The 72,089-nt window shown below is 34.8% G+C and overlaps 1 protein-coding gene across 4 annotated transcripts; it reads left to right on the forward strand.

Annotated features, from left to right (window-relative positions):
* The first annotated feature begins 2,111 nt into the window (after positions 1-2,111).
* LOC147396911 (ARM repeat superfamily protein) lies at positions 2,112-40,561 on the forward strand. 4 transcript variants are annotated; one of them, XM_086452213.1, is made up of 19 exons: positions 2,112-2,728; positions 7,329-7,878; positions 10,494-10,745; positions 10,861-10,952; positions 14,478-14,688; positions 16,642-16,823; positions 16,956-17,198; positions 17,689-17,879; positions 31,266-31,359; positions 31,655-31,711; positions 31,781-31,915; positions 33,229-33,297; positions 35,494-35,607; positions 37,823-37,984; positions 38,069-38,197; positions 38,307-38,408; positions 38,777-38,850; positions 39,533-39,610; positions 39,756-39,892. In XM_086452213.1, the coding sequence occupies exons 1-18, from the start codon at positions 2,180-2,182 to the stop codon at positions 39,567-39,569; spliced, it is 3,243 nt and encodes a 1,080-aa protein (XP_086308339.1). In that variant the 5' UTR covers positions 2,112-2,179; the 3' UTR covers positions 39,570-39,610; positions 39,756-39,892. The 4 variants fall into 4 exon arrangements, 3 of the variants coding, with proteins under 3 accessions (XP_086308339.1, XP_086308338.1, XP_086308337.1); XM_086452212.1 differs by lacking the exon at positions 39,533-39,610 and having other exon boundaries at positions 39,759-40,561; XM_086452211.1 differs by lacking the exon at positions 39,533-39,610 and having other exon boundaries at positions 2,113-2,728; positions 39,756-40,561.
* The last annotated feature ends 31,528 nt before the right edge of the window (positions 40,562-72,089 follow it).

Below are 72,089 nucleotides of genomic sequence, written 5' to 3' on the forward strand. Positions count from 1 at the left end.
TACACATAAGGCCCATTTAGGTCATTTTGTTGGCTTAATCATCATCATCAAAAGCAACAAAACTTGGTTATTACCTGGGTGGGACAAGCATATATGGATATTGCAAATCCATCTTTGAATCTTGTTTTCATACCTGATTTTGTAATTTATTATGGCCTTAACAATTATCATAGCATACAAAATAACTTAAATATTAATAATATTTGTAATTACGATTAATGATATAGAAAGATAGAGGGCGTGAGATGAAAGAGAGGCAGGGAACATTGATATGGTTGTCAATGAATAATACTCAGGCACAAAATTTGATCCATTCCATTAGGATAAATTAGGGGTTGGAACTTGATTTTGGGATCTAGGACTCTATTTTGATTTCTACATCATTTTTGTTGGACCAATCATGTCCCCATCCACTCATATCTTATACAGTGTCGTGTTCCTATAAGATAGGTATAGTGTCTATGAGGCATGTTTTAGTTGGAGTTTAAAATATCTCGTCTCCTAACCAAACCGTGCACGTAGCGCAATGTGATTATTCTCCAACCAAAGCATGACACATAGACATCATTCCTATTTTTAGGAACGGATACCATACTGGATCATGACTCACCAAGTTTCATGTTCTGCACAAGTCCAAAGTAAGGGTACAACTTGGTCTGGTTCAAATCGAGAACTGAACCAAACTGATAGCTTTGGGTTGTTTTGGTTCGGTTTAGAACAAGTTATGATTCAGATTTGGGTTAAGAAAATGGAGAACCGATCAATTTGATTTGATTATTTGTTCAAAGCTTGTATGGAATCGAATCGAACTGAACCCTTGCATGATAAATAAATATGTATTAATTTTTTATGAATAAACTTAGGAGCTAAGACATAGATTAATGACTTTTTTATGGATAAATTAATGACTATCCAACCCCAGGTGATTGGCCTAGTGCCAAGCCGAGCCTTAATAAGCTCTTCAAGAAGGGTAGGTCAAGTGTACGAAACCCCACGAAACAATGAGTTCCTTGAGGCCACCCTCCAGTCTTTGGTTGATGCTTGACTCAAGCAATTGCACGTAGGAATTTCTGGGGGAGCGATGCATGTGACTGTGGGATTAGTTTCACCAGAAAGGTAAGGATACCCACGATAAGCAAAAAAAAAAAAAGGATTATTGACTATCCATTAATCTTGTTAGGACATAAATTTCATGATTATTATTTATTTAGTGAGTTGCTATTGCCTCACCAATTTTTACTAATGTCACACCAACTATGTGCAATTCTTTGGTGATTTATATAAGAATTGGTGTGGCATTAGTAAAACTTGGAGTGGCAATAGTAACTCTCTTTATTTATGATTAAAAATATGTTTTTCCAAGCATTTTTATAGGATATTGGCAACTAGTGGAATTGAACGGAACCAAATCAACCTTAGATTGATTTAGGTCTATAGTGGAACCAACCTATGTCAGTTCAATTCCAATCATGGTTTTAAATCTCGTCCGTAATTGAGATGACTCACCCAATTCATCTCGGTCTCGTTCAACAATAATACTAATACATACAGTGTCTCAACATTCACACCATCTCGCGAGATAAATGAGATGTCTCAAATGTTATTTTGAAAATCTCAATCAGGTCAATCAGAATTTTATAGATTTTGATTAAAATACTTAGTTTGTTTTTTTTAAATTTAAATGTTTATTATCTACATAAAAGATGATTTTAGGAATAAACATTTCCTAATCTATCTTATTTTATTATAAAATTATAATTATTTTAAGAAAAATCCTAAAGAGAACTTTTTTATTATTATTTATTGGTTCACACTGCATTGATGTGGCCAGGGATGTGTTTCCTCTCTGTTCAAAGTGAAGCATCTATGCATACCTCTTCGTCAGCGCAGTGTGAAACGCATGAAAAAGAAGTCCCCCTCCCCCGGCACAACTCTTATTTTAGTTCAGATATTTATTTAAAATCAATGTAAACCGAGTTAAATGAATCATCTCGTGCGTAACGAGTCGAATCTTCCGAGACAATTCGGTATCGACCGTGAACGAGACGAGATGTTTAACCGAGTTTTAAAACCGTGCCCCTATTCAAAGTCTAATAAAGCCCTCAGCCCCTCAAAGTTGGATACAAATCACAAAACTCCAACTCTCACAAAACCCCAACTCTCCTCTTCACCTGCAACAATGAAGAGAAGTGTACAATACATGGCCGCCATTAAAGACAAAGTAGCCGAAGAAGAAGAAGAGCTAGAGGTTGCAGAGAACTCCTTCGAAGAAAACTCAGATCTCTGCCAGATATTAATGGAACGATACGGTAAATCCACTGCTCCTCAGCACCGCCATCTCTGTGCTTCATCTACCGCCATGAGAGCAATTCTTCAAGAAGAAGGTCTCCCTCTCATACCATCGGCCTACTTTGCTGCTACAATTTCCTCCATTAACGATGCAGCAGATACTCTAGACTCAAGCGCCACTGCTGCTCTTACTTCGTTCCTCTCAATCTTACTTCCTCTCGTTCCTTCTCAATCTCTTCCTCCTTCGAAGGCAATTGATGCTGTTTCAGTTCTCGTTACGTTGCTGCAGAGACCTCCAGAAGCGGTATCAACAGCAACTGTGCGGTCTGTTATTAAATCTTTAGGGGATTTATTGAACTTCTGTGATTTGGAGAATTGGAGTGCGATTAAGTTTCCGTTTGAGATGATTCTTTCATTTTCAATCGATAAGCGACCGAAGGTATGGAGTTATGTATTTGAGTCTTTTTGAATTTTTATTTCTTTAATGTATTATTGGAAATTAGTACAGGAGATGCCATGTTGTGTGAGAACCACAATCACTTTGTGTGAAAAATTAGAACATAAGTTTTTGATACAATTTTGATAAATTTGATTGAAAGCTTTTAAAACCTTTGATGAAAATAGTATGGACGAGAATTATTTAGTTGACAAGTTTATTTGGATGAAGCTAATGCTGGGCCAAAAATAAAAGTGGAAACTTTGACTGTAGTATTTAAATTCAAATCTTCTTGTGGGACGTTGTAGTACAAATTTTGATTTCTCTTTTTCTAAGATGATATAGTATACATTTATTTGTTAGTTGGGGAAACCTGAGGCTTTTGGTATGGACAAGAGTGATATATTTGAGGAAGAGATTAGGAGGTTGAATTGCTGAAATAAGGAGCTCAATGCCAATAAGGGATCCCAAGTCCATTGTAAAGAGAATTCATCCTGTACTTGTGGGATTTGAGGGACAAAGGCTGGATGTTGAATGCATTTTAAGGAATGACAGAGCAGAGTTATGACTTTCAAGTTGAACATTGGGTACTTATTGCATTGAATGCCTAGCTTTGGTCTAGGTCTCTTCTTTTCTCTTTCACCCCACATGCTTACAACCTCGGAAATGGGAAAAAATTGGATTTATGTGTTATCCATGATAAACTTGTTAACTTCTAGTTGGTTTTTTTTTTCCTTTTTCTAACTTGTTAAATTGCCAATAGATGTTATAAAATATTTTATTTTGATTTATCAATTATGGAAGGAGAGGAGGTTAGACGATACACTTTTCATTTTATATATTTTATCTTGCTAAGAGCAATTGAAAATTATCAAATGTTGCTTAAGATGCTTTGAGAGTCTTGGCTTTTTTTTTTCCCAGGATATTTGAGGTAGGGGAGGTGGAGCAATGTTAGTTGGGCAAATTTCTGTGCCTTACATGGGGCTTCCTTTGGGGGCTAATTATAGGATGTAGGTTAGCTGGGGCCTGGTCCTTGAACGTATGGTGGCATATTTTCCTGTGGAAGCAAATAAATCTATTTAAAATGGGATAGAATTTGTTGATTAAACATTCTCTCAAGTCTTCCCATTTATTTTCATTCTCTCCTCACAATTCTGGGGTAGAAGACCAATTGGTCGGGGAAGATGTTTGGAGATTTTTTTTATAGGAGGATGAGAAGAACAATAAAATTTTCTTCTTGCCATATGGGAATAATATTTGAGACCCCAAATTAGAAGGGCTTGGAGTGAAGCTCTTTAAGGATACAATTACTACATGCCATGAGAAATGGGTTTGGTGTTTTGAAGAGGAAAGCTGTTGCTTATGGCAAAGGGTAGTTTAATGTAGATTCATCTACCAAAGTAATGGGTGGTATCTTAGGTTTCCAGATTTTTTGTATGAGACTCAAGTTCATCAATTAGATTTGTGACGACTTGTGCTATAGTAGTTGTCCCATGAGAATGGGTTTCATATATGTGAGCTCCATCAGTGTCTAAGGCAGCCTCTTTAGCCAATGCGTGGAGTTTGATGGCTCATGCGTTTATTGGGATTTGAGGATCTTGAGAAATCTATTGGACGAGGTGATTGATGAAATGGTGGTTCTTGGTTCTTCTGACAGAGCCATACTCACCAAGTTGGAATACATATTTAAAATGGCAAGGGGAAACTTCAAAAAGGGGAAAGAAACGAGAATAATGATAAATATAAAAAATAAAGGATATTCAAAATCATGAAATATGTAATAGACATTTATTCTAAGTTTTCAATATATTCTTGAGCAAAAATAAAAATAAAAATAAAAATAAAAATTACTATTGAATATTTATGCATGATGACATGTTTCTACACATAATTATTCATTTTATGACGCTACAAAAAAGTATAAACCATCAACATATTTTTAGAGCACGATGACTCACTATTAAAAACAAATTAAATAATCATGATATGAAGGCATTATCATCAATTCCCATACTACAACATTTATTAACAAATCACAAACAACCATAAGGCAACAAAACCTAACCATAGGCCTACAAAAAATAGGTTATTATTAATTTTATTTATTTTGAAGAAGCGTGTTTAAAAATGTGAACACATGTTTTTTGAAAGCATCACATTTTTTATCGTTTTAATCATTAGAGGTACAAAACACGTTTTAAACGAGATTTTTTTCATAAAAAGATGGAGTTCATTTGACTATGGATAGAACTACTGTTCATTACACCCTCGGTGTGAGAGACAATTGTGGAGAGAGTCAGGAAAAGGCTTAGTCCTTGGAAAGTTAAGTACTTATCAAAGGGAGGGAAGTTGACTTTGATTAGGAGCACATTGTCGAGCATCCCGATGCACTTCTTAGCATTGTTCACTCTTCCTATTAGGATTGAATCCTAGTTGGAGAAGTTGGTGAGAGACTTCTTATGGAATGGTAGAAGTGGTAATCATAAGTTTCATTTGGTGCATTGGAAATTGGTTTGTCATCCTAGGAAACTTGGTGGCCTTGGCATTAGGAGATTTATGTGTGTCAATAAAGCGTTGTTGGGGAAGTGACTGTGGAGGTTTGATAATGAAAAGGAGGATCTTTGGAGGAAAGTTGTGGCCGTTAAGTTTGGGGAAGATCCGCTTGTCTAGGAGTGTCTGCCTAGTAGATTACCGTTTGGTAGGAGCGTGTGGAGAGGCATTTCTTTGTTGGGAGAGGTCTTGGGGGAGTATATTAGATTCAATGTGGGTAGGGGGATCGTACTTGCTTCTAGGAGGATAGACGGTGCAGTGATACCCTTTTACAATTTTTGTTATCTGGGTTGTATGCACTTTCCTCAAGAAAAATAATGCCTGTCTCTACTTTTTTGATTCCTAATGAGAGGGGTGAGTCTTGGGATCTTGGTTTTAGAAGAAGATTGAACGATTGGGAGATTGAGGATGCTATCTCTATCTCAGATTTACTAGCCTCCACAGGTCCTTCGATAGATAGAGCGGATCGTCGGATTTGGAAAGGCACGGGTGATGGTTGTTTCTCGGTCAGATCTTTTTATATGCTTCTTGTTGATAACATCGAGGTTTGTTTCCCACATTCCTTGATTTGGGAGGCCAAAGTTCCTTCTAAAGTGTTTTTTTTTTATGTGGTTGGTGGACGTGAGGGCCTTGTCTTGATTGACTTTTGTTGCTTGTGTTAGTCCAACGGGGAATCAGTGGACCATATTCTTTTGCATTGTGAGGTGGCCTACAATGTTTTGTCTTTTTTTCTTGCTTTGTTTAAGGTTTCATGATTTTTTCGAGTTCGGTTGTCCCTCTTCTTTTTAGTTGGAAAGCCATTCTTTTTCTGGCAGGTGGAAGATTCTTTGGAAGTTCATCCCTTATACAATTTGTTGGGGTTTGTGGAACGAGAGGAACTTACACACGTTTGAGGGGAAGGAAGGCACCATGCCAGAGCTTATTTTTAGTATTCTCGGTTTATTGTTTATTTGGTGTAAGCAATTAAAGGAGTTCAAGGCTTTCTTTTTTGAAGATTTTTTGTTTAGGTGGGACAATGTAATCAGGGAGTAGTTGCCTTGTTGTTGCGTTGCTTTCTTTTTTCTCTTCCCTTGTATCTTTCTTGAGGACTTCTTGTCCTCTTTTAGTAAATTAAACTTAAAAAAAAAAAAAAATTACACCATCATCATATAAGGGCATGATAGTGTGGAAGCATTCTTTGAAGGTGTGTTTCTAGTAAGGTCTTTCTACTATAATTATTTACTGAAACCAATGACCATCACTTCTTATTTATCAGGGAAAGTTAAATTCGTTTTTCTCTATACGTGTATTTAGGAAGGTCTTCTCGATATTCTGCATTATATCTGTTTGCTTTTTTTTTTTTTTTCAATTGAATCTTATGCTGCACACACACAAAAAAAAAATTCTTAGCTACGATCTTCTCAATTTCCTTCTCTTTGTTCGGTATATTGGAATCCTGAATGTGCTTATTATTTAAAGAAAAGGGACTTTGTTGGCCACATTCTCATCCATTATTGATTTACTAAGGGTTGAGCTAGTTTTTTCTGGCTTTTGATATGTATATTCGGTGATGATGTGGAACGTGTGTAGTCTTCTTTGCAGATGGTTGGTTAGTGCTTTAAATTTTAGAGGTCAGATGTTATTGAAGTTGCCCATATTTGGTTTTTTTTTTTTTTGGGCATCTAGAAGCAACTGGCAAGTGAATCTTTGGGAGATAAATGTGGGATTTTTGGGTTCATTTATGGTGAAGACTAAGGCCTCTTTTTTTCAGTGGCCCACCTTCAGAGAATTTCAGGTGTTTCTCCTGGTGAACATTTTTTCCAATTTGGACGCAATTGCTTCTGGGAGTTTTCAAAGTAATTGATTGGAGGGCCTTCTTTTGTATTTTGCTTTTGAGCTTCATAGTTCCCCTCCTTTTTTTTTTTTGGGAGGGGAGGTGTGGTCTCTACACCCTCTTTGTACAGCAGGGTGTTGAATTTCCCTTTTAATAATTTTGTACGTATTTACTTATCCAAAGAAGATTATGATTGCTTTTCCTTCTATAGTTTCACATTCCTATATTTTCATGTTGCAGGTTCGGAGATGTGCTCAAGTGTGTGTTGAGAAGGTCTTTAAGTCTTTTCAGTGCTCTACTGTTATTAAAGAGTCAAGCAAAGTGGCACTGTCTTTGTTCGAAAGGTACATGCCTTTGGCAAATGAAATAAGTGCTGGAAGAATTGTAGATGGATCAAAAAGTGAAATGCTTTTAAAATATGAGCATTTGGAGGTCCTCCACATGCTAAATTTGCTGAAACTTATTGTTCCATATCTATCAAACAAAGTCAGTTTGAAAATATTGCCCGAATTGTATAAAACTATGACTTGCGAATGCTCACCCATTACAAGGCACATTCTTTCCATTCTTGAAGTGTTCTTTGATCCTTCAAAAGCAGAACTTGTTTCTGTTCCAGAAGCAGAGAAAATTGTCACTTCACTTGTTTCATATGTATCTTTTGGTGAGAAGAATCCCATGGACACTGTCATGTCTGCATCAATTTTGTTAAAGAATGGTTTGGCTAAACTTCGTGCTGCAGAACTGGGCATATGGTGTAGGAATCTTCCTCTGGTATTTGGTTCTATAGCAGGTATGCTGTTTGGGGGGTTTTTAGAAGGCTCTATTCCGTAGTAATATATAGTGATTCTCATTGTTTTTCATATTCGTGTATCTTTTGTTGCATACTTTGTTTGTGTTCATCCTTGTGAACCTTTTCAGCATGGTTTTTGGTTTAAACATTCAGACTATAATTCATAGAACCTGCTGTCATTTCTATCTAGAAATCTATAGTGGCAATGATGCTGTTTTCCTAAGCATATGATACTGACACATGTCAATATCATATGCTGATAAGACATGTTGGATACTTAGATACCATGATCTCGTAGGTTGATGAGACATGTTAGATACTTTGCTACCATGATCTCTAGATTGTTGTAATCTAAAACAGGAAATGTCCAAAAAAGTTAATAAAATACAAAATTATTTTTAAGAACAAGTATTTTGGACACTATTAAACATCCTTCTGTGATGCAGGACGGTGAGGGTAGATAAGAAAATATGGGGGTTTAGGGAATTTGGTTTTGGATTGAGTAAACCCAAAGGTAAAATGAAAACAATGATTGTAGGTATGACCACAATCCCAATGATAATGGTTAAAGATTTGTAGGGAAAGGAAATGATTAAGGGTTAAAGATTTGGAAAAGAGATTAATGAAATAAGGGTTAAAGAAAATGGGGAAAGGGTTAAGGGTTGAGTTTTGTAAGTTTTAAGAATCAAGAATTACGAACAAGGAACTAAAAGATAATCAAGAAAAATAAAATAATAGAAAAGAAAAGTAAGTAGAAGAAAAGAATGTTGTATTAGACTCACTCCAAAATGGTCTCATATCACACACCCATTGTTGGGAAGATCAAGCTCAAGTTTTCTTTTTTGTTCTTCGTTCTTAAAAAAAATCCTAATACAATCTATAGAAGAAAATAAATCTAAGAATCCTAATCAAACTATAACACCAAATAAATAAACCTAATTTTCGTAACTTTCTCTCTCCTAATTTTCAAATCCTAATAAATTAAATAAAAGACAAAGTGAAGTTACTAAATTGCCCTTAAATATTATACTATGACCATGGGCTAATAAAATATGGAAAGAAACTCAAAAAACATTAAATTAAAGCCCTAAAACAGAAATCTAAATAAAAACTAAAATCTACTCTTCTAGATTTGCTGTCCCCAACAATTCTCCTTGGTTGGGAATATTTCGGCACTGGCTAAATAAAATTATAGTAATTATCATCATCGGTCGCGTTCCGCATTATTCTGCCGTGTGGTACATCTGAACTAATTGTTATTCCCCTTCCTTTTTTATATTTAATCTCCTAAAAACGGTGATGTTATGTTTGGGCTTTTGTTGGAAGTGATTAAAGTCAATGGTCTTGCAGAGAAATGACATAGGTGAAAAAGAGATGTCCACGGAGTGAATAGGACCTTCTTCATTGCATGAGTTGATTACATAGGGGTTGAAATGGTTCGGATGAAAAAAAAAAACTATGGTTCAAAGATTCGTGCCACTTCAGAATGTACTGGTTGAACATTTCAGTTTCAACTGAGACCTGTATGAAACATTGATCTGTCTTGGAAGGTTTTTTGAATATTTTGGTTGAGATTGTCTCAGTTTTTCTCCTAACCAAAAAATTGTATCGAAATGGGGATTTTAAACCTTGCAAAAAACATTAATTTTTCTTACTGTCAACTTCATGTTGGATGGTCACTAGTGGTAGTGTAGAAGGCACTTCCTGCCTAGACACATTGTTAGTGTACGTGTTAGCATGGTGTCCAGGTCATCTGCATAGAGGACATGTTGGCGCCCTATCACTAAAGAAGGCTGCATGTCTGGAACCTGGCTGCCTTATCTCAAGATCCCGGGCTTTACAAAGACTGGGAAAGAAGCCTGCAAAATGAACCTTTTTTAGACACTGCCTAACGCTGTGCTGGTTCTTCGACGCCTTGTGTTAGAAGACGACTGTCCTATGCAAGGGCCAAGGGAAAAAGGGCGATTTGCTAGTAGATCACATGAAAGTCCTTGATGACATGGGAGGATGCAATGAAGTTAGGCAATGGGATATGTTGGGGTTCTGGAATAAGTTGGAAGGGGGAATTTGGTACACATGAATTCATGGAGGCTAGTACAGAAAGGAGAATTTCACTTCCCGGGCATGAATCACTAAATCTAGATAATATGTATGTGTTTTGTAGATCAACTAGGAAAAAACTTTGAAGCGAGCGGGCCGCTTCAAGATTTTGAAGGATCCCCCCTCTCCATTGGATTGCACGTAGCATTTTCAAGGAGGTATTCCAAATTTTGGCGGAAATGTATGGCGTGAAATAAATTCAAAAGCCACGTGTCTCGTAAAGAAGATGGTTCCTTGAAAATTTTGAAGCGGTCTGCCTGCTTCAAAGTTGGACTCGATCAACTGAGCATTTGGACTGTAAAATGCTTAACAATTCATTTGATTCATTGTTGTTGAGTATGTTTTGAACACTGCTGCACTGTATTTGTCCAAGTGTGAAAATGCTATTTTTTTTTTGGTCTACTATTTTGAACAGCTGTCAGTTTTCTATATTTATTTGTGTATTTTTATTGCATCCGTTGGAAATATATCTTTCTGATACCGATGACTTATTATTTACTACCACCTATTTTTAGGTCTTCTAGTGTCCGAGGCTAATACTTCTTCACAAGCTGCGGCTATCTTGAAAGAATTGATCAACCACCATATGGATAGAAATATTTTCATGGTCGGTGAAATTCAAGTTTATGATGATAAATTCATGGCTACAGCAGAAGCAAGGGCAATAGAATCTACTTGTGCTGTGTTTGAGCATGTACTCAGTTCCTTTAATGGAGTCCCAAATGAGCACACCTTGGCGGTCATATCAGATTTGTTTCTCAAGCTTGGTTAGTCTTTCCATCATAGCACGTGTACATGTTTTTCTCACATGTATGAATTTAAGTTCTTGTGTTCTTTTGTAGGTTCCAGATGAGACTAATCTATTTTTCATATTGACTATAGGTGATGTCTCGTACTTCTTTATGAAGGGCATCTTACTTAAACTTGCAGACTTCATGACGCGTGCGAATGGAGACATGGCTGAAACCGAGCATGTAAGACCAGATCCACTTTGTTCTAATGCATATTAGTACTTTTATATGAATCGATAACTGAGTTTTTAAAAACTGATGTCTGTTCACCAATTCACTTGTCTTATGTAACTGCTTTGGTTTCCTGAGGGAATTAGCTTGATTTTATTGCTCATCAGATTTTCTTTGCTCATATTTTTTATAATGCAGATTGGCCTTGGAAGGAGGCGATTTTTTCCCTCTTAATTACATTTTTTCACCTATTAAAAAAAAAAAAAATCAAAAGAAAAAATAAATTGTGTATAGTCCTTGTTAATGATAAGACTAGTTAACATGCATCTCTTTTACTCTATCAGTGGGGAATGTAGGCAATAAGGGATGGGGTTTACTCAGCATTTTATACTCAAATCTAAACTTATGTTCTGTAATTTTTTTATTGAAAATTAAATTGATGTTGTTGTCCTTGATCGGAGTATGGTCTTTAAGTCGATGAGCTGGTGTTTCTTTTGGAGGTAAAGTTACATTCTATTTGGAATTAATATGAATTAATTGTTAACGATAATGCCATTTAAATAAATAAAACATGCCCTAGATATCATTGCCACATGGAACTATGAACTCCTCTTGTCATATTCGCTAGCTTGCGGCCACCAATAAAATTGCTGTACTATGGACAAGGACATTACCTATCAATGTGAAATGCCCTAGAGAAAAGTCTAAAATATAGTAGAATGGGATTAACGATTATGATGATGAGCAATATCAATTAGCTATAAACTTTGCGTTTGTGGATGGAATCCCCCTAGAAGGGTTAGAATGGTAGTTCCCGCGCCATGTGAGGTACCAAATAAATGACTACCAGGATCGTGGTTTTAGGCATAAATATTCTATTGACCTGTAAAAGGTGGGCCATAATAATAGTTTACACTTTATCATGACCCACACTATATCAATTCATGGATTTATTGCTTTATGGATTCTTTATCAACTTTTTTAGCTATCCAATATATTTAACAAAAAAAAAAATGGTTTTATTATTTTTATTTTATTGTGCATCCTGAATACCTTAATTAAAATAGATGAATCTTTAGTAAGGAAAATATAGACTTATAGATTTGATGCATTAACAAATTTGTAATGCTGCTCCAGTATAGCTTAGATGTATGAAGGAAAACATGAAAGTGAAAAAAACATAAATTAAGAACAACTTCAAAATGTACAACCAAAGGGCCATTTTTTTTATATATTATTTGGCCCCTAAAATGTTTTGACTAAAAATCCCTGGTAGAGTGGTCGTTGCTCCCCTAGTAATCTCTCAAACTCAGGTGAATGTGGAAAAAATGGGGGTTGAAATGTTCTTAAACACTTTATCTTACTAGATCATAAATTGTATAAGTTTGACAAAATTATCTAAAAGTATCATGCTAAAAGGAGAAAAAATTGCTCTCTTTGGTCATGTGATCGAAAATTGCGACAAGGGTTTGATCCCTCTGGTCCTGTGCTCGAAATTGGGTGGCCTCCTGATTTACCTAGTTGCACATTGGAAAACTTTAGTGGGGTTATGGCATGCAATTGTAGGTGTTAGTCCATCCCAAAAGGGATGTGGGATACCCTACGTCATAAAAGGAGGTGAAAAATTGCACATTCTTGATCTAAGCTTGGTTTCATTGGAAAGGCCGTGTGGGAGAAGGAAAAGATTAAGATAAATGGTAATTAAGGAGTCTGTGCAATAGATCTACTATTCACATGCTATTCTTGTTCCATATTTTCTCATGATTCAAAATGTCATCCTATTTGAAACAGAGCTGTGATGGTATTTTCTCGATTAGCTCATTCTATCATTGTTTCAAAACTCGTCCGAGACCAAGATGTATCGCCCGAGTCGTCCCGGTATCAAGTATGGACGAGACAGATGGACAAGTCAATTTTTCGGACGAGATTTAAAACCCCATGTTCATTTTTGAACGAGACGTCGCAAACATATTGGAAAACTCATCCTAGACGACTCGATATCTGGCATGGACGAGATGAGATGCGAGACTGAGTTTTAAAACCATGCATTCTATGCCATGCATGATTCTTCCTCTTCTTATCTTGACTCTTTCCCTGGCTCTTTGATTTGTGGTTCCAAAGTCCGTATGGAAGTGTCGTTTTTTACTTGTTTGCGTTCTTAGAATCTTAAACAATTGATCATTGTAGAAATACAAATATCAGTTTGTAGCCGATCCCAATCTTTGGGTTATGTCTTGATGATGATTTTCAGTAGAAATACAAATATCAGTTTCTGTTATATGTGCAAAGAAAGCGATGAAAGTTTAAATAATCTCCTTATCTATAGTTAGATAGCTCTTTTAGTCTAGTCCTATTTGTTTCCCCTATTCAATATTTGTTGGAACTGGAAGTGCCATGTGTTTATTCTAGAGGCAAGGAACCTCTAGAGAAAACTTCCATTTTTATTTGTTGGAGTGTTTGGAAGGAGAGTGACATAATGATTTTTTAGGTAAGAAGTACAAGCTTTGTGCATTAGTCTGGCGGTCAAAGTCAAAATGTTACTGTGTTCCCAACTCCATTAGAGATACTTTTCAAGGAGTTCATTTTTAATTGAGATATTGTAATTTTTCGGTAGAGTTAGGTTGCTTTCATTTTTGTGCCTTTTTCTGTTCGACCACTAAGGTGATACTGTTTCTGTATTTTTATGTTCTTTTGGCCCTTTTTGGTGAACCTTATCCCCAAAAATGTCACCCCGTTGTCTATAATGTCCGTTGATACAAGTCAGTTTTAGGTGGCTCTATATTATCTGCTTTGTTTGGGTTCCAGTCAACAAAACTCATCAGAAGTTGAGGTCTTCTATATACAAACTCATCAGAAGTTGAGTTGAGGTATTCGGTATTCTATATTCAAACTCATCCGAAGTTGAGATATTGTTGATGAAAATCATTGTCTTTGCAGCTTTAGAAAAAATTCTTTTTAGGTTTGAAGATGGAAAAAGAACTGAATTTAGATCAAACTTTTTAGCTTCACCGTTCAAAAGGTTTTGGATACCTTTTTTTGCAGTCCAAGTCAATGTTTTACAAATGTATGAACCATTTTTGTATTAGGGAAATAATCAGTTGACAGCAGTCAAAATGGCTGAAATCGTTGTTGTTTTTTTTAACATTAAACCGATGATTTAAAGACTCTTTATTTTTTTATTTACTTTACCTGAAGAATATACTTTACTTTTTTGCAATACAATAGTCACCTTATTTGTATCTCCAAATGATGGGCCCCTTGTCAACTTTGGCACACAAATTACTGACATCATTTCTAAGAGAAATATAGCCAAGAGATGCAACAAACGTTTATTGCAATACTTGGAATATTTTCTTCTCATAAGTACAATACTTTGAATATTTTAAATATTTTTTTACATTTTTCTTCCTTTTGCACAAAAGCAAATTAATTAAGACAATGGTTTAGTTAATGCTTTTCTTTGCATATAAGAGATTTTGTGGGGTGAGCTCTATGTGGTTGTCCTTGGAATGATTGACCTTTTATTCTAATCTTCAGCTTCAAGAATGCATTGGGTCTGCTATCATTGCTGTGGGACCAGAGAAGATGCTTACATTGGTTCCTATCTCCCTTCATGCAGAAGAATTCACTTGTTCAAACATTTGGTTACTACCAATTTTGAAAAAATATGTTGTTGGGGCATCGCTAGAATATTTTCTGGAGCATATTGTACCCCTTGTGGAATCCCTCCAGCAAGCTTCTCGGAAAGGTATGTGTGTTATTATGAAAAGAACATTTCCTTTTCTTTTTCCGGTAGGAATTTTTTTTTTAATTAAAAGAAGAAAAGGAGGTTGGGAAGACCAACCACTACAGAAAAGCAAAACAGGAAAGCAAAGAAAGGCTAATTACATATAAAGATCAGCCATGATATTTCCTTTAAACGGAATCTCTTCAAAGAAGAATGCCTTAATGTCCGTATGAATCTGTGTCCAAAAACACATGGGCTCTGACCTCCACAATGATGTTGTGACTTGGTTTCTCCTTCGCCTAAAAATTTATCCTATTCTGCTATTTCGATATGGATCACCACATTTCCATGTGCTAATTGGGTTAAATATATTCTAACCCATCCCTCCCTCTCTCTCTCTCTCTATATATATATATATTTCGTGTAATCAAATTTACAGTTAAATTGCTCAGAAACTCTCCTACTACAATATATTTACTTATCCAGTAAATAATCGAAAAAGGAGTCCACTGTATTTTTTTCAGGTGTAAATATTGTAGTTGGAGTTAATAGAACTAGGTAATTGCCATCTACTGCTTGTTGTTTGCCTCTTTATGGTTGTATTCAATTTCTTTTGCCCTTGACATCTCAAAACAGTTGAATGCTTCAATAAGCTTTGATTTATTGGTATGCACGGCATGTTTCCATTAATTTTTTATCTACAAACAATGCATTTATCCTCGATTTTCCCCTAAAAATGGAACATTCCAAAATATATTCTTGTTTGGATCACAATCTTGTATCACTTTTTCAAGGTTGTGCATTGGGCATTTTTTTTATGGGTAAAAATTTTATTGATAGAAAAGACGGAGGCCACCTAACAGAAATACATCCAGGGAACTCCAAAAGAAAAAATCCTTTCAAACACCACCCCAAAACACACACACACAGAAACACAAAAATCCTTTAAAATTTTATTCCAGGAGAATATGAACTCCAAAATGAGAAAAAAGACCCGCATTTTATTCCACACTGATATCCATGTTTCTGCATCTTTGTTCAAAAGAGCAAGCAAGTCCTGTTGATTCTCAACCACTCATAAAATCCAATAATGCAAATCACCACCATCAAGTTAGATGGGAATTGTTTCTTCATGGTTAATGTCCGTTCAACCTTTGTTCTTTATTTGATTGGAAAATGGATGAAATTGGAGACACCATCACTGGGGCAAATGATGCTTTAGCTTTGGTTAGAGCAAGCACAAAATGGCGTCAGCTCATGCCACTTGTGAGTTAAACTTGGTTGAAGGCATTATTTGTTTGATGGATTTGAGCATATCCATTGAGCTTCCAATTTGGCTTTTACATCCTACTCTGATTAAGTTTGGAATTGCATACAATTTTGTGTTGACAAATGGATGAATGACAAGTTGTGAGGTTTACAATCTTGTTTTGAGGCAATGTTTCAATTAGGAGAAAAACCGAAAAATTCCAAGGCATCCAGAGGCATTCTTGAGACGTACAATGTTTTGGGGTCAAGGTTTTGTTTAGGTTTCGGCTGAAACCAGAATGTTGTGCTGAAACTTTCCAGAATGGTATGGAATTTTGAACCATAGTTGTGAGTTGTGACTCTCTTCATGAGATCCAATATCTGCTCACATAAATTTTCTGGTAAAAGTAGATATCTTGAAATTCCTCACAAGCTGTGCATACTGATATTGAGGAGTGTTCTACACTACATTTGTATAGGCATTTATTTTGTTTAGTTATTCATAATAGATGTGCTCTTTTATATTTTTATTGTTTTCATTTTTTACTCTTGTTAGCCTGTCTTTAATGCTAATCTTGTATGGATATATGGCAGTAAGAGAATAGGGTATCTCATTTCTTTTATTTTTCCTGTCTTACTTTGGTATGTACATTTTGAGTCTTATTTTGTGAAGCATACTTGCAAGTCAATTACAATTTCTGACACTTGCATTTGTGCTGTCTTCAGTTAAGAAGTCACCCCTTCGAAAAGATCTACAGATCTCTATCCGAGGCCTCTGGGATTTGCTTCCTGCTTTCTGTCGCTATCCAATTGATACTCATAAATTTTTTGAATCTTTGGCCAAACTTTGTGCAGCTTTCCTCCGGAAGGATTGCTTTATGCATGAAAACATAGCCTTAGGCTTGCAGGTAAGGATTGGCTTACACAAATAAATTAGAGGAAGTTTTTTTCCCCCCTTAATTTTTATTTTGGTTACCTTTTTTGTTTTTGGTGTGATGGCACAACTCTTTTTTGTTCTATAACATTATTGTTTCCTGTAGGAACTTGTGAATCAAAATCAAAGTATTCTTAGAAATACTGATGGTGCAAATGGGTTTGAAAAACATTCATCTACCTCAAGTGTAACGGAGTCTAATGCACAATCTAGAAGTGTACCTTCCCACTACTCGAGAAAAATTGCGACAAGGAACATCAAGGCTTTCGCATCATGTTCAGTTGATTTGCTTCTGGCTCTTACTGATGTATTCTTTAGATCACCTCCTGAGAAGCGCACATATTTAAAGGTTTTCCATCCTCGTAATTTATTTTCAAATCTGGTTTGGAATGGTGGATTAGCAGAAAGAACTACTTGGCTTTCTTTTTCATTAACTATGAAGTTTTTATGTTCTGATAGTTGCTTTTTTGATTTAGTTGGTTCCAATGAAATGGATGGTGAATAAAAGTTCACCTCAAGCTTTTATGCATGATGAGTTATAATTTAGCAAACCAATACAGTTTCTGTTATCAGATGTTTTGGTGGGCATGAAGTTTATTTATAGTGGCCATTGATTGCATCCTGAATTATTTTCAGCTACTCTTGGAAATCTGTTTCCTCAATTAGATTGTAAAATTTTCTACTTGATGAATTTTGTGTGTGAGATGAGTTGAACTGATAAGATGGTGCTTATTTTGTTTAGTCTTGTGCTATTTAGAATCTGCAAGGACCTTGCAAATATTACTCAATATAAACAAAATGACAAATAGAATCATATTGAGATTACTCTATTGTTCCAGGGGGCTATTGGATGCCTGGCATCTATCACCGAGACTCCGAAAATAAAAAAACTTTTTGTTTCATCATTGGAGAAGTTCCAGTTCATAAATGGAGTAGGTTTATCTGAAAAAATGGAGAGTTGTAGCAGCACATCTGTTGATAAAGAAGAAGAAGGATATTCAAAGAAAGAAGAGCAAGAAGAAGCACAGAGGTAAGAAGTTAGTGAAGATGAGTTTTTCAGCTTTGCCCATATTACCTAATCTCTAAGACACACACACACAGAATTGGTTGAATGCTTTTTTTTGAACACTATCCATGACTAAATTAAAGTCATGTATTGAGGTCTATGATGATAGCTTTGTTTCCATCATATTTTGTCTGTATTCTGTGTTATATTGTTTTGTTCTAAGTATAAAATTCATGTGGAAAATTCATTTTTTCTACTTTGCCATATAATTGAACTAAAGTTTTTGTCAATGATAAAAGCCTCCAGTTTTTCTAGAAAAGTTATCACCTTAAAACCACAAAACTCCTTAACAGGAGACTTATCCACAACGAATTTCCAAATTACCCTACAAGCCTTTGCGAATTTACAACTCTGCTCTTAGAAAATTCAAGAATTATGTTTTTTTCCATATTCCCCAACAAATAGCATTGGGAATTTCTGTCCGCAGGCCGGGAAACAAAGACACCGATAATATTGGAGGGGCTAACACAAGCACAAGAAAAGTGGTAAGAGTTAAAATCCCATTGGGCCCAAATGTTACCATGATTGAAGAGATGATAAAGTTTCCTTGTTGTACTTACACATAATGCATCTTTTGGTCACCATTCTCCAATGAGTCTCTGAAGAGCGGATCTAGTTATATAAGTGTCTATAACGAATTTCTTCCATTGATCCTCAGTCAATACATTGTATAATACCACAATTCACATGAATGATTGAATTCATGGTGGAACATTTGCCCACAAATAGAGTTGTCCTTAGCGCTTGTCCTACCAAACCTCCGATTTGATCATAGAAAGGGGAGACTGTGAACACTAGTTACACTATGCCTTTCTTCACCAGATAATCTTCTGCACCAATTTGAACACTCCTTACACTTTTCAAGGAATTTAGACTAAATAGGATCAAGGCTGAGCATATGGAGTGCAGCTTTAGCATTGACATGCATTGAGAGGAAGGTCCAATGAAAATTGATGGGTAGGTAATGTTTTGAAGAAACCATTTCATTACCTTGGTTCCATTATCCATAAGATGGAAAGATTTAGGGGGACGTTTTGCATGGTATTAAAATTTAGTGGCTAAAAGTAGTGGTGCTTCTGGAGTCTTGCATGACCTTCACATCTAAATTAAATCAAAACAACAATTTTATAAGATGAGTGTAAGTCAGGCTATGTTGTAAGGACCTGAATGTTAAGCAATCTAGACATGTTTATAGATTGAGCGTGGTAGAGATGATGATGCTATGATGGTTTCCGATCGACTTCTCTATCTTATCCGCTGATGGAACGATAAGAAGACATGCCCTACCAATGAATAAATAAGATTTGTTTCGAAGAGAGACAGAATAAGACTGGCATAGTCTTGAGGTAGGGATGGATTTTAGAGCAGAAAAGAATCTCAAACGTAATCTGAAATGTCGAGTAGTCCACCACCCGGTAAGAAAGTGAGACTAGAGGATACGAACAGGGAGGGATTACTAGAGCATAGGTGCAACCTTAACAGGGTTTACAGGAGCGTAGGTGCAATTAAACAAATAAGAAAAAAAATTACAATAAAAAAACGCATACATGGAAATTTAGTAGTAGCACCAATAGGCAGCCGTTTAAGTTGAAGTCGAATGATAATATGGAACACTAATAGACGGAACATGCAAGTTGAAAGTTCTAAGACCAAAATGAATGTGGCTTGAGGTATTGACAACTAATGTGGGCACTCATGAATTAACTGAGGACTTTGCTCTATACAATTGAATGGTCAAACATGATTCGTTCAGCCGATCCCAAAAATAAACTGTCTTAAGTGATGGTCTTTTTTAACACACATTATTGCTAGGTGCTTAAGCAATGACTTGAATGCTTACGGGCTTAGGCCCGTTTCAGCTTCTAGGATTTTTGACTAGGCAAAACATTCAGGGAGTAGAAGAAAAGGTTATGGTTGATTAGAAATGAAACTATAATTGCAAAATCTAAGAGGATCAACTTTTTTTGCCTATTGTGAGCTGGAAATTGTTCTTGTCTTTAAAAAATACTGTGAAAAATGATGTGATGGTCATCAACTTGACCTTACGTTTCAAGAGATGAAGATAAAGTGGATTTTGCCAGACATCTTCTCTTTGGGGAAGGAATTACTTGGTTGGGTGGAGGTAGTGGTGGAAGATTTATGATGAGGACATCACAGGCATACCCTTCAGAGTGTTCCAGAGGAGGAAAATACACTTAGATTCATTGTGGATGGATGGAGTATGGGCGTGAAGTTTATGGACGAGCAGCGTTGGATCCTCTCATTGGGTCATCATATTTCATGTTTTTATTTAGTTTATGTTTTTGAGTCTATTTTAGTATTTAGGATGAATATTTGGGATTATTTTCATGTTTTAGTAGCTTATGATGTTAGTATAAGTATTTAGGGGCAATTTGGTAATTTTATAATGAGTTTTCATTAGCTGAAAATTCAAGAGAAATAAAGTTACGGGAATGGGACATAGATGGTATTTTTGTTTTGATAAGTAGATCAATTGTATTAAAAGAAGGTCCGATTGAGGTAACCAACTAAAGTACATCAAAAGCATACAAATAGAAATATTAGTAACCAACAAAAAACAACTAAAAACAAAGTACTAATTATCACTTATGGCATCCCATCTGAAAACGAAATCGTCAAAGAACACCCTTTTAAAATTCACATCCATTTTACACAAAAAAAACATGAGGCCAAGCACCTCCGTGATAATATCTTGAAACCCCATCACCTTCCCCTTGTAGACTCTTCTGTTTCTTTTGTGTCATACCACCCGACACACAACAAAGGGGGCAATAGACCATAAATATGGTTCCAGATTTGAAAAGAGATAAAACTGAGGTAGGAATCACCCAAGAGCAATTGAGTAGGTACAAGAAATGACCCCAAATCTTATTCACCAAAAGAAGATGAAGCAACGGATGAGAAATTGATTCCCCATTTTTTCAACACATGGAACAAACGTTTGGACCCACAAATCCCCTAATCATATGGTTATCAAAAGATAGAATTTTACTCAAAGCCACCAATCAAATAAAGAAAGATACCTTTGATGGAACTTTATGACCTTAAATAGGACCCACTGGGAAGAAAAGAACTCCTTGGTGTGAAATTGACTCGTGGAATGAATTTATTGAAAACTTTCTATCCTTCGTACAAGTCCAAACCTTTTTTATCATGCCCCGATCTCTCCAATAAAGATTGGTCAAGCTTGAAGATCATCTCTGCCAACTCTTGAATTTCCCAATCATTAAAATCCCTTCTAAAACCCAAATCTCAAGCATGCTTGTTAGTAGAATTGCTCAAAAATTCGACAATCGTTTTTTTAAAGACAACGCATAAAGCCTTGGGAATTGAATCGAGAGAGATGAGTTTCCACACCAACTATCTACCCAAAAATGAATTCTCTCCCCACTTTCCCATCTAAAAACCATCATTTCTTTGAATTTTTGGTACACATTCATGATACCCCTCCATAAACTACACCCATAAGGTGGTCTATTCACTTCCTTACTATCCCACCCATGCAATTTCTCCCCATATTTTTCTCTGATAACCTTCCTCGACAAGCTCAACCTTTCTTTTACAAATCTCCAAAGCCATTTACCTAGTAATGCCACATTTGTCATTTTAAAGCCTTTTATCCCTAAACTACCAATTCTTTTTTGGAGAACATATCATCTTCCATTTCACCAAGTGAAACTTTCTTCTACCATCTGCATCATTCCACAAAAAATCCCTAATCAACCTCTCCAATCGACCCACCACACTCTTAGAAAGCGGGAATAAAGATAATTGGTATACCAATATAGTGGATAAGGTACTTTTGATTAAAGTTAATTTACCCCTTTTTGAAAGATACCTAGCTTTCCACGAACTCAATTTCTTTCCCACATTCTCCACTATAGGCTCTCACACTTCTTTACTTTTGGAGCCCACCCTCAAAGGCAATCCTAAATACACCGACGTTAATAATCCTTGACAACACCCAAACATTGTAGCCCACCTCCTTTGTTTTTCCTATATTCAATCCCAAAATTGCCTGGAAACAACAAAAAGAATACCTCTCAAGTACCTCACATGATCTATCGATGCATTTAAGAAGATCAAAGTATCATTTGCAAATTGTAAAATCGACACATGCTCCCCACTTTCCACTTGAAAACCTGACAACTCACCAATACTCCTAGCACTTTTTATCATCCTCCCTAATGCTTCGGCCACCCATACAAACAAAAAAGGAGACAATGGGTCCCCTTGTCTCAACCCCCGCGAGCTCTTGAAGTGACCCGCTGGGCTTCCATTAATAAGAACCGAGAAGGAAGGTGATGTCACACATAACATTATCCACTCAATCCACCGACCCCCTAAAACTCATCCGTTCCAAGATGTACTTTAGAAGCTTCCAATTGACATGATCATAAGCTTTTTGAATATCTAATTTACACACCAAACTCGGTTTACCCTCCTTTTGTCTCGAGTCTATGCACTCGTTTGCAATCAGGACCCCATCCGATATCTGGATACCTTTAACGAATGCCCCTTGTTCAGACCCAATAATATTCGGTAATACCTCCCTCAATTTGGTAGCCAATATCTTGGAAATGATTTTGTATGTTGACCCCATCAAGCTTATCAGCCTAAAGTTCGCTACATCCACTACTCCTGAATACTTCGGTATTAATGTCACAAAAGAATTATTAAGCCCACGATCCAAAAAACTCCTTTCTTGAAACTCCTCAACCACTTTCAAGAGGTCCTCACTAATAGTATCCCAACATTTTTTAAGAATGCCATTGTGAAATCATCTGGGCCTGACGCTTTATCCCCATCCATTTCCAAAATCGCTTTCCACACTTCTTCATACCCAATTTTCCTTTTAAGCCACACCTTCTGAGCTAAAGAAATAGTGTCAAACTCCAAAAAGTTTGGTCTCGATCGACACTCATTTCTCTCTTTGTATAAATCCTCGTAAAACTCTTACCACTTTCTCCCTTACCAACTCTTCCCCCTCAATGCTCTCCCCGTTGACTATCACTTTCCTAATGAAATTAGTTTTATTTCTCACATTAGCCACCTTATGGAAGAATTTTGTGTTATTGTTCCCCTCTTTCAGCCATTTAATTCTAGATTTTTTTTCCGACAAATTCCTTCCATCAAAGCAATCTTTTGAAAGTTCGCCATTTTATTAGTTCTCCTCACCTCTCCTCCACTTCAAGTATAAGGTTTTCCTCTTTCTTATCAATGACATCAATCTCCCCCAAGATTGCCTTCTAAGCTTCCACTCTCCCAAAGACCTCACCATTCCACACTTTTAGTTTCTCTTTAAGTGCTTTGAGTTTTCTCTTAAAGATTGCACCTGGGTTACCCTTGAACACAAATTCTTTTCATCAATTATCTACATTGTGACAAAAATCTTCACGAAACAACCACATGTTTTCGAATCGGAACGACCTAGGTCTATTTCTAGTCACTCCTACTTCCAAAATTATAGGAGTATGATCGAATATTGGATTAGGAACACCAAACTGTTAAAGATTAATGAAATGATCTGCTCACTTGTTTGAAACCAAAAATCTGTCAAGCCTCAACATTCTAAGATTCCTTTGGTTATTAGACCAAGTAAAAGACCTTCTTTCAAGAGTTAGATCTTCTAAAGAGAATTTGTTCACAAAATTTTCAAAGCCCCTCATACTTCTCGAGATTCTTGACCCACCTAATTTGTCATGACTAAATCCCACCACATTGAAATCCCCTACTAAGCACCAGGGTTTTCCCAATAGCTCGACACATCATTCAACTCTCCCAAAATTGTTGTCTATCACTATCTTTTGTTGGACCATACACTCTTGTGAAAACCCAACTAAAATCACTAATCACCTGTTTGCATAACACTGACAACGAGAAATCCCCTGGTAACTTGTCCTCCACCTTTACCTCACTCTCATGCCGCATAACAATTATACCTCCCGACGTCCCTAACGATGGTAGACAACACCACCCAGCGTTACTTCTCCACTGATCCTTAATTAAAGTCTCACTACATCCTTGTAATTTTGTCTCTTGCAACACCACCATATCCGACTTGTTTAACAATAAACAAGCCTTCATTGCCGATCTCTTTTTCCAATCACCAAAACCTCTTAACATTCCATGAAAGAATTTTTAACATTAATCAACTTAATAAGATCCTTGGACTTACTTCTATTGGCTGCTATTAAATCCAATTGTTCTGCCTCCTCCTCTATAACCTTCTTTTTAGTGCCAGCCAACTCGTGTAACTGTTCCCCCTCATCTTCAATCTGCCCTTCCAAGGCCTCCCGGGGACATGCCACATCCACTTGGTTATTATTCGGTCTAATTAAGAATTCTAGTTCCTCCTCCCCAAATCTCACCTTCAAAATCGAAGATGTAAGATTTTGTCCGCCAGGGGCACAAATTCCATACTTATCTTCTACAGTAATCACTTCTAATACCAGCCAAATTAGCACCCCCCATGCCAATTCCATCCTCCACATTGTCTTCCAGATCAAATGCTACATTGGGCATCGTTTGAGCATATGTGGCTTGGATTTTAGCATAGCCTCCACTCTTACTTATCTCCTGCCTAACTTCCTGAACGCCCTCAAGCGGTGTGTCGGACCCATGATTAAATGATTAGAACCTCAAAGGTTGCATCGCAAGGCTCCACCTTATAACTTAGTTCCTCCTGAAGATCCTTAGAATCTGATAAAAGGGACTGGACTTTTGAATTTATAGAATTGTTCCTGCATTCATCCATACCACAAGAAGATAATACCCACCCCAATCTAAGAAAAGGTAAAAACACAATTTTAAGACCAACTTGGGACTGTAACCGAGAGAATGGATAAGAGACAAGTCTTAGCGAAAGGTGACTATTCCTTCCACCGGGAATCGAAAGAAACCATGATCAATTATCCCCAATGATGTTGTGCCAAGTTTAAGACTTAGGCAGCTCGACGAAGCCTTCAAATACAATGCAAAAGATAACCCTGACATCACCATCATAATTGGCAATGAGATCAAACTCCCTTGTCATCTTAAATCTCCTTTGATCATTGTCTCTAACACGCTTGCATTGATCTATTTACGATACTGATCTCCCAATACAGCCATACAACAACTTATCTGCCCTGATTGAACCTCCAGGCGCAAGTCTGCCCTTTTCGCCATTGCTTCTCCTGAAAACCTTTACCCTTGAGACCTTTTGATCTACTGTTCTTAAATTTCAACAATTGTTCTTTCATTTTTCTTGACCCACCCTTACTAACAACTTCTCTTCTTTTTGCCCGCTCCTCCCAAGCCCAACTCCCCCAGTACCTTTCTTTTTAATAACTCAAGCTTTTTTAATTTTGCCCCAACCCAATTTGTTACGAGGCCTAGCCCATTTGTTTTCATAGTGTATGGCCCTTCCATCCCCCCTCTTCTGATAGGAAGCCCCATTTGTAGCCCAGCTCAATTTTGCCTTTAAACCCAATCCAACTCTACTTTCGGTCTAGTTCTTGTAATTTCGCTTAGCCCATGCCTCACGTCATCCAAACAAAACTGACTTCTCTCATATTTCCAGCTCATGTGCATTGCTTTCGCCATTAATACTTTTACTCTTTTCAATAGACACATCGCCTCTTCTTTTTGCCACCTGTTCTTCCTTTCTTATTTTATTCTGACACCCTTGTGTCACACGTTGCCTTATTACCTGTGCAGCATACGGTCCCCTCTTAATTCGAACAGTTCCACCACGTGTCAAACTTAAACCTATCCTCTTATTATATTTAAGTTGTGACTTCTCACGTGCTAACAATTTGCCGCCCCTACCCATTTTTTTGGATCTCAAATTGACCTTACCCTCCGGTTTATAGTTGAACCCTTGGTCAGGTAAAACATTTGCTAACTCCAAGTTTGATTTGATAAACCCAGGCTTCCTATTCTCTAACTCTCTTGTCCCTTGCAACTCCATCTCGTCAAACCTCTTCACGATCTTCACGACAACCATATACGAGAATCTACCCCAGCAAATCGATAAGCTTCTAGGTGTTAAATCCCCATTATTAGCCACCTTAATAACTGCCGCCCCTAAAGAATCTCTTCTCAAAGTATTTTCATCTACTTCTAACAGGCCACCCAAGGGTTCTTCGATCTTCGACAGATGCAATTGATCCCATTAGAAAAATGGCAGCCCCCAAATCTCGATCCATGTTGGACCTTTGAGCCAGTTCAAGGTACAACATTCACTTTAGCACACCACTCCTTTACCCAAATGGTTCCATCCTTTAACATCAGTGAGGCTTCCTTACAAAGATCATTCTTAATAGCTATAATTGGTGCTAAGAATACCGCCTGTGTTGTTGACATTTGGAACAATTGCCCACAAGATCCATACCTCTCTTTCAAAGACTCCTCAGCTCTGGTCCAAGGGATCGAATTGGCCACTAATTCACATAGGATCCCTCTCTTCCAAATACTAAAACCAACCCATGGATTCTCAATCTGAGCTAGACACCCTCCACTATTCCTTAATTTAGCAACCTTGTCCTTCTCACCGACTAAGGTTTCCGATGGAGCTTTTCTCCCCCTCTGGAGAATCTCATCCCACAAACCCGATTTAGCCTTAGCTAGCCTACTCGTATCTATTACCTTCAAACCATCTTCTTTTCTGCTTCGAAATGAACCTTCAAACTCAAACCCCTCCCCCTACCACTGGCACCTTTAGGCAGCACGATTGTTTGCGTTCTGAACTTGTCATGGAACAACTATAGTGTAACAAATTTTTCTCGAATGTTCTTGTTCTTAGAGACGACCATAGTTCTATCAATACTCACAAAACTTATCCCATGTTCCTTTATCAGATTCCTCCATTGAGGCTAAGATCTTACTCAACCATAATCCTTCCTCGGAAGAAATCACCGTCCTCGACATCCCTCTTCTGCTCTGCTCTTTTATCTCAACACCTTTCCGTTTCTGCAACCATCAACTTTTGAGAGAAAACAACTTTGACTCAACCTACCCCCATCTTACCCCTCGACAGAAAATTGCTTTTGTTTTTATTTAAGTTATTTGAAGTTTTATTTACAACCATTAGATCTCATTATTTTAGTTGGATGATTGGGATTAGATTTAGGGTTTAGAGAACATTATAAATACTTGTTTATTGCTATAATTTTCTTCAATGATGAATAAAATTGAGATTGAAGCTTTGATGTTCCCATTAATGGTGTGGTGTGAGTCCATTTTGGAGTGAGTCCTAGGTAACATTCGTTTTCTTTATTGACGTAGGTATTTACTGCTTTTTAAACATTTTTCTCACTTTCTCTTTTAAATTTCTGTTTTTAACCTCTAAAACATCCATAAACCTAACCAATCCATTATATTAGGGGTGTCAACGGATAGCTATCCGAATCCGAAATTTTTAAGTGATATCTGAATTTGAATTCGAATCTGATTGGATATCACTAACTAATATTCGAATTCATATCCGAATAAATTATTGGATATCCGATATTATCCGATTTGAAAACTATCCGAAATTTATCTGAAAATTATTTACTATTAAACAATTATCCGAAACTAATTTACTATCCTAAAATTATTCGAAAAATTATTTAAACCTATTGAATAAAAAAATAAAATAAAATAAAAATAATGGAATATAAAAACATATCTTACACCATGAGGTTCATCAATTTTTTTTATTTTATAAAAGATGAAATTGAAAATCATCTTACAAAACGTGTTACAAACAAAAATATATGAATAAAAATTACATTATTAAAGTCGTATGTTGGAATATTCATTGTATTCTAGAAACACGTTGAAACTTTCAGATCTTGAGTTCCATCAAATGAGCTGTTGATGGTATTAGTGGGAAGCTTTTATCATCATTGTTGGACACAATACTACACAGTACTACCCAATCAAGTTGGTAACTAAGCGTTTTGCATGGGCATCACAAGTTGTCAAGCGAGTATCCTCATTCCATTCACCTTCATTACTGATCAAAAGAATCTACAAGATCCATCCACAAATCTATCATACCAAATCCATTAGTAACGGTTTCAATCCATGTTCCCACTTACAACAAGTAGAACCATGAATTGATATTGGATCATGACCAATTTACCATATATAGAACATAGATGAATAATTTAGATCTTATAAACAACTCAAAGGAATTACCTTAACCGCGACAATAGCATGATCAAGAATTGGAAGTAGATTGGGATGGCTAAACATTGATGAGACCCGGATCTCCTCCCTCACCAACTCTAACTGCTCATTATTTTGAATTAGAATTTTCTTCATTGCATAAGTGCCATCATCTGCAGCAAAATAAAAGGACATTTCATATTAGATTCATTAATAGTTGTTTTCTCTCCCAATTCATCAAGAAAATAAATGATAACTACTTTTCAAAAAAAATAAAAATAAAATAAATGATAACTTACTAAACAGTTCAAAAAAATTGGACCATGACAACAACTAAACTATGAAAAATGTCAAAATCACAATTATAGATACAGACTATGAACAAAAGATTACAATAACAGGAAACAAATATGAAAAAGTTCACAGTTTTCAAATCAATAACTAAAATTAGGGAAGAAAAACGACTACCCACAACCTTTTTACCTCAAGAAATTACAGAAAAAAAAAATTTAATTGTTTTACCATTTCAGATTAGAACCATGAAAACAAAGAAATTCCCAATTATCAACAAATTTAGAAAGAACAAGAGAGACCCATTTCCCCCTAACATCAAAACAACATAATTAGTTTAGAAATTTAATAAGAACAAGTAGACAATTTCATGTTTTTTAGCAAGAAACAAACAGAGATACAATAAGGGAGAGAATAGTAGGAGTAGGGGAGCTGTGTTTTTGTAAAGGACAGCTTGTTCACTTTCACCTTCAACAGATCTCCCTGCACCCAAAATACATCAGAATTGAACCCACAATGAGACCAAAACAGAGTTACAAAATTTAACTATGAAATAATTACAAATATTAGATAAGAAATCAGATCTTATTAGAGAAACAAGATGATTAGTTTTTAATGTGAAAAAAAATTAACAAACATTAAGAAAATCTTACGAGCTCGAAGGTGAGCCAACGCCGATGTCAAAGGTCGGAAGAGGAGACCAAAAATAAAGCCGAAAGGTCATGACCGGAGTGTCAATGGATAGCCGAAAGGAGATTCTGAGAACCTGAGCCGATGAGCGCCTGAGCCAAATGGTCGTGACCGGAGGGGTTGAGGTCGTTAGGAGATGTTGAGCGCCTGAGCAGATGAAGTCATGACCGGAGGGGTTGAGGTCGTTAGGAAGACGACTACAGGGAGTTCAACTTCGATAGATCGTTGAAGACTTGTAGTGTAGATCTGTGCTTGGCCGCGAGTTGTTCGACTTCGATTGTTGAGGTATAGGAGATGCTGCGACTGTGATGAAGAGGAAGACGATGACGAAGAGTTGAACTTCGACAGATCGACAAATCTGTGCTTTGCCGCGAGGTGTTTGACTTCGATTGTTGAGGTCGTTAGGAGATGTTGCGACTGTGATGAAGTGGAAGACGATGACGGGGAGTCGAACTTCGACAGATCGACAGATCTGTGCTCCGTCGCCGCGAGTTGTTCGACTTCAACTGTTCAACAGAAGAGAAGTTGAACTTCGAACCCTAAAGAAATATAAATTTCTTTAATTTTAAAATTAAAATAAAATAATATTTATTTATTATTGATTTCGGATCGGATATTATCGGATTTCATTTATCGATATCCGAATCCGTATCCGAAACGTTATCGGATATTCAAAACTATCTGAATCTGAATCCGATATTCGAAAATTTCGGATAATATCCGATTTTTCGAATTTGAATTCGAATTCGGATTTCAGCTATCCATTGACACCCCTACATTATATAAACCAAAACCCCATCAAAATTCTTTCATCTGTTGAAACCTAACCTAATACCCATAAAAACCCGACTTAACTCTTATGCCCTACTTGAACCACATCATTCCTTACCACTTCAAACCCTAATCGCCTTCTATTTTTTTAACCTACAATTTCTCTAAACCTTGTTAACTTACTGCCTCACAAATCAACACCACTTATTTGACTAATTTTTCATTAGAATTGAGCCTAGAAATCTATTTTGAACATCTAATTGAAGCCCTAGGCCAGAGGAAGACTTGTCTTCCATTGGAACCAATTGTTAGTACTTGAATAACTAATATTGTGGGATTATGACAAACTTTATGACTATTTTAATTATGGCTTGGATTCTCTTCCATATCCATGAATGTATGAGCTAATAATTTATATTTGCATTGCTTATGTTAATTCAGTTTGATCTTAGATTTCTCATCCTAGGGTAACAGTCACGGACTTGCATAAATTTAGCACTCTTAATTATGATTTTAAGATGTTAGGAATGGTGTTTCATTGGTGGGAAGGAAGCGAAGTGTAATAGTTTGTTGGGGCTCATCCTTAGGCTTAATTTGAATTTAAGATATATGGGGAGATGGAATACTGCGAGGTTAGTTTGGGCTGATTCCAACATGATAGACTATTCTAAGAAAAAAAAGAAGGAATTTTATTACCTCTACTAGGATAAATTTCATTTCAAATTTTTTTTTGTCAATGAATAAGTAATGCTTGAATCCAACATTTTAGGTTTCCTGCATGATTCTTCTTTACCCATTTTTAATAAGACTTTCTGTGCTTTATAGAGCTAAATGTTGGGAAGTTAGAAGCATCATGTTGATAAATTGAGCATTACAGAGATGGGGATGTTGCGATGGATGAGTGGAAAGATTAGGAAACATTCCTCCAAAACAAAATTTTAAACCTTGATAAGAACATTGTGAATCTGAGGATGTCACATGCATTCTTCCTCATGTGATCTTAAGTGAAATGCTTTTGAATAAGAATGACTATCTTGAAAGAGCTAATGATGCAGTCCAAATTAGTTAGTTGTTGGAGTTAGTTTGGATAGTAACAATCTGCAATAGTTAGTTATTGGAGTCAATTGTTTGTTGGAGTGAGTTAGTATTGTTAGTTTTCGTTTGTTACTTTATGTGTTCATGTCAGGTAATGTAGTCATTTCACTTGGGCTGTTAAGTTTCTGTTTTGCCTATAAATAGGCCATCAAATGTAGTTGTAAATCAGTTTTTAGTTGAATTAAATAGATCCGAGAGAGAATTTTTCTTCCAACTTGACTTCTCAACTTCTCTTGAAGTTCTCACACAAATTAGTCTAAATTTCCAGATCTGATTGCTTCAGCTAACCTAGTAACCATCACAGCAATATCACAATACGTAACAAAATTTTCAATCATGCAGGTGTATGCTAATGGAGTTTGCATCCTCACTTGTTGAAGGAGCTAATGAAGACCTGATTGCTATAATTTGTGATTATATTAAGCCGGCACTGCAGGTACATGCTGATCCTACAATGTGGACCTTTTCTACAGTACCACTACATGTTAGGAGATGGTGAAGTTTTTTACACTGGTTCCAGTATGATGTAACCTTCCTTTGTCTGGGCTTTCGACCCATTGTAGTGTATTCATGAGTGGAATTTTACTGTTCTACTACATATATTGTACAAAAAATAAGAACACTCCCCCCCCCCCCCAACTCCATTTTAAGAGCAAGCGATAAATGAAATACTGAAAACTTGTTCACTGTAACAATTTGCATCTGCTAATAGTTTTACTTTTGGTTTTTAGGCTACTGATGGAATTGGTCAGTCTGAAGCGTACTATACAATGGGCAGAATTTTTGAGGTTTGTGTAGTAATTTTTCACACTCATACTTGTATGGCTATTCTAGTTGACACTTGTGTTGTTTTGTAGGAACATACTTTGTTATATTCTTCACGATTTGATGAGATGATGGATCTATTGCTTGGTCTAAAACCGCCTGCTGATATTTCATCTCTAAGAAGTCGCTTTGTGTGTCTCCACAATTTATTAGTTCATATATTAAAGGTCAGGATGCTAATTTTTATTATTGAATTTCAGCATTGGTTGATCATATTACAAGTTCATTTAGAACTGCTACATTGGTTAATGCATATAGATTTGGCCCTTTTTAATAAGAGTTAAACAAGGTAGGTCGAACTCATTTTGCAGTTTTTTTTTTTCTTTTTCTTTTTTGTCCTTTCTTTTTCTAATGAGTGACGATATTGTAAGTCTTTCGACTTACTGGTAAAATATCAAAGAAACATGAGTACTACGCTCTTCACAAATCTTTATACTTCCAAAAAAAAAAAAAAAAAATCAATTATCTTTTATTAAGAAAGATTCTATTGCCGCACCCATCTTTTTCTGCGAGCATGCCAATTCATATGAAATCACCAAAGAATTAACACTCATCTTGGGGTGCTCTTAGTAAAAGTTGGCATGGCAATAGAATCTCTCTTTATTAATAGCAAATTCTTTATTGTTTTTTTTTTTTGATCGGTAACAAATTCGGTATTGTTGAAATTCGGTTCTACCCAATACCATCTTGAGGTGAGTATCATGGACTATTTTCTAAGATTTACTTTGTTGGACACTGCATCATACCCACGTGTCACATAGATGCCAACATGTTATCAGAGAAGTCCTTAATTTTAATTCAAATATTTGGTTTTAGCTATTATGTTCTTAGTTTATATGATATTTTTCAGTACTTTTTAACGTGGTGTGAGGCTAGGCGTTTTATTAGCTAATACCTTGAAGACCAAATCTCAAGGCTTAAGGAAAAAGCTTCTAGAACACATTAAATATAAATATAAAAATATACTAGTAACTAGACAGCACAGTTTCTTATAAAAGAGAATCAGTAACAAATCTCAAAAGAAGAGAGCAAATTATGACAATTCACAATTTTGCATCCCAAAGTTTAATATCAAGTCCAATTACAAACTCATCAAAATTAAACCAAATTGACCGCCATCCATAGCTTCCTATGTACGACTTTCCAAGTTTTAATCCCTAATGTAAAATAGCATTTAAAGAATGTACTACCACTCAACTATAAGACTGGAAGAAGAAGAAGAAGTGAGTTCATATTCAGCTGATGGTTTTTCAATGTCATACAAAATCCATCTCTGCTTTATCAACGACGCACTGATTTAATGTAATGCATCTTGATCCAAATTTGTTGTCTAGCATTGTTTACATTCTTTAAGTGGTTTAATGTAATCCATCATTGTTTTATGCAGTGAAGTCGATAAGTGAAGAAATTTTAAAACAGAACACTATTATATGTAGATGATGTCTGAACTTTTTGTGAATCTATTTAATGCTTTGTGCAGAGTGATTTGAAGGAGAAGAATGCAAAAGCTTTTCTTGTTCTCAATGAGATTATACTCGCATTGAAGGATGTAAGAGCTTCTTAATTTATTTTTTGATGCACACACACACCCCGACACAAACATAAAGATGCATTAATACAAAGGAAGATTTTGCTCCACTAATGGTTGAACAACCCTCAATATTTTCAAAATGTAGAGTGCAATCCATATTGGACACCAATTATTCGTAGCTTGCGAATAACGCTTGTTGTTTTAACAAATTTACTTTTCGGTTATCTTTTGTACTCTGGATGACTGGCTATATTGGAAAGTAGGGAACTGGTAAGATAACACTCTGAATGTCCTGGGATAAGGTGATGCTAATAATTCCATGACTTTGGTTAGAATGGAAAAAATGTCCAGGCAATTTCGTTTTCTTCCTTTATGATGCTCTCATTTATAAAAAATAGACCAATTCCACCATTTTCTTCTAAGCTTTTAGAGGTTATTCTGATTGCTTGTTTGCTGGAATTTCCCTATGCTGTCAGGAGTGTGTATAAAACCTTTAAAATTTGGGATTTTCTTATTTTCCCCTCGTGATATCTCACTTCATTACATTATTTTATCGAAAAGAAAACATGAAGTTAAGCCAAATATGCCTAATTCATAATATTAAATATTGATATATTTCAATGAAATATACCAAAATATTTCGACTTACACGGGGACCAAAAGGAAACATTATTAGAATATTTCAATTTCGGCATTTTTTTTAATGTGTTTAAAAATCTTAAAGTAAATTTATTAATATGAAAATTCTTAAAAAATTATTAGTTTACCCCGTAAATAAGAAATTTGATGTGGAACATATTATTTATCCATTTTAATAATTGAGGGAGAAGCAGCTAACGTGGAGTTGGTGAGATGGCCAGAACCACGCCTCCGGAAGCAGTGGTCCTGAGTTCGATTCCTCCCTTTGTGGCCACCTCCTAGGATTTATTCTAGTACAATTGGTATGTGCAGGAAGGGTGAGATGCATGCCCCACAGATTAATCGGGTGCTCTAAGAGGCTTGCATACCCCAGGTATATAAAAAAATAATAGTTAGGGGTGGAGGGTCATTTGGCACACGTGGGACGCTCGTAACAGAATTACTCTTTGTTTATGTGCAACAAAAAAAAAAATATTGAATTGTAAATGCCTAAATGAACACTTAAAATTGAAGGTGCCTATTTACTAAGATGGCTGAATTCTTTGAGTGTTGATACCATGACCTGAGTTCAAAATCAGCCTTCACCTACTAATTACTAACTAGTAACTGCTTGCTTATCATTAAAAAAGAAAGAAAGAAATAAAAGGGCACTGAAAATAGTAATACTAACATTTTTTCTCTCTCTCTTATTGATGGCCATAAAATACTACCTTTCAGGAAATTTAATAATAACAATATCATTTTATGATTAGAAAGAATATTTTGTAATGGATTTTGTTGAAAACTCCCTGAAAAAGCTTTCTGATTGATTATGGATTGAATTCTATGAGTATTTAAAAAGTCTAAAAGGAAAAAAAAATATTTTAAAAAAATTGTTTTAGTTTTTAAAGAGAGAAAATATCGGTAGGCCCATGAATTGGTTATAAAAAGTGGAAGTGTTTGGATAATTTTCTGTTCTTATATTTTCTCAAGAAAAATTTCATGTGGATTTTTATATTCTTGGTAATGTAATGGGTGTTAGAATTTTTTTTTTGTTCTTTCTTTTATCAATGATGGGTGCTAGATTTGGATTTGGGCATTATTTATGAAGAATTTTTAATTTTATCTAACCATCAATAACTATGGACATCGTTTCGCTTTCTTTAATATCTAACGGAGGCTTAAATATGAAGGACCCCCCATATTAGGAAAACTTGATGAGTCATTCGGAATAAAACCATTTCCTAGGGGTTTACGAAAATTAAACTGAAAAATGAGGTGCTTAGCAAATTTTTATTTTTGTAGATATTTATTTATTATTATTATTAGTTTTGGGGGGGTGGGACTTATTTTCTTGAAGATGGGTAGTTAATATCTGTCGAGGGCAATCACTGGACTAGGATTACGGGTATAGTTTACTTGTAAACTAATTTAATTTGAGGCCTCCTGATGCCCCTCTTTCCCATTTATCGACTTTGAAGGAAAAAAATAAATATTTTGGTCCATATTTATTTTATTTGAGACTTTGCAAACATGACGACATTATACTTGATGAGTTGTTACACTAATGTGATATGCTTGTTCTTTATTCTGCAGTCTAAGGAAGAAGCCAGAAAAGAAGCTTATGATGTGCTACTCAAGATAAATTGCAGCTTGAAGGACTCATCCTCTGCCAATTCTGATTCACTTCATCAGCAGCTGTTTAGCATGGTAAAGCTTGCAAACTATATTTAAGATATACAATTTTATTTCATAGTTCATCATCATCATCATCATCAAAAGCCTATGCAAACTACTTGGCATTGGTTGAAGGAATCATGTTCCGCCATTCACTTCAATCAAAAGCTATATCTGTCTAGACATATGTTTTAAATATATTAATGAACGTTGATTTCTCTTTTTTTTTTTTTTCTGGGGTGGGGGGGCGTGGGCGGGGGCACTTTCTACCTTCTTGTTTATTTTTTCTGGCATTCTCATTTTTGTTTCACTTGCGAAACCATCTCAATTGACCCCACCTTAGTTTATCTCCTATTGGGCTACACTTACATTGTCGTGAACCAATACATTTTTCTAATCTTTATTGGTCTTCGAGCTCACCCATCTTCTTTTCGTGAACATTTTGTTTCATAATTGCCAAGCATTTTTCTCTGTGAACCACAGGAAATCTTTGGCCATAATCCCTCTAGATTTCCCCTCCTCTTTTAGTTGGGGATGGGAAATCCCATCCTCCTGGTGTCTGGCTTTAAGGCGCCTGGGCATCCCATTGTGAATTCTCACTTTTTGTTCACGTCTAGTGTTGAATCTAGCAGCCATGTGTTCCTTCATTGTTCAATTGCCAAGGACGTCTGGATCCATTTTCTTTCATTGTTAGGTATCTTCTTTGCTTATTCCTTTCTCAATCCTAAATCTTTTTGATCTACGTGTTATGCTTTTTCTTCTAAGTTCCAAATCAATCGGAACCTCCTGGTGGTGGTTTATTGGGGCATTCTGAGGAAAGAAATGGTTGCTTATTTGAGGTCAAGGAGGAGGTTGTCCATCAATTAATTTTGAATATTTAGTCCTTTTTATTTTCAAATTCCTTCTAGGAGTGCAAATGTCCGTTCTTTGAGGACTTCGTTTTTAGGTGGTATTCTATTGTTGATGAAAGAGTGTGAGTAGTTTGATTTTGAGAAAAGAAAGAAGAAAATGTCAAATTCATGATGAAATTCAATGACGTCTAAAATAATTGATGTGCTACCACCCGAGTGGTGGAGCAGTGGTTCATCAACCTGGGTGTATTCCCCAGTGTCTTTAGATCGAGTCTCCCCACCCACCACTTGACCCGATGTGCCTGTTTGTGGTGGCAGGGCGTATTATTAGGGATTAGTCTGACTTTCAAAGGAGGGAGAGGGGTGACATCTTGTTGATAGGGCATAAAATGGGTTGGATTTTATTTGTAATCTGAAATAAATTTAGCAGGTTTGGACCCTTGGAGTAGATCCAAATAAAAAAAAAAGAGTCAAAAATGATTTGATGTCCCTTGATTGGAGTAAGATCCGAGTTGGATATGAATCCATCCACCTTCCCTTGCCCAAAGAAACTTGACCTTCTGTCCTCAAGCACGACCTGTTTCCGGCACGTTTTTAGTTCCTACTGTAGGCTGCTTGCCGAACAAGAAAGATTGAATTCTGATTCTGCTGGAACGCTTGAACAATGGTTTCGTTTAAACCTGTTTAAGCCCTTTTTAGACTTAAAATCCTGATCCGCTAGCTGAACGGAACGAACTGAAGGAAGAACTCCTAAGTAGCCGGGTGGAAAAGGGGCATCTGAGTGATTCAAAATCTGAATTTTGCTGGTATTGGACCTTTGGAGTAGATCTAAATTAAAAAAAGTGGGTCAAATATGGTTTGATGTCTCTTGATCCGAGTCAGGTTTAGATCGGATATGGATCCATCTTTATATCCGCCTAGATCTGAGTAACATATTGTTTTGAAATTATATTTTTAGGTTTTTCAAACTATCCTCTTCTTCTAATTTAACATAACATGAATTCTTATAAAATAAAAGGAAATAATGGTAAAAGAGAATATTACAACAATTAGCAAACCAGTATAGCAGAAAAAATGTTGATCAGTCCGGAATTTTCCAACCTGACCCAACTCAAATCAAGCAATTCGATTGGGTCGGATCCGGATCCAGGTTGAATGAAAGCAAAATAATTCGGTTATGGTTTCATTTAGTAGGATCCGAGTCGGATACGAATTCAGGCTAGATAAAAAAAATTTAGGATCTGAAGAATATCTCAGATCCAGCCTGAGCTGACCCGTTTTAAGCCCTACCTGTTGCATCTTAAAAAAATGGTGTGCTCTGTGATGTAGTTTTTGTTCTTTTTTTATAAAAAAAATTCTCATCATTTCTGTTTTGATGTTATTGCATCTTTTGTTAGATAATGGCTTATCTTTCTGGCACACCTCCTCCAATAATGAGCGGAGCAATTGCTGCACTTTCATTGTTGATATACAAGAATAATGATAGCTGTTTCTCTGTACCTGAGCTGGTGCCTTCTGTCTTAGTTTTGTTGCAAAGTAAAGCCATAGAAGTTATAAAAGTGAGTGTTTCCCTAATTTTTAATTCAGTTCATTCTATTTCCTTTATTTAATACTAATGGTTTAATTGTTAATGAATAGAGTAGGCTGTTTTGGGCTTTGTGAAAGTTCTAGTATCCTGCTTAGAAGCAATTGACCTGCAGAAACTTCTGCCTGATATTATCAATGGAATTCTCCCATGGTCATCTGTATCAAGAAATCATTTTAGATCGAAGGCATGTACCATTTGGTGATTAACTTTTGTAATGTAATATTCATTTGTTTGAGCAATTTTTTTTTTTTGCAAACTTTTAACATAGATGTGCACTTTTATTGTTATTACAGGTAACAATTATTTTGGAAATTGTTATACGAAAATGTGGTTCTGCTTCAGTTGAGCCACTCGTACCAGAGAAATACAGGGCCTTTATCAAGACTGTTATGGAGGTAAACTTTTCTATTTTGAGCCAACATCAGATAGGCTTTCAAAGAAACCTTGTTGGTTAGATTTTGAAACGGTCAAGTGCTGCTCCCATGCACGATGGGCTGGGACCTGAGATATCCTATTAATGCAAATATTAAAGGATAAACTAGTGGATCAATGACACCCGTTTAAGCAAGAAATTTAGAAACATTTATCCAGATAATAAAAATGCATTTTTCAGTAAGTAACTAAGTATGCTTGGCATCGACCCTTGCCTAATGGGTGTGGTTCCGAAGATTAAGTAGTTAAGTATAATATGCTTCTATGCAGGTGTGAATTTCACCTATACTATTTCATAATACTTTGTGGTACTGTTTTTTTTAAAATGCAGCAACGTCATGGCAAGATGAGTTCCAAAGAAGCTGAAACTTCTGATGTCATGCCAAAACTTGCAGTTTCATCTCGGTGAGAGTCTGTCCTTTCTATTAGAGCTGTGATATTACCACACCCCTACACTGACTACGCCAAACTTATAAAAATGGCCACACATCATTCTATCATTAAAGAGTCCAACTAGACTTACTATGATAGTGAGGAAAAAAGGCCTTACTAAGCCTCTTCCATGAGATATTAACACAAGTGACCGAAATGCCCCTTATTTGCAACCTTTGCAAAAACCGTCGATTTTCCCCCAAAAGACTATTATCTTTAACATTTTACCCTCATCGTCAACCCTAAGATTCTACCTTGAGAACAAGATAGGGTTTTGAGGGAGGTTCAGGGCAGTGAGTTTTTTTGGAGAAAAATCAGGGGTTTTAGCCAAGAGTTTGAAGGTGACTTGAAGAGGTAAATGGTTAACAAAGAATTATCTTAGAGGTCGAAGCAATGGGTTTTTGGGAAAAAAAAATCTAGTTTCCTGTCATGAGGTTGAATATGGGGGAATTTTTGTCATTTGTTTAATCTCTCGTGCAAGACTGAATTCAATGGGCATGTCGTCAGTGTGAAAACACATGGGTGTATCTCTAATTTTGTTCAAAATCAGGTGGGCTAACTAAAACTGCACTGTTTTTAGAGGATCGGTTTCTAGTGGTTCCCTCCCAAAAAATCTTTAAAAAAAGTAGCTTTCCTGTTTTGTTTTGGAACCGAGGTATCCGGATTCCGGGCTTCTTAGAGAACCCGACTAATCCTCGGGGCACGTGCAGTTTCTTTCCCCCACATGCAATAGGTAATTTCTGGGACGAATCCCTGAGTTAATAGTATATTGGAATGGTAATATAACTTAATTAGGTCCAATTGATTTCATATTTCTCCTGTTCAGGTTTATGTTAAATTTTGAACCAACTCTCTTCTTGCTGAACTTTTTTTGCCAGAAGGGAGGCAACTGATACAGGGATAGCTAGGACGACTCAAAAGGACAAGAAAGAGAAGAAGCGTAAATTCAATATGGCCAGCACAAATGAGCCCCACAACTCTACTAAGCGCTCGCGTTCTGATATCCCCGCAGGCCAGTCGAGAGGCAACATAAAACATACCAAAATGAGGGAATTTGGCAAGAGGCCTACAACTGGAAGAAAGGAAAAGATGGGGTGGAGGAAAGTGAGTAGATCAAGTAAAGCCCCAATTCATAAACCTTCCTCCAAATCCAAATTCCAAAAGCACGGCAAGGTCTCTAGCCAAAAGCAAAGAACTAGTAAATGAGATGTTAATGAACATTGCTTGGAAGATCAAATGCATGCCTCTTTACCCAGACTGAAGGCATTTGGTAAACTCTCTTACATTACAAGGGGTCTTAACATAAGAAGCAGCTGATATTAGGAATTGAGAGTTATCTTCGTAATGCAATCATCATTTGTCATTTAAGTTGCTTTGCGAAGAAAGATAGGAAACATCTTCAGTCTCTGCTGCAAGTATGACGTACGGAATTATTAAATTACTTTGAAGATTTGTTAGCATATTTGTCCATTCAAAGGGTGTGCTAATTGAACTGAATGAGCATGCCCTTTCAATTTTGTTTTGTTTTGTTTTTTATTTTATAGAAAAGTATTTAGTTATAGAAATGCTGGAATCCTTTTAGGGTTTACTTTTTATTTGAGCCTTGTATTTTGATAAGCTTTATTAGGCGAATTTCTGTATTCAATAGAAGTGCTTTTGTGAAGCATTACCCTTTGAATCCCTTCTATAATGATTACAACAGTGACATAGGCACATTGGTTGTTTATAGTGAATGGTCAGGATAGTGAGATGGGGTTTAGAAGTGCTTCTGGAAGCTGTGACATTTAATGATAAAATGTTTGGTCATTATTAATTAAAATCCCAAAAATTATTTTGAGGGCATCAATATTGTGTAGTACTATTATAATGTGGCTTTTCTTTGACATGAATCATGTGGATTATCTTGACACATGTTTACTAATATAATGGATGAAGAGTTATCATTGTTGAGTCAATTTGACATTAGTTAATATTCTAATGTATCCTAGATTGATCTAACACCCTCCCATATAATTGCATTTTCCTTTGAACAAAGAATTTTGGATTCTTATATCTAAAATCAGTCATTGATTGAATGATTCATCTCAGTTAAAAAATCATTCTTTTTTAATTTTGATGGTCACCATTTGTCATTGAAGTCCATCTCTATTGTATCGTACTCATTTTTCAGTTTGTCATAGTTAATGGTCCATAGGGCAATGTCCATTGTGATCTCCCTCAAGCATGGTTTTTAAACTCGGTTTCACGTCTCGTCTCGTTCAGCTCTTATACCGAGTTGACTCGGATGATACATCTTGTCTCGATCAACATTGAGACAATGGTTTTTAATTATTTATAAAATCTAAAAAAAATTCAGAAATGATTCTTAGTAAAAAATGAAGTCAAAAAAATATAAAATTAAAATTTTTTTTTTTTCATGATATACCTTTCAAAATAAATAAATTAAATATATATCTATTAAAATAAATAAATTAAATATGAAGTCTTCTCCCAAAATCTTGCTTTTTTTGGTTCACTTAGTTGAGAAGATGAAGAAAAATTGATTTGGGTGAAAGAATATAGGATTGAGGCATTTGTCTTGTTTAACTCGGATGAGATTTTGAAAATCTCGTCCGATACGTACCGATTAACTCGTGATTTATACATTTTCTATGAGGTCTCCTTTGTCTCGGATGAGACATTGGAAAATCTCGTCCAAGACGTCTCGCTTATCTTACGATACGCGGTCGTCTCAAATTACTTTGTGAGTTGGTCTTGTTCAGCTCCGATATCGAGTTAACTCAGGCAATACGTCTCGGTCTCAGACGAGTTTAAAAATCATGCCCTCAAGAGAATACTAAATAGACTCAACCAGAGCGAAAAAACTCTCGTAGGAGAGGTCATGGATAAAAAATAGAGCATATGGATTTTATTTGTTTTGAAGGGTTATAGAGAAAGGTAGATTTTTTTATCGAAGAATGCTGAATGAATTTGGTGGCATTGCTGTTGGAAAGTGATCATTCGGTAGAGCTTTGACAGAATAAATGAGAAATAATGAGTAAGGTGCTATATATAGAAAATAGAGAGCAATACTATACAAAAACAAACTTTAATATAAGGAAGTTTGATCTAATCTAATCTTAGTATGTATTAATTTTCCGAGAAGATGATTTGGCATATCACAATACAATTTATTCTAATGTATCATATAATACTCTTAATATAACTAAAACCCTTTCCAGCCCGAAGCTGAAGGACAAAGCTTACAGTGGACTAGACCAACTAAAACTGGCCTATTTAGTGGTGGCTTTAGACGAACTATTTCCATTTAAACTCGGAATGTAATAATCGTGAATCTTTATTTTTCTTTATAATTATCAGTGTGGAACATGAAATATGATCCTTTTTCAGACAAGGCTTTAGACAAAATTGAATGGTGAAACAATATTCATTTGATCCCAAGTTATTGGGATAAACAAATTTAGATCTAACTATCAATTATGAATAACTAATATCCTATCTTGTTGAGAAGATTCGTTTCTTTTCTGATGGATCCAACTAAAAATACACCAATTCGGTTGTCAAAAAGAGAGAAATTATAGATTATCTAACGTTTTACTTTCTTTGTTCGAAACAAATTAATAACTACTACACCCAATGTGCTTTGAATGGAAAGTCCTAAGAGATTCAAGGTAAGAAGGATATTTTATGAAGAAAATATCCAGGAAGGAGGGTTGAAACCTCATTCCCACACCTCAAACCCCTGGGTGTATACGATCCAAAAAGGAAGCATGTGAACTCATGATTTAAATTAGGAAAGACTGAAACTCCCCCATTGGAAATCAATATGAATTATTTTTGAGTTGTTCTAAACTGGTTTCCTACAACATTGTGCTCAGCACTACGTTGATGTGGTGGTAAGAACATAACCAGATTTGTTTTCCTTGTATCTTGAGGAAAAATCTATAGTTTTGTCCACACTGTTGTGTCAACCCATTACTGAGCGTTGTGTCGTAGGAAGTCAGTTCAGCGTTTTTGGTCAAAATTCACTGTTAGATCAAAATATTTTGCAAAATGAATAATGATTTTCAATAAAATATATACATACAAACTGTCAGTTTGGATTTTGGCAGTAGTTGCGTCGAGAGTTTGTGCTTCTAAAATATATAACCATCAATAGCTAATGGTTAAAATTGGCCTATTTTGGTGGCAGCTTTATATGAACTATGCCATTTACACTCTCATTGTCAATATTATTGCTATAGGTTAAAATGGGTTCAATGACACTGGTCAATATATCTGGAAAAACATGAAGAGGTTTAGTTCAGTCTCATGAATCTTGATTCATGCATCGAAGATGATTTTATGAAGATTTTTTAGCTTTCAGTGCTAGCCCTTGAGCTTCACACTTGCCGACTACCACCGAGGGGTCTTGATGTTAGGGACAATGACTCTGAAGGACTCTTTATTAAGAATATGTACCAAATAGTCCCTAACAAACAATACATGTCATTTAAGTCTCATTTAATGAAATGTTAAACCCATCTTTTGAAGATTCTTTAAAGAAAATACCTGAAATACCCTTTGAACAACTCTACAAAGTTGTTTGGTCTAAAAATATGTTGAGTTAGATAAGAAACATGACCAATTTATTTAGTTGTTAATGTTTTGTAAAAAATAAAAAATAATTATTTTTATTTATTAAAAGTTATTCATAAATTCAATATAATTTTATTTGACTCATTTCAGTTGACTTGCTAATTTTTTAGTTGAATCAATTCATTGAACATTCAAGTCGAGTTTTAAAATTATATTTTAATTATTGAAAAATTATTTATATATTTTGATAAATCTAACATACATAGAAAACAACGATTTTCTTTTCATTTATATATTTCTTTTTTCATTGTTCCGTAAGAGATAACCATAGTTAAGGGATTTGTCATTAATTTTAGAACAAAAGAAGTACCTAAAATATTCTCAACTAAACATATTTCTTTAGACCTAAAAAATTGTTGAAAGGGTAGTTACGGTATCTTTGCTTCAAAAATCTTTTTTTAGACTAATATTTGATAAAAAGTTTACCAAAGAGTATTTTTTTAGAAGGGACTTTGTGGTAGATATTTTCAAAAATTAGGTCTTTGAGGTCATTGTCCCTTTATGCCATAGGGTAAATATGGCTCAACACATTTATTAGGAGTTGATTTGTAATTATTTTTATTAAAGTTGTTGGGGGGCATTTTGTAATTTTTGAAAGACAAAGGGGTATTTTATAATTTCTAATAATCTTGTAAGAAGGGGATTTATAGAATTAATGAATTAAGGGAGTTAATGATACTTTTAAAGAATTCTCACTCTTCGGATAGAGAAGTCTTAGAAAAGGAGCAGTAGCTTAGTAGGCGTTTGGATAGGACTCCTTGGCTACTTCTGACTCTTGCGGGGAGTTAGAAGTCGTTTGGATGCGTTTTGATGAACAACTCCTTCGAAGAGTTACTCCGCGCAAGAGCAAGAAATACTCTTTGTGAAGAAGTCGAGAAAACCTATTTCTCAAAACTCATCTTGCGGGGAGTCAAAATCTAACGGTTCGTTTACCAAAATACCCTTAACTTTATTATTTTCTAGGAAAATATTCCTAATTCATTTGCCCTTAAATCAAATGAAAGAAACATTTATTAATATTAAAAAAAAAAAAAATTGAGTATAATGGATTTAAACACATTATATTAATATTTAAAATATTATATTATTATATTATATTAGTATTTATTATATTATATTAATATTTATAGTTAAACACATTATATTAATATTTAATATTTAAAATATTATATTATATTATATTATATAATATTTATAGTTAAAATGTCAAAAACAATATAGTTTGAAGGCATATTATGACACTAAAAGACAGTCTGTCAATTTTTTTTTAAATTTTGAGTATAATGGATTTAAACACATTATATTAATATTTAATATTTAAAATATTTATTATATTATATTATATTATATTAGTATTATATTATATTATATTAATATTTATAGTTAAACACATTATATTAATATTTAATATTTAAAATATATATTATATTATATTAATATTTATAGTTAAAATGTCAAAAATAATATAGTTTGAAGGCATATTATGACATTAAAAGACAGTCTGTCAATTTTTTTTTTTTTAAATTTTGAGTATAATGGATTTAAACACATTATATTAATATTTAATATTTAAAATATTATATTATATTATATTAATATTTATAGTTAAAATGTCAAAAACAGTATAGTTTGAAGGCATATTATGACACTAAAAGACAGTCTGTCAATTTTTTTTTAATATTATGTCATACTATGTCAAAAACACTCTGTCAAATTTTTTTTAAATTTTGAGTATAATGGATTTAAACATATTATATTAATATTTAAAATATTATATTATATTATATTAATATTTATTATATTATATTATATTAATATTTATAGTTAAAATGTCAAAAAAAATATAGTTTGAAGGCATATTATGACACTAAAAGATAAAAAACAGTAACTGGTATAATATAAGGGTATTCTGGTCTTTTTTCTAGAAGTCATGAGAAGTCAGTATGGTTCCTAAACAGACTTCTAGCACAAAAGTACTTCTGCCAGTACTTCACAGAGTTGATTGCCAAACGCCCTTTCTACACAGAATTACTTTTCCAGCTCCTCCATAGAGTACTTCAGCTCATGTTCTTTGGAAGAGTAGTTCTGCTCCTGGTATCCAAACAGGCCCTTAGTAACTAGAGGTTGTTTCTTAAAATAGAAAAGAAAAATGGAGAGATTGGAGAAGATGAAAATGTATTAGAGAGAAGTTTTCTTTCACCATGAGAGAAAATTCTGATTAATGGAGCTAAAAATTTGTAATTCTTTTTTGTTCTTTCAAATTTCCTAATAAATCTCGCAAGTTTTCGCAATTTTCTTTACTGTTGTCATACATTTATTTGTAATTTGGTCTAACTCGATGAGATTGGGGAGAATTTAGGTGAGACAAACTCAAATGTCCCACAAGAGGTGTATCTTTATTTTTTCTCAAATGTCCGTATTTCGTGGTGGTCATCACCTGTTTATAAAGTTCATCATTTTCACATCCCGCTTTTTTTTTTGAGTCTATCGGAGCTGATGACTTACGAGACCAAATCTGTCATGATCTCTCCCAAGAGTATACAAAAAAGGATTATGCGACTTAAATAAAATAACTCTCATTGGAGAGATTTTTGATGATAAAAGAAGAAATGAGATCGTAAGAGATTAATGTTACAATATAGGACATTCGTAGAGATATAGAAGGATGTGTGATTTTTATTGAAGAAACTAGAATAATATTAAAAGGGAGGAAAAGAGATATAGGTCTGACGGTAATGTCATGATGGCGGTGACGCCATATGAGAATTGATTTTATTGAGAATTCTTATATGAATATTTCATGAACATGTTAAGGTATTTATAGAGATTACATCAACTAAAATATTAAAAACTAACGTAACTAGGGGTGCAACTTAATTCGGTTCAAACCGAGAACTGAACCAAACCATGGAATTTGGATTGGTTTGGTTCGGTTTACACTTAAATCGGTTTGGTTTCGGGTTTTAAAAATAAAAAACTGATGAATTCGGTTCGGTTCTCGATTCAGATAATATAAAAAATTGAACCAAACCGAAAATCGAATTAATATTTATTTTTAAAAAAATATTAATTATATATATATATATATAATATATATATATATATATATATATATATTATATATATATATATATATATATATATAGGGGACGGTTAAGCAGTCCTAAAGTTTACCAAGTTTGGTGCCAAACATTTTTCAAAATATGGGTTAGAAGCTTTGGAATGAGCTGATTTTTTGTGAGGATGATCTTTATAATGAGGAGATCATCCTCGCCAAAAATCAGCATATTCCAAAACTTCTAACCCCATCAAAAGTGATTTAAAAAATTGGACGGTCCACGATTCTTCAACTTGTAAACTAGGTTTAGAAGTTTCAAAATGATCTGATTTTTTGTGAGGATGATCTCTTCACCGTAGATATTATCCTCACAAAAAATCAGCCAATTCCAAAACTTATAACCCGATCAAAAGTGATTTACAAAAACTGTTTGGCACCAAACTTGGCAAACTTTAGGATTGCCGAACCGCTCCCATATATATATATATATATATATATATATAGATATATATTATTTTTTATTTTTCATTTTAACCGAACCCTCGTCTTATCTCTCTCTCTCTCTCGTCTCTGCGATCGGCTGCCACCGGCTAAAACCCCTCGTCTCTTTATTTTGTCTCTGCGAGCGGTTGCCACCGGTTAAAAGTTAAAACCAAACCCTCATCTCTCTATCGTCTCTGAGATCGGCTGCCACCGGCCAAAAGACTTCATCTCTCTCTCATCTCTCGTCTCTCGTCTCTTTTTCTGTCTCTTTCGTCTCATCATACTCTCTGTGAGCGGCTGCGAAACCCTCATCATAGTCTCTGCGACCGGCTGCCAGCGACTACCGGCTGATCTTTGCGGCTGCGACCTGCAACAGCCAACAGGTTCCTCTCTCTCTCCGATTGCGGCTGCAGCTGCAGCTTGGACTGCGATTTACGACCAAACCATGGAACCGAACTGAACCAAATCGAAATAAGGTTGGTTTGGGTTGGTTCGGTTTTAAAACAATTCGGTTCAGTTCTGATTCTCATATGATGGAATCGATCTTGATCGATTCGATTATGATTTTGCTTTAATCCGAACCAACCCGAACCAAGTTGCACCCATAAACGTAACATAGATATACTAATTATCTATAATTCTTAGAATATCTTAATAGATATTACTAAATATTTTATTCTCAATCACCACCTCAACCTTCATTTTCTTGTGAGATACATTGATACTGATACAATGTATCCATGCATCATAATATGATGCATCTCTTACATTATAAGAGATTTCACTCAAATGGGCTTCGATTGGGCCATAAACGGTTTAAACAACATCGAAACCTGTCTAATCGCAATATGAAAATGAAGAGGGCCTACATGGGCCATGATAAGCTTGATCATGTAAGATTCAAAGGCTCAAAAATAGATAGGGAGCTTGATCATTGGAGATTCAAAGGCTCCTTGGGCCAATAGGAGCTTGATGACTAGGGATTCAGCGCCCTTGGGCTACTGAAACTTTAGACTATATAAGTTTCATACTTTTTTTATATATATAAAAAAAATAAAAATAAAAATAAAACCATGAGAGGACTGCACTGACTTTGGTTCAGCAGACTATGAGATTCTAGGCTTAACATACCTAATTGACACAATTTTAACCAAATGAAGGGGTCTGGAAGATAAGAACTGATTTGGGCTTTTATCTAAATTTGGGTTTACAAATCTCTAATGGGTTTAATGAATGGGCTGGTGTTGTGGATTGGTTATGTGATAATCCAATAGGTAGTTTTTATAACTCATTCATATTGGGGATGTCTTCAACCTGACTTTGAAAGACGTTTGGTAGAAGCTTGTCGAAACACTTTGGTTGCTCTATTAACTTCTTCAAGTTCACCGATGCAAGCAAATCTGTAGAAGAAATCAAATATCTAACTTTGCAAGTTGTGCAACCAAGAGAAAACAAGATCCATGGACCCTCGAAGATGGCTGATTGTGGCAGTAACAATGGCGTATGATATGCAAAAAGGCCAACAAAAAAACATCAGTGATTATTGTGAGTAGAGGGTCATTGGAATAGAGCATAGAGTAGAGATCCCTGCGTATATAAACTATTTGATAGAATACCTAAATGACAGAATAAAAGAGAGTGGCTATCGGTCTGCCGTGGCAAGAGTAGTCTCTGATACCATAAAGAAGAATGATATTTGATTATACTTAGATAATTACAAGGAGCTCTCTTAAGGTTTAAATAACAAACATTAAAGGATAAGAATGGATCATTCCAAATCTAGAATGTAATCTATCCTAATCATCATCATAATCTAAATCAATCTTTTATTTATTCAAATCTAATCTAAATGATAGGGTGTAGCACAATACACCTTATTACATTGCATCATATGTATTACTCTAACATCCTCTCTCAAACAAATAGTGATCAACCATGATGTCGTGATTGCTTGCCTGTGAGATTGTTTAGAAATCGTTGTAACCATTCATATCTTCATCATGCAAGATAAGAACCGTCTTTGTCAAATTTGTTAAGTTGAACTCAAGAGATTGTGGAAGAACCAAGAGATGATGTATGACATGCCTGTGTGGAAGAGGAGGAGCAAATGACTATTCTTTTATATATATGGGGGTGGATCATGGGACATATGTAAAAATAATGATTTTTCAAAACATGGGTTAGAAGTTTCGGATTGAGCTGATTTTTTGTGAGGGTGGTCTCTATGACGAGAATATCATCCTCACAAAAAACCAGCTCAATTTGAAACTTCTAAGTCTATCAAAAGTGGTTTACAAATTATTGGTAAAACATTGACGGTCCACATTCTAAATCACTTTTGATGAGGTTAGAAGTTTCAGATCGGACTGATTTTTTTTAGGATGATCTTCTCATCATAGAGATCATCCTCACAAAAAATCAGCTCAATCCGAAACTTCTAACCCATATTTTGAAAAATTATTATTATTACATTGTTTTTACATATGTTTTTATGTATGTCACATGATCCGTCCCCTATACATATATATATATATATATATATTTCAGTCATTATATATATTTTTCAATATTATTTTAGTTATAGTAAATAATATGATTAAAAGTATTGTACAAGATTAAATATGAATAGCTAAGCCTTATCCCCCCGGTAGGAGGTGGATATCGTGAATCATGCCTTGTTTTTCTTCCCATCGAAACTATCATTTGATCCCTTAATCTTATAGGAGAGGCTTACCATGAAGGGGGGTGAACTACTATATTGTATTGTCTTTAGGGAGGAGGAGACTCATAGAGAAAGTGAGGAACTGCTTGGGCAAAGCTCATCCCTTGTTTAACTAATCGCTTCTTTAAATAGTATATTTTTCTTTTGCCCGTGAATCCTTTCTCTTTCTTTTTATTCTAGTAAAAAGTATTTTGGGTTTGGTATGTCCATTAGTTCTTCTCTATTGCTTCTTTGATTTAGTAGAAAGCCTGGTTCAAGTTCCCACTTGCTTCTTTTTGATTTGCACCTGATCTACGACCAACTTTTCCCTTTTTTTACTTGAAAGTAGGAATCACATCTCTCTCTTTTAGGAGTGAAGTATGTAAGCCCCCTTTTTCTAGTCGGTCTCCATTTGTTGATGTCTTTGGAAGCCCGTCATTTTTTATCCTGGTGAATGGGTCGCCACAAGGTTTCTTCAAGAGATTGAAAGGTCTAAGACAGGGGGATCCTCTATCTCCCTTCTTGTACATTATTGTAGTGGAAGCTCTTGGGTAGATGTTGGATATAGGTGTGGCAAGTGGTATTCTATTTGATTTTTCAGTGGGTGACGGGGGACAAACTTTGTCACACTTATAATTTGTAGATTATACACTAGTATTCGTAGATGCCTCCCTTAATTAGACAAGGAATTTAGGTGACCTTGTTTGTTGTTTTGAAGCAGTTTAAGACATTCTTGTAGACACTCCAATTTGAACGGCCCCCCCCCCCACTCAAAAGAATCCAAAAAATCAACTTTTCTATTAAAATCCGCTAATAGGCTTAAAAAGTTCAAATCGTTGAAACTCGACATTTTGATCGAATCAAAGGTTCTTAAAACTCCTAAAGGTCTCATGAATCGACAATGAGGCTTTGCATACTCCTTACCTTCTCCATCTCTCATCACTCCAATCCAAAACTCGAAAATGTCCTAAGCCCACCTAAAGCCCACTAATTTCAACCCACTAAATCCTAACCAATTTTAAATCAAATCCAACAACCTAAACCTTCCCAAAATCCTAAGCCCAATATGTCAAAGCCCACATCTATTCAAGCTCATATTCATAATCCATCAATCATTACTCACATTAACCACCTCAATACACTTCCCTCATTCAACTACTTACCCCCATCACCTTTCTCTAACAAAATCACCTACCCATATCACAACTCAAACCATTCTCTCATCATGTTCTTTAAACCCATCCTCACATACCATCCTCACACTCATTTTCTCCAATCAATTCATCTAAACATTCCATCTTCACACCTTGTGGACACATGTCACCATATCCTTTACCCTTTCAAAATCTAACCACCTAATCCCTTATACAACCCATTCTCTTAACCAAACACCACACCCTCTTATCCCACCTAATACTTAACCCAATTTTCTCATCAAAATACCACATCTCTTCACCCCACTTAATTCTCAACCCAAATGGGTTGAGAGATCCAACCCATTTGGATTAAAAGTTATGTACTTACCTCCCCTTCCACAAATACTCTCATCTCAACCTTAAATTTCAAACCCTCAGACTCAAATCTTGTACCATTTTTCACTTTTCTACCTTTTCACCCCATCTTACCCCTAAAAGCAACCCTCAATACTGATAAATACCCCCTTCTCTTTTTAAAATGGACATGCTATCATGCCTAAAAAAAAGACTAATTTTTTTTCAATTTTCTACTCAACTCTCTCCTCCTATTATTACTTCAGCTACTCTAAAATATCTACTCCCATAATTCTGCAAAAGATCTAAGAAGAAAAAGAAGAAGAAAAGAAGGAGAAGAGGAAAAAAAAGGAAAGTTCAAGCCCCAAGGTGGGTCTAGAATAGCGCTTTAATTTTCTTAAATCCCCCCTTTCTCCTCTGTCCATTTCCTTTTTCTATATATCCCTCCCTCACTCATTTAATTTCATTTTTCGAAATCCTTTAACATGTAATGCCAACCCTTCCCTATGTTCGGTAGATTGGATTCTGGTTCGATCGAAAGTGTAGGGGTTGAAATTGCATTTTCAAAATAAAATCTTTCCATTTTTAATCCCCATTCACAATTTACACAAATCACAAAAAATCATTTCAAGACTATCAATAATTGGGCCCATCTCATTCTATAAGAATGAGCCCACAATCACAAAGCTCATATTTTTTCAAAATCATGTAAGTTTGAGGCAAAACATAGTAGGGTTTCTTCTTTCAATGAAATGACCCTCCTAGTTTAAGTCAACATTAAAAGTCCCCCTTGTTTGAGGTCACAAAATCGTCGTTTCACCGAATTTTCTTATTTTCTTTGATTATTTAAAATAACCAAGCTTATGAGGTTATCAATTGATGTAGAGAGAGGGGTGCGTAACACTTTTCGTTCTCTTAATTGAACCACCTACTTAGATCTTAGGTAGTCCGATACTTTATTCACACAAGAGTTGCTAAGATGCCAAAATGACACTTTTTTGAAAATATGTTTCGGGTGACCATTCGCACCCTTTTACAAAAAGGAATGGTGATGACTCTAAACCCTCATACATGTGATCTTCAAAAATCGAAAATCATGCATCTACAATTCCAATGAACATGAAAAAGAACAAGGTGTTGCCAGTCGAGAGAGTCCCAGTATGTCACGCCTTGTAGTTTCTTTGCGTTGGTAGGTGGGTATTCTTCTTACTTCATATTTGGGTCTTCCCTTGGGTGCTCCTTATAAGGATTGGCAATGTGGGATCATGTTATCGAAAGGGCGAAAAGAAAATTAGCCACGTGGCAAACAAATTATCTTTCTAAAGGGAGTAAACTGACTTTGATTAAAAACATGTTTTCCAGTATTCCAATGTACTTCTTTTCCTTTTTCAAGACACCTTGTAGTGTGGAATTGAAGCTTGACAAGTTATTTCAAAATATTTTGTGGCATGATTGAAAAGGTGAAAGCGCCTCGATTCGCGGGGTGCGCGGATCCGCTTTTGACTTTTGAGGTTTGAGAGTCGCCACCTAGTTATTACGGTTTAGGAATCAAATATAGACTCGAAACAGATAAAAATAACTAATCTACTAAAAAAATATACTGAGTCCAGGGATCACATTACGGGGTTGGAAGATGTTACGCACCAATCCCGCCCGGCCAATGCCGGTCTCTACTTATTCCCAAATAGAAATACATTGCTTGAAGACCTAATCAATAAAATAATTTAAATCTTTACCTTTACGAAGACAACGGTCTTGTTCCCTCAGATCTGGTAGAGTAGTTCTTCGTATAGCATTCCTCGTTTCGTTCTGTCACCAGATTCATTTCGGATCTCCAAAATAAAGTATTTCCTTCTGAATTTTTCTAATTTTTTTAATGGATTTTTAGGGTGTTTTGGAAGGATTTCAAGGTGTTTTTTGAGATAAAGTTGGGATATGGATATTAGGTAAGGAGTTGAGACTTCAAAATCAAGGTTTATGGGAGACTAGGGAAGCTTTTTGACCTACTTCTCTTAGGGTTTATTTTTTCATACGAAAATAGGTTGTAGGAACCCCTATTTATAGATTTTTTTTAGAACTTATTTTGATAGAGTTAGTGTTTAATTAGAATTGTTTTAGGTAGAGTTAGTGTTTAATTAGAATTGTTTTAAATAGAGTTATTGTCTTAATTAGAATTTTATTAGGGTTTTGACTTTTAATTTCACTTTATTGACTTTAATTTTGACTTTAGTTTTACTTGATTAACTTTAATTTTGACTTTAGTCTTACTTGATTGACTTTAAGATTGATTTTAGTCTTACTTGATTGACTTTAATTTTGAATTTAGTTTTTCTTTACATTAATTAACGTTTTAATTATTAATTTCATAATTTTTAATTATTAAAATTGTAAAATTACCGTTTTGCCCTCGGAGAGGATTTTTTGCATTTTATGTCATTTTTTAATGTTCCACGATATTTTGGAATCGATTTTTCATAAAGAATTCAATGTGAATATTGGTTTTTTTCATTTATGAAAATTTTTGTGTGAAATAGTCATGAACTTTATGAGGGCATTTTCGTAATTTTGTCAAATTTTGTAAAAATTGACGAAATGATTTATTTGATTTCGATTTGTTGTTTTATGTGTTTGAAAAGATTTTTCTAAGCATAATGTAGGCTCTAGGGATGTTTTGAGATTAGAGGTATTTTTGTAATTTGGTCATTTTTTAGTGATTTTTACTGTGAAGCTTCTTTTTATCTCTAAGATGATAATTTCTATGTTTTTGGAGTTATATTTTCCTAGCGTAGCGTGGTTTCTAAGATTTTGTTAGTTTGAAATACCTCATCTGAATTTCTGAAACATATCTAGTAACAAAATAAAACATCATCTATCATTGGGAACTGTTGTAATCGGGTTGACGAGTTGATTAATCAGGCGAGCGTAAAAATGGGGTGTTTACAGAAGGTAATTGAAAGCATCACCTGGTGAGTTGGAAATTGGTGTGTTCAGGTGAAATTGCTTCTACCCTTTTTCACTAAATAGCGAGGGGGGTCCGATTGGAAAATGGGGGATTTTGAAAAATGGGAGTCGGCACCTAGTTTAGGTCTAGGAACTAAAAATAACTCCAAATGGATATGGGTCGATCCACGGATCATAGAGATGGGTAAGGGGTCAGGTTAAGGGTTTCGAAAGGTGTTAGACACCGAACCCGCCTGATCAAAATGATCCGTCTCTACTACGATCCAAGACTAGCTTATGATCAATGGGGAAGACTATGATCAAGGCTAGGGTCCAATCATCATCGTCAATTTATATCGGATTTGCCAAACGAATCTTATGGTTAAGATCCTCTAATTATTACATGATTTCTTAAGTTCCGCACAAAATAAAAAGATTTGGAAAAAGCCTTAATTTAGTCCTAGGATCTATAATCAATTAAGAAATCACATGAAATATTTTCCAAATTATCCAAAATAGAAACTCGTGAAAATCCTCTAAATACGAAAATTACAAAATTGAAAACTACTAAATTGGGACTTATAAAGTTTCTAAATTAGGAATCTAAAGTTTTCTAAATTAGAATTGGAAGAATATATGATGAACCCCCAAATTAGAAATTTTATAAATGGAATTCTCCCAAAATAGAAAGTTTCCGAAAGTATAAATTTTCGAATTAGAAAATTTCAAATCCATGAACATGTACTTTCTAAATATGAAGATGCTGAATCTCCCAGATTGATAATTGCTATAGTGTGGACTTTTTAAATTAGAAATTTAGGAACAAAATAGTCTCCCAAAATGGATCGAAATTAACAAAGTAATAATGAAGAATTCCACATTATCGTGCTTACCAAATCGGAGATCGACAAATACCAATGCATACAAAATTTTCAAATTTGAAGAAAAAATTCACATTCAACCAATTCTTGAAATAACCAAACGCATATGGAAGCATAATTTTCAATCTTTTCAAAACAATTAACATCCAGCAACATGCATGTTTAGCAAGTCGAGAGGTACATTAATCACATGGAATAATTCTAAACTCATCACAAAAATATATTTTCCAACCCTAAACTATTGCAAGGAGCTTGAATATCATCAAGAGTCATACGAATCAAATTCGAGCACAATGATTATAACATAAAAATCTCTTAATACTATCAACATGCAAAAATAAAAATAAAAATAAAAAGAAGAAAAGAGAGGCATACAAATATTCTACTAATCCTATCAATATGCAAAAGGAATAAAATAAAAGATGAAATATATGTAAAACAAATATTCTCCTTATCCTATCGATACAAAAACATAAAAAAACTATATAAACTAAAAAAACATCCTCCTAATCCTATTAATATGCAAAAAAATGAATAAAAAAAATTGCATAAGAAAATATTTTACCAATCTTATCAATATGCAAAAAAGAGAAAATTATAAAAAATAGATAATAAATGAAAAAAGAGAAAATATGCATGAGAAATTTCGCCTAATCCTACTTATATTAAAACATATAATTAACTAAGTGAAAAAAATGTTCTTGATTCCTATCAATATGCGAAGATAAATAAACAATAAAAACATAGAAACAATATACAAAGAAAATAAATTTCTTCCAATCCTATCGATATGCAAAAATAAATAAAAACATAGAAGAAATGCATAAAAAAAATTTCTCCTAGTCTTGTCGATATGCAAAAAAATAAAAAAAAAAGAGAATAAAAAAAAAAAAAAAAACATAAAAAATATTTTCCTAATCCTATCGATATGCAAGAATAATAAGTAAAAAGAACCTAAAGAAAATATACAAAAGAAATATTCTCCTAACCTTATTGGTATGCAAAAATAATAAAAATAAAAAATTGCATAAAAAGAAACACTCTCCTAATCCTATCAATATGCCAAGAATGATTACCAAAAAGTAAAACGATGCATCACCTCTAAACATGACAAAATCATCACATAACATCATGAGCCTAGAAAAAATCTCCTTCATATATTCTATGAAGATCATGACACCAAGAACCAACGTGAAACATCAATGGAGGACAAATATGACACATAAAAAATAAAGGAAAAAAACACAAAATTCTGCTATGGATAAGAGGAGAAAAAAAAGAAGAAAGCAATAAAAAAATTACCTAGACGAATGAAACAACCGATTTGACTGCTGTTGCGCTATCCGCTGCAATGAGTTTAATAGAAGAAGAGAACAGAGCGAGTGAGATGTGACTGCTGAAATCAAGAGAGAGAAGCGTGAGAATGGGCAATGTTGCTATTGTGAGTGGGCGTTTTTTGCAGAGAGGGAGGGACTGGACAGGAAAAAAACGTAAAAAAAATTGCTGGGGTGTGCTGGGTGTTGTAATGGAGATGGGGCAGTAAGGTTGTGGCTTTCAATCGTGGGGAGTTGCTGCCAAAAACGTTGTTGCAGGCTAGGGCGTGCTGAAGGTGAAAGTTGAGAGATCTTGTTGGTTCGGATGTGAGTGCAGCAGATTTAATAGAGAAGAAGAAGTGGATGTTGCAGCAAGGTTGGGGGTGGGGAGAGGTTGCTATGTTGCAGGCTCTGTTCGAGCTGAAAACGTGAAGAGAGTTGTGTTTTGTCGAAGAGGAGAGGGAGAGACCAGCCTGTTTGTGAAAGAGAGGGCAGTGAGAAGAAGGCGTGGAGAAGGAGAAGGCTGAGGCATAGAGAGGTCAAAGGACGTTGGAGAAGAAGAAGAAGACGTGAAGAGAGTCCAGGCCTCTTCTCTTTGACATCCAGTTTCTCTTATAGAAGCTAACTATGTGTTTGGATAGAGCTTCTTGAAGACTTCTATTCCTGCGGGGAGCTAGCAAACGTTTATATAGCTTTTTGCTCTTGCGGGGAGAGATTTTTTGCTCTTTATTGAGAAGCTCCAAGAACCTGTTCTTCCGCGGAGAGGTTTTTTGCTCTTACGGGGAGAGATTGAACTTTTGCTCGTGTGCGGAGAGGTGTATCCACACAAGGCCTAAGTTTCTATATTGAAATTTTTTTGTTTATGTTTCCTTCTTTTTAACACATATTCATCTTCTTTGATTTCCTTTTAGGAGAATGAAGGTGGGGATCTTATGCTACTCGTAATACGATAGTCCTCCTATAATCGATTGGATTTCTAGTTTTAACATTTATTGGATTAGTTAATTTTTTTATTTTGTTGATTGAATTTTAATTCACTTTGTATGATCGATTGGATTTTGATTCGTTTTGATTGGTCTATTAGTTAAAATTTTTATTTTGATTTTATTGGTTGATCGATTCTTTTAAATAATTTTTTGTTTGGTTGATCGATTTTTTAATTTTGAGTTTTATTAGTTGATTAATTTTTGTTTTGGGTTTGGTTAAATTTGATTTTAATTTTTAATTTGAATTTTAATTGGCCATTTGATTTAGATTTTATTTGGTCGATTGATTGAGTTGGATTTTGAATTTGTTAATTTAGTTGAGTTTCGATTTGAATTTGAATATATTGGTTGGTTGGTTTTTAATTTTTAATTTGATTTTGATAAATTAATTTTGATTTTGATTTTTAATTTAATTTTGATGAAATTTTATTCGGTCGAGTCATTTTGAATTTTAAATTTTCATTGGATTTTGATTTTTAACTTGAGTTTGAATTTTAATTTGGATTTGATTTTTATTAAATGAGATTTTGAATTTGATTTCCATTTGATTTTGATTTTTATCAGATTTTCCAAAGGGTCAAGGTCACTAAGTCAAATTTGGATATTGAGAGACATTTAAGTCATTTTTGTGATTTTTCCTAAATTTCTCTATTTTCATTGATTTGGGTCTCGTTAGACTCGAAATTATAATTTGAGTGTAATGGAGGTATTTTCGAGATTTTTCGGAGATCCGAAATTTACAAGGGATATTTTCGTCATTGTCTTGATTTTCTTGATTTTTGTATATTTTTATGAATTTTGATGTTAGATTTCATTAAGTTCCAACGTGATTATTTCTAAGTTTCGGAGTCATATTTTCCTAGCGTAGTGAGGTCTCTAAGTTATCGAACTGTGTAGTGAACCTAAGCGTACGTGTTTGATAAATCGGGTGTAAGATGTAGCGATCCTAAGCGTGCGTAAATTTCTATGTCGAGTCGTAATAAGTAGATGATGAAAGGACTAGAAACGAAAGGAATTAGGGACAGTACTTACAAGCCTTAGAGTTCTTTGCGCTTATCATTAGGAATTCACGACAATTGGGTGACAAATTATCAAATTAGGCAGATGCAAAAATGGGATGTCTACATCAAATAAGTATCTTGGTGGTTTGGGGGTCAGGCGGTTAGGGGTGGCGAATTTGGCCCTTTTGGGTAAGTGGCTTTGGAGGCTTGAGGTGGAAAGGGTGAGTCTTGGGAAACAGGTCATAACGGCAAAATTCAGTTTCTATGCTTTTGGGTGGGAACGTGGGGTTAAGCTAGGCGTAGCATGGGTGTGGTTTGTGGAAAGATATTGTAAATACTCTTCCATTGTTCAAGGTGAGAATGCAGTTTAAGGTGAAAAAAGGCAATAAGGTGAAGTTCTAGGAAGATATTTGGTGTGGTACTCGGTCACTTAGGGAAGAGTTCTTATCCCTTTACTCAATTTCTTTGAAGAAATGCCTAACAATATCCAACCTCAAAAGGTTGGTAGATAGAGAGTGGGCTTGAGATTTTGTTTCTGTAGAAGTTTTAATGATAAGGAGTTGGGCGAAGTTGGGAGGTTAATCGTCGACACTTCATCTCTTGACTTTGATCTTGGGAAAGAGGATACTAGAATTTAGATGGAGAGAAAGGATCGGAGATTTTCAGTTAAGTCTTTCTATCACTCTTTATGTAATGTTGAATGTCCCTCTTTCTATCATGTCGCCATTTGGGGCCCAAAGGTTCAAACAAAGATAGCCTTTCTTTACATGGGCCGTGATGCTCAATAGAATTCAGATTGTGGCCTTCCTGATGCAAATAGGTATGTGCAGGGTTAATTGTTGCTTGTTGTGCTTGAGAGATGAAGAATCGGCTGATCATATTCTTCTCCATTGTAGTTTCACTTATGAGATTTGGGCGTATTACTTTAGATTGTTTGGATTTTCGACAAATATGCCTAAAATGGTTAGAGATCTTTTTTACTTCTTTTCTTTCTCTTGGTTACTCTTTCTTAGGTGAGAAGAGGTTGTTGTGGAGCATCATCCCGTTTGCAATTTGTTGGAATGTTTGGAAAAAGTGTAATAGTCGCACATTCGTGAAAATAAGGAAGGATTGTCAGGAAATGATCTTGCCTATTTTGGTTCTTGTATTCTTTTGGTCCAAAGTTTTCAATGAGTTTAGGGGGGGTCGTTTTTAAGGATTTCTTAGAAAATTGGGATAGGGTGTGTCTGATGGTTTTTGAGTATTTGTATTGGTTCTCGCTTGCTTGGTCATCTCGGCCAATCTTGCTTTTATTACTGAATTTACTTTTATAAGAAAAATGACATATGTTGAGAAGATTCATTGTGTATTCTAATGGATCCAACTTTATAACAAATTGAATTGTGACTAAAAGTTGTGTAGTATTAAAAATACTTGGGGAAATTTTTACTTACTAATTCAGTTGTTAAATCGAGAGAAATTATAGATTATCTAAAGTTTTCCTTTCTCTATTAGAAAAAATTAAGAACTACTACACTTAATATACTTTGAATGGAGAGTCCCAAGAGATTACATATTCCAACTATGTTTTATGAAGAAAATAATTAAAGTTCGGATCGTAAAAACCCTGGGAGGAGGGTTGAAACCCCATTCACAGACCTCAATTCTCGACACGTGGATATCTCAATAAGAGATCTACGTGGCCAAAAATTGAGGTGTGGGAGTAGGCCTCAACCCATCTCCCAAGGTGTATACAATCTGTACTCCTAACAAAAAAGGAAACACGTGAACTCATGATTTAAATTAGGAAAGACTGAAATTTCCCCAATGGGATCAAAAATGAATTATTTTTTTGCCAATGTAAACTGACTTCCTACAACACTGCATTGATGTGGCGTGTGTGCATAGAGCTATAAGTGTTTTTCCCTGACGATCAGGGAAAAAAAAACTCTATGGTTCTGTGCACACCATCACGTTAGCTCAATGTCATAGGAAGTCAACTTAGCATTTTTCATCAATCTTTACTAGCAAATCTCTTCATTGAATGCTAATCATCTATACCTGTGTACTATTGTATTAATAGCTCATATTAATTAACATAGTTTATGTCGCCCCTTGGCTATAAAATACATTGATCTTATTCTAGTATCATAGTCTCTCTTGATGGGTCTTGGTTTTAGACTCCAACCTCTTTTTTTGGGTAAATTGGTTTGAGGGTTTCTCTTAGTTTTTTTTTTTTTTTTAGCAAAATAATTTGAAAGAATGGAAACCATTTGTCTTTCCTCCAAGCTGTTCTCAATCTTAACCCTAAACCTCAAGTGGTCGACAATCTTCAATGAGAAAAGCATGATGACGTCAGAAGTTCAATCCCTTCTCTCCAAATATTTAACTAGGTATGCCTATCTCTATAGTTATTTCTTTTGATGTATTAGAATTGTTAAAGAGTAAATGAGTAATGCTGGAGTGACCTCAAGGTGAACATCATATCTTTCTTTCCTGATGTGGAACCAAAAATCACGTTTGCCATTAGAAAAACACAATTTTCTTTTTTGTTTAATAAAAAATCCCTCGCATTTTTTCTATTCTACTCATCTTCTCTAATGAAATAAACCTTAATATTGTGTTTGGATTGAGAGAAACAGAAAGAAGAGAAGAGAAAATAAATGAGTTCCTCTCCATTTCTTTTGTTTGGATTGTTAAGTTGGGAGGGAAGACAAAAGAATTGGAGAGAAGAGAAGAGACGAGAAAAAAGGTAAGTTTTCATTCTCTCCAAAACTGTAGAGAAGAGGAGAGAAATGGAGAGAATTATCCCAATTTGTTTCCAATCAATCCAAACATGGCGGAGATAAATTGAGTCTCTTCTCTTTTCTTTTCTTTTCTTAATAGGTTTCTCATCTCTCCACTTATTTCAATCCAAACAAAGCCTAAGAGGAGAGATCGAAAAATTGATACTAAGCTTGTCTGATCCAAATAACGTCCTCCAAAGTTCGGATTCAAACCTTGTAAACCCCTTTTTTTATTTATTAGTAAGCTGAGGCTATAGAGGGCCCCACCCTTTTATTAAAAACTTCTAATGCCGAATAAAACAAACATTTATATCCTCTAGGAGGATGTTATACAAGTCCCTCAGAAGATTCGAAAAATTAAAAATACGAAAATTTTCACTTTGAGCTCTTCTTCTCGCTAACCAATTTGCTACATTGTTTTTTTTTCTCTCCATTTGAACACCAGCACAACTGATTTAAAGGATTGCATGGCTATCTTGATATCCCTGACTAGGCTAAGCAGTCTACGTGGCGAATTCCACTCTTCCTTAATATTATCGACAACAACTAATGAGTATGAGTTAATGACTATATCCATGATCCCTTGCATTTTTAGATGGTTCAATCCCATAAGGATTTCTTCCATTTCAATAGCATTAATGTTAGTATGATTCGAATGCCCCATACCTGTTGTAATCAACTCATCATTATTATTTCTAGCAAGAAACCCAAAACCTGTCCCACGCTTTGACAAAGATCCATCTGTATTCAGAGTGATAACTCCCATAGGAGGAGGACGCCATCTAAAAACAGAGCTCTCCTTTTCTTTAAAATTTACATTACAGCCCCACCTTTGAATCACTTTTAGAATTTCAGCATTGTTGTTTTACTTCCATTTTTGCTAATTTTATTCTCAGTTTCTCTTAAAAACATAATTTTCTCTTGAATTTCATGTATTTAAGTGGTTTATTGTTGTTGAATGATGAATTTTTGTGTTTTTAAGATAATTATATGGAAAATTTTATGTTGTTGTACCGATTATTCGGATTAGATTTGTTATGCATCGAATCTTAGTGAATTTTGAACGATTCGATGTGATTTGGATGAATCTAGCCATCCAACACTAGTCCAAATGGATTTGATAAATTTTTATGTTTATTAAAAAGCTATTTGTTTTTCTTGTATAAAATTAATTAAGATATATTTAAAATCTATAATTTGTATGACTAACGATGGCTAAGCATATCTTTCAAGATCTTAGATGATGCAATAGAAATTGCTCAAGATAGCCAAAGAGGTGGAACAAGAAGTTGTGGATTACAAAGAACCATTATGCAGCTCTCCTGAGAAAAATCCTGATCGTGGTGTTGTGTGATTGGGAACCAGAAGTACGACTTTTTGATACCTAATAATCGTGAAATTAACAAATTTCCCAGCTAGTAATCCGAGTTACCTAGATTAACGTAAAAACATCATCACATGCATAATTATTGTAAAAATTTATAAATGCTCAATTTTGTGATATATTTAATGATGTTTGTTAATCACAATAGAGGTGTAATCAAAACGAGGAGGGGTGGTACAAAAAGACATAAGGAAGTCGTGGAATTTACGAGAGAAACTCTATGATCAACGTGAGAAGACTGGCATCAAGTAGCCTTGTACAACTCAACTAAAGCCTTTGGGGTTCTTGATTTAAGTTGTCAAGCCTTTGGGCTCATGTTAAATAGTTTGCAAGTGGATTCAATCCCAAAACCCATTGTTTAACAAATCAAAGCCCTTAACCCAACTTGTTACCTAAATTTTCTCATCACTGTCCACTTTGCCTTGGGTTTTAACCAAGCACCTTCCTCCAAATATCACCGCAAATACTTTTAAATAAACCCTCAAGTTTAAGCTTCAAAGCTTGCACCATGGCATCTTAACAAAGCCATTTCACTTTTCTCCCCCCTCCATCTTTGTTTCTTTTACTTTTCATTTTAGTTTTTATTTTCTTGTAAGTTTGAAGAAGAGAAGGAAGTTCCTGTCGATGTAAAGCAAAGATCAAGATCAATTAAAGTACAAGTTTCTCTATTTCTTTCTCTCTTCTCTTCTTTTTTATTTTCACATTAATTTTGTGATGATCCTCTAGACTATTTCCGTTTAGGGAATTAAGGAAGCCGTGAGCAAGTGGTAATTAGCTTAGAATTGAATTTATGATCTTAAAAATCATTAGATGATTAATAGATTTTACTTCATATATCTGAAGCTTAAATTATTTTAAACATTATTTTCCTTGTGTTTCATCACGTGTCGTGATTGATCATTATTGGATTAAGTCTCATTAGAATCGATGCTCGAAGTGATGGATGATCCTTAAAAATTATTACTTCATAAGGAAAAGAAATATTGGCCTTTCGGACAATGAACAATAGACTACGGATTATTAGACTTTGAACTTAAAACTTAAAACCAATCTTCTGTATTAAGAATTGTTGACGCGATTTTAATCTGAGTACTAAAGAATATAAATTAAAAATGAGCTAATTACTAGCTTGTCTCATGATGGATTTAATCCACTAGACACTTTACTTGCTTTCATATACTTGTTTTATTTATTTCTTGCTTTTCTTTTATGCAATTTAAATTTCTAGTTCATAATCCAAAATATATATATGTATATATATATATATATATATAGGGTCCCGTTCGGTACCCTACTATTTATCATACGCTTTGCCCAACTTGTTTTGTCTTTCATGGGTTAGAAGTTTTGGAATAGACTGATTTTTGGTGAGGATGATCTCTATGGTGAGGAGATCATCCTCACCAAAAATCAGCCCATTCCCAAACTTCTAACCCTATAAAAAATGATTTACAAAAAATGGACGATCCCCGATTTTTCAACTTGTAAACATGGGGCTACAAATTTCGGAATGGACTGAGTTTTAGTGAGGATGATCTTCTAACTATAAAAATCATCTTCACCAAAAATCAATCCATTCCAAAACTTCTAAACCATGTAGGACAAAACACTTTGGGCAAAGCATAGGGTAAATAGTAGGGTGCCGAACATTTCCCAATCATTTACCCAACCATTTGCTCAACCATTTTTGTCCTACATGGGTTAGAAGTTTTGGAATAGGCTGATTTTTGATGAGGATGATCTCCTAACCCCATAAAAAATGATTTACAAAAAATGGACGATCCACGATTTTTCAACTTGTAAACATGAGGTTACAAGTTTTGGAATGGGCTGATTTTTAGTGAGGATGATCTTCTAACCGTAGAGATCATCCTCACAAAAAATTAGCCCATTTCAAAACTTCTTACCCATGTAGGACAAAAATGGTTGGGCAAATGATTGGGTATATATATATACTTTTCTCGTGAAATTTTTCATAAGACTTGAACCTCGTTTCCCTGTGAGATTTTAATTACTTGTCTTATAATCAGATTTGTTCTCATTTACCTCAACAAGAAGCACCATTCTACGATGAACATTGTGCAACCTACCACTTTGATTCAATAAAGTTATGTAATTGTGGATTACAGAGAACAACTGCTACTATTCTAGCTTTATACATATCTGTAAAGTGGATTTTCATTTATTGAGAAAATCATGATCTTAGTAAAGTTGATGTACTTTTAATAACCATCTGAATCTTGAAAATGAAAATCCGTCAGGCAATAAACAACAACACTGAAATTGCATATTACAAATTAACTACAAAGAAATTTATTTAAAGGTTCAAGTTGTGGAACTTGCAATAGCCCAACATCTGCCACGAACCTCTCGTAATCTATTACGTAAGAAACCAAAAACAATAATTTTTTCACTACATCACTTCTTTAAATTTGTTTTATCTAAAAAATTGGAACACAAATCATCAAGATTAAACCGCTCACAAACCACTTGAAAAATAAATCATGAATCCTGATAAACAAAAAAGTTGCAAATTCAAAGGGAAGAAGCTTTGCTAAATACCTCCATGTTCCCAATTAGATGGGCAAATAAAACCAGCCCCATAATAGCAATGAGTATAGAAAATGAACAAGAGTTCTTCACCACCATTTCTCTGATTCATTTCTGATTTATTGCTATTGTGCTACCTCTAAACAGAAATCAAGCTGTTGTCAAGGTTTATTTTTTATTAATTATTTTATCATCAATCTAATCAAACAAATTGGCATCACTGTAGGGTACAACGGTTTGATCCATACTTTTTTAACAAAATTCCGATTAAGATTTCTACGAATCAAAGTTTTATTTTTTAGAAAAATTCGAAAAAAATTTCGTTAGATTTCTAAACCATGAGCGAACAAAACTCTAAAAATTTTCTGACTTTCATCAGAATTTTACTGCAGGTCAAATCTTGAGATTTGCAAATTGGATTTTGACAGTAATTTTCTGCTGATTCAAGGAATTTAATGAACTAATATTTTTTTTATATAGATTTTTGGCTTTGATTTGTCTTCTGTTTTCATCCGAAGAATTTGACGAGGAGTGATGTGGTTGAAAATTTTATTCAACCATCCGAATCTAGTTCTTTGACAAAAAAATAACAAATTTTCTTCTTTTGTTTTCTGTTTAGATTAAACTTATAGTAGGTTTTTATTTTTTACAAAGTTCAAAGTTAAGAGCTTAAATTTTATTTTATTAATTCGAGAAGGTTCGGAGAGTAATAAATGTATGGAAGAACGACAGTGAGACGTAACTGTCTTGGCCTCTTGGGTTTGTACATTGAGATTGGTGTCAGTGTCCCGAGTCGACTTAGCTCGTTCATCTCCCGTCTAGAATGGGAGGTAAAATTATAACCCCCACGTAACTCTTGTTAGTGGATTTATGTACTGATTTTAGGAGAAATTAAATTGCATACGTCGGATTGCACTTAGTTAAAAGGGCACCCTTACGAGGATAGTACTATAAGATAAAAATTGGATTTCATCACCGATCTCTTCTCATTTAAGAAATTGAATTTACAATAAGCCCAAAATTAATTAAATTTTGATTAGACTTGACTTTTGGTCCCATTGAACTCAATAGGAAAAACTAGTCTAAGTTGTCCCAATTGCACTTCTTGATTAAGGTCAGTGCTTAAGCAAGATCATATCCCTATACCTTGTTGTACTAGGGGGATAAATAACGTCAAATCTAAACGAAAATATGATTTAGGAGTACCCTTGCTCCGTATTGTGCGTCGTTTCTCATCTGGGGGTTAAACTGATTAACTCTGATTTCATAGAACTAGGTTGGAAGCTTAGATTATTCTTTTGAAACAGTTAGAGGATGTCTAGTTTATAGAACCCATAAAATATTATGTAAATTCCACCATCTTTTCTGTACGAGTCCGTAGTGTATTTGTTAAGCAAAAGTAAATATGGAATCTCAAGCAAATTTTCATGTGGTTTATTTCTTGTTCATTATTTTATCATCAATCTACACCAAACAAATTGATGCTACAACTGGGGACAACGGTTTGATCCAATACCGTTTTAACAAAATTCCAATTAGGATTTCTGCCAATCGAAGTTTTATTTTCCAGAAAAATTTGAAAAAAAATTCGTTGGATTTCTGAATCATGCGTGAGCAAAATAGGGAAACTTATTTGCAATTTTTGAATCACGTGTGAACAAAATAGAGGAAAATTTTCGATTTGGCAAATTGCCTACGTACACGGAGGAGTTGTTAGTTCATAAGGGATGGCAAGTAGATGAAAAAGCCAAAAAGTTTTTTTTTTTTTTTGAAGAAAAGGGGGAACTTATTGGTGATATATACGGCTCATGATATAAAAATGTCATAATTAGTAAAATCCTGCCAAATTAATCTTTTACAATTAGGGCGAGTACACATTTTCTATTGAAATTTTTTTGGGCTAGGCTGATGATAATGGCATGACGAAGCCGCATGTATTGAAAAATTACCTAAAGCGTAAACCTTTAACTGATCAGAAATTTTCTCTTCACCAACCAATCACAGTTGTTTTTTTTTGCAATACACGTGGCATCATTCCACTGGTCACCAGCTTTAACACAGAAATTTGTTAACAGCAAACACGCACTCCAATAGGACTGTATTTTCCATCTTTCAGGGTGATTCATTAAGCTGAAATTTTTAAGTGTTAATAAACAGGAAAAGGAAGTTTATTAATTATTACTTCTTGATTCAGTATATATTACAAGCAAAATGAAAAGGTTATTTATAGAAAAAGATTTAATGAGTTCTGAAATCTTCTCAAGGTAGGATGATATATTTTTTTGTTTGTTTTGTCATTAGGCTTTCTATTTTTGGAAAGGAAATATGAGTATTTGATTTCAAAAAAATCCTAAACTGACTTTGTACGACACTGCGCTGATGCGGCAACATATGCATAAGGGACATAACCATATATTTTTTTTATCTTGTATCTCGAGGAAAAATCTATGATTAGGTGCCCGTTGCCATGTCAGCACAGTGTGGAGCAAAGTCAGTTTAGATAGAGAGAGAGAGAGAGAGAGAGAGAGAGAGAGATCTTGTGTGTGTGCTGCTTAGTATTCTAGTACGACCATGCCCATCTAACTTTTTTCTTTCCTCTTTCACCCCGTAAACCACATGCAAACTCTAGTATATTATATACATAACTGGACTAATAAGATTGGTGAGTTTCCAAATCAACTCGCCTAAATTCCCAAGTGGGCAACGAGTTTTAAAAAACATGAACCAATACACCATCTAATTTTGGAAACTTAATTTGTTAGCTCGGTCCATGCACAAAATTAAAAGCAGTTTTAATTACATAAAAGTGTTGAGAAAATGGTTGATATGGAAAGATACACTAAAAATTTCATCAATTTGAGAACATGGGTTTTGGGTTATTGATCTCTATGAAATTTTGTCCCATCCCTAAAAATTTGAGATAATTGAAAATCTAATAAAATTCTCCCCATGTGGCATCCACTCACCTAAATAAAAGAAAATCGCTTAATTTTAAATAGAATAATGCTAGAGGGACTGTGCAAGACACTGCATTCGACACTGAGCTGACGTGGATGAGTGTACAAAACCATAGATTTTTCATTTGTATCTTAAGTAAAAGCATCTATGGTTCCATGCAGACTTCCACAATTTTTCATTTAAAGTCATCTATAAGAAATTTTGTCCTGTCCGTAGGAAATTCAAATTTGGAAATCTAATAAAATCCTCGTCATATTACTAAAATCCCATGTGGGATCCACTCCATTAAATCCAAAAAAATCACCCAATTTTAAATAGGATAATTCTAAAGTGATTGTGTAAGACACTACATTCAACACTGAAATGAGACGGATGAGTGTATAGAACCATAGATTTTTCACTCATATCTCAAGGAAAGCATCTATGATTTTGTGCATACTGCCACATCAGTGCAATGTTGAATGCAGTTTCGTAGGAAGTCACTTTAGCATTTTCTTTTTAGCATACTGTCTCCCCAGAGACAACCTATAGAGACAATCCATTACTATTTTTCCTTTTCTAGTTCTCTCCCCCAAAGACCATAACCCCCCCACCCCACCCCACCCCACCCCACCTCACCTCACCCTCTCTCTCTTTCTATCTCTCTCTCTCTCTCTCTGTGTTTTTAACTAGCATGGATTTTTCATGCATGAGACTTCCTGAAAAACTGTTTGTCGATGAAGAAGGATTTGTACACTTGAACTTACCTGAAAATGTAAACAATGAGCTACAACAAGAACAGGCAGACATGGCCATTGTGTCAGCCTCAGTCGCAAAGAAGTTAATGATGTTGCCATCTGGTTGGCATATTGAAGAGATACGATGTTCCAATGGAAGACTCGACTACGTGAGTGATCTTATATTATATTTTATTATTTCAGTTACTTTTTAGTGAGGTTTTCTTTTTTATTTTTCTTGTCATATAAATGACTTCATTTTGGCTGATTAGTTTACGTAGCCTATAAGATTATCGATGTCCCATTTTCAAGTCACAAAATATTGCGACACATGCTAAATGTACATAGAAATGCTGTAATTAGATCACAACAAGTTGTCAACTTTCAAGAATATAAAAGAATAAAAATATTACTATATTCAGAGAAGATAAAACTAGATTATCATCAATGACCACAAAGGAATTAGTAATTAAACTTCATAATAAAACTCAATCAATAATCTAAAAAATCTACATCCTTTTATAAATTTTAATTTGAACCTACCAATTTATATGATGATGAAATTTTTTTTGCTTGATAGTTGATCATGATAACGGTAAGCATCTTCAAGGTTCATTCTTCAGATTCTTGTGCCCTATTCTTCGTTTGAAGTCCAATCTTTGTAAGCTATATTCCTTTAATGTTAAGACTTTCTTGAATCCTCTCTCATGAGGAGATAAAATTTGTTATGTTCCGTTCTCCAAAAAATTAAGGTCCTTGTCCAGATTGATTTGGGTCTGAATTTGTTTAGTTCCAAAACAACTCCCTAGCCAAATTCACCAATAGAGGTAGAAGCATCTCCCACAATAGCCATCTTGCCTGTGAGATGATTCATAATTTTCATATCAAATCATCAAATCAGGAATTTTGTTCTAAGCTTGATCTTCGAAAAAGCATTCTATAAGTTAGGTGGGATTTTATCCAATCCATGCTTGCTCAATGTGGCTTCCCAATCGATTGGATAAACTTGGTCATGAAATGTATCTCTTCTCTGTAATTCACCATTGTCATTAATGCATGGAGTCATAGATATTATCCTATTCAGCTTGGACATCATCTTAATAGAACTCCGGACCAACGCTATTCTAGACGAAATAAAATTTGCGATTTTCAAGGAACTTAATATTAGGGAATAAGATGCACTGTATTATGACATATGCACGAGATACAATATCTCATCAGAAAAGGAAGGCTATGATGGTGAATAATATATTTAGTAGTTTTAATGTATCTCACTAGAGTTAGAGCCTAACTCTACTGAGACTCTGAGAGAATCACTATGTGAAAAAGGCCCATATTTGACGGTCTTAACCTGTCAAATTTTGAGAAATTTGACGGACCCTCCCGTCAAATATTCTCTTGTAGAATTTTTTTTTTGACGGCCCTGGACTATCAAATTATTGGAGAATGGACTTAAAAAAAAAAATAAAAAATCCATAGAGTATGACCGTCAAATTTGGAGGTTTAACAAACAATAGCACGGTCCTCTAAGTCACCAATCACAATGAATGAAATAATAATAAAAAAAATCAGAAAAAGAAAAAACAAAAGAAAAATCATAAAACAAGCTCCAAATTAAACTAAATAACCCAAAATTAATATACATGTAAACCTCTTTATTAAAATCGAAAATTCTGTCGAAGCTACAAATAACTAACAATAAAGCAGTATATGATATATATATATATATATATATCTTAGTGTTTTTCCATGTTGGGTAACTATGGTGGCATCGTTTCCTTTGATTTCTGTTACTTCTCCATTTATCCACGCAACCTCTGAATCCTCAGCCCACACGTGTGAGCCGATGGCGATGTTAACAGGAGTTCCCTAAATCAATCAAAGATCCATTTGGTTCAGTCAAATATGTTAAAAGAAAACACAATGGTGATATTGACATTTAGAGCTGCAAATATTTGAACTGTTTCACATAGACATTCAAACAAAGAAAGATTTGATCAAAAACAAAAAAATCCATACCATATGCAATTCATCTATCACAATAATTCCAACTTCAGAAAGATGTCCTTCTTCCAGCAATCTGTTGAGTAAAGAATTTGCTTTTTCTATAGTGCAAACAACTACAGAAGTATGTTTAGGCAGTGTTCCACCTCCTTGGTCACATCTTCAGTACTAAATATAGAATACGGAACCTGCAAGTAACAAGAGAGACAATAAAAATACCTTTTCTGCACAAATTGACACATATGGCAGTACAAGAATTGCCATTTTTCCAGTTGACACGATTCGTCGCAACATCAAGATTTCAGCAACAAAACTTTTACCAGCACTGTGATGATTCAACAGCAAGATTAAGCATCGGCTAAATACCCAAAAATATATGAAATGCTTCCAAAATCAGGTGTAACTTTTTATTAATAGTAGCCATTCAAGTACCACTCAAACCTCTTTGATAACTCAAAGAATTTCCATCAAAGACTAACACAATGACAATGGTATACATTCATAAGAAATAAGAAAGCTATAGAAGCGAGTTTTCATGCAATGAATCACGAACTAATGTTACAACCTTCATTGATGCAGACAAAAATATACAAATAAAAACCTTACTAACCAACACAAAAATGGTTCCCAAAGTACTTCAATCATGGAAGGAGCTGAGTATTCTTACAGAAAAACGACGGTTTAGCTACATGTGTTTCTTCTAAAGCACCCCAAAATTCTCAGGGGAACTAAAAACCTAAAGGTTAATTTTACTAATACAAATATTTTTGCTTATAGTACTGTTTTTTCTCTTATGTGGGCAAGTGCGCACCGTCCATAATATAGAAATCAATATCTCTTTCCTAGGCATCAGTCCACCACAGATTTAGTTAGCAATTGAATTTTAACCTCTTGCTTATTTTGGCATGGAATGAAGTAAAGCCCAACCTACGAAGCTTTATAAGATGCCAAACTATAAACAAGTCAACTCATTTCATAAACAAAGCCTTATCTCAAGGATTTGGGGTCCGTATAAACCATGTCTACCTAAAGAAACACAATCTAACCCACCATCATCATTAAAACCATATCCCAAGAGTGGAAGAAAATATACACTCAACAAATATATAGTCTCACGCATGCACGTACACACACCTTTATTGTACCAACTAGACCATCCATAAATCCAAGAAGAAACCTTGTAATAAGTGCCATCCAAAAGCTTGTAATGAGGCCAAAGAGAGTGTTGAATATGACCCTGATATGTATTATTAAAACAGAGTAAATGACATAAATAGTTTTGAGACAACAATTCAAGTTTAATTATATAGGGAATAATGTCAAGCAATACTAACACTGAAATTG

Source organism: Akebia trifoliata, chromosome 8 (assembly GCF_017979445.1).
Source record: "Akebia trifoliata isolate Shusen 1 chromosome 8, ASM1797944v1, whole genome shotgun sequence".
NCBI lineage: Eukaryota > Viridiplantae > Streptophyta > Magnoliopsida > Ranunculales > Lardizabalaceae > Akebia > Akebia trifoliata.

What these genes read in the sequence shown, in the direction of transcription:
- LOC147396911 (XM_086452211.1), top strand. Translation starts at nt 2,180, where the DNA reads ATGAAGAGAAGTGTACAATACATGGCCGCCATTAAAGACAAAGTAGCC. An exon ending in CAATGGGCAGAATTTTTGAG is followed by an intron (nt 31,712 to 31,780) that starts GTTTGTGTAGTA and finishes GTTGTTTTGTAG; the next exon opens with GAACATACTTTGTTATATTC. An exon ending in AAGCCATAGAAGTTATAAAA is followed by an intron (nt 37,985 to 38,068) that starts GTGAGTGTTTCC and finishes TGAATAGAGTAG; the next exon opens with GCTGTTTTGGGCTTTGTGAA.